At 40.2% G+C, this 72,089-nt stretch overlaps 3 protein-coding genes across 3 annotated transcripts; 1 reads left to right on the top strand and 2 right to left on the bottom strand.

The window, feature by feature from the left end:
- Positions 1–27,208: 27,208 nt before the first annotated feature.
- dhx38 (DEAH (Asp-Glu-Ala-His) box polypeptide 38) lies at positions 27,209–44,283 on the bottom strand. Its single transcript, XM_085354740.1, has 27 exons — positions 44,056–44,283; positions 42,936–43,264; positions 42,496–42,692; positions 42,080–42,241; positions 41,825–41,987; positions 41,361–41,482; positions 41,207–41,283; positions 40,969–41,124; positions 40,284–40,445; positions 40,057–40,164; positions 39,202–39,326; positions 38,961–39,098; positions 38,527–38,713; positions 37,983–38,168; positions 37,762–37,902; positions 37,463–37,573; positions 37,119–37,235; positions 36,923–37,030; positions 36,713–36,825; positions 34,819–35,027; positions 33,687–33,841; positions 32,930–33,085; positions 32,547–32,681; positions 32,029–32,154; positions 31,845–31,940; positions 30,158–30,279; positions 27,209–28,156 (listed from the first exon to the last, which is right to left on the bottom strand). The coding sequence occupies exons 2-27, from the start codon at positions 43,259–43,261 to the stop codon at positions 28,075–28,077; spliced, it is 3,780 nt and encodes a 1,259-aa protein (XP_085210866.1). The 5' UTR covers positions 43,262–43,264; positions 44,056–44,283; the 3' UTR covers positions 27,209–28,074.
- A 1,338-nt stretch (positions 44,284–45,621) lies between these two features.
- cyb5b (cytochrome b5 type B) lies at positions 45,622–49,353 on the top strand. The gene is made up of 5 exons (XM_085354750.1): positions 45,622–46,046; positions 47,027–47,155; positions 48,423–48,449; positions 48,551–48,582; positions 48,714–49,353. The coding sequence occupies exons 1-5, from the start codon at positions 45,849–45,851 to the stop codon at positions 48,805–48,807; spliced, it is 480 nt and encodes a 159-aa protein (XP_085210876.1). The 5' UTR covers positions 45,622–45,848; the 3' UTR covers positions 48,808–49,353.
- A 7,578-nt stretch (positions 49,354–56,931) lies between these two features.
- LOC146639714 (histamine H2 receptor) lies at positions 56,932–59,074 on the bottom strand. Its single transcript, XM_085354762.1, has 2 exons — positions 58,273–59,074; positions 56,932–57,227 (listed from the first exon to the last, which is right to left on the bottom strand). The coding sequence occupies exons 1-2, from the start codon at positions 59,072–59,074 to the stop codon at positions 56,932–56,934; spliced, it is 1,098 nt and encodes a 365-aa protein (XP_085210888.1).
- Between the last annotated feature and the right edge of the window lie 13,015 nt (positions 59,075–72,089).

The raw sequence follows: 72,089 nt of genomic DNA on the forward strand, positions 1-72,089 counted from the left end.
CCTCTCTCCTGGCTTGCTGCTCAGTTGGAATAAAGAGAGTAAATGAATCACTGAAGTGTTTCATGGATGTGGGTGTGTTTGTGGGCGCATTTTTTCTCGACCGTGTTACAAGTCTGTGTGATTTATTATTTTTACCCCGAGAGACATCTGTTACACCATTCCTTATTTTTGTAATGCATCATCAGCCAGAGGAAAAACAATATTATCCAGTCTGGGATATTGTACTCTGGAGTCTAATAATCTAATGTACACTAGAGCCGGTGTCATTAAAGTGGCAACGGAGCTGTAGGAAGATGGTAGGTACACATCTGTCTCTCTCTGAAACCCCACTGGTGCTTGCATTCTATCCCACCAGCTGCACCAGTGCAAAACACACACATACAGGAGTACGGCACACACTCACACATGCTGTCCCATAGGTTTTTCTGTTGGAGCTGTGATGATCCTACCAGCAGGAGGCAGAAAGGAGAAACACACAGTGAGCTACAAGCATCTTAGACACATTTCTGCAATAAGAAGCCCATGGTAGCACAGCTCTATTTATGTGTGGCAAGCACAGAGAAGCCCTTTTCCATGGTGTGTTCAAGGTGGGGCAGTTGCACCTACATCTGCTGGTCTGTGTGAAAGGTGAAGAGCTAGAATGGAGCAAAAATGTTGTTTCACTTTGATGCAAGCAGAGCCAACATAGAGATAGATGCTGTGTTACGTCTCGATTCTGGCATGTCAGCGCGCCACCTGAAAGCACACGCTGGAGTGACAATGTGAACAAGCAAAGTCGTCTTAATGGTGGGGTGCGTTATAGTAGCGATCTCTCTGAATGGGACTGCAAAGACTAACCGATAGCTAGGTGACCGTTACAGGCAGATAAACAGACTGCAAGCCTTAAAGTTTCTGTTCGGCACAGAGTAATATGTGGCCCTGACAAACCTAAGGATAGACTTGTCTTTTTTCAGCAGCCTGTAAGCCAGTTAAAGTTGACCTCTGTGCCCCTCTCTCTCTCAGATAGAAAAGCCATATGCGGGCTCTAGAGAAAGACATGAGACACGGATGCTAAACAGTTCCCCGGAGCTCCAAAAGCTCTACAAGTGCCAGTCTTGCATGTGTGAAAGTATCCTTTTGTTCTCAAGGACCCAGTGATACACCATAATACCCAGAGTGCATCTGCAATGTGCCTCCAGGTATGAGATTAGCTTGCCGCTTTCATAAATGGCACATTGAACAATAAAAATAAGGAGTTAAAAATACTACCATTCCCAGTAAGTTACCAGTTGAATTCCTGTCTAAAAACAAAAGGTGGAATTCCAGGTCTTAAAAATTAGTGTTTAGACGTGATCTGGTCATTTCATGAATGCTTGTAATTTTGATAAAAAGGTTACTGCTCATTAATTGGGCTGAAGGGAAGGAACGGTGTGTTTGTAAGCAACAGTATAATGAACAGAAGCTGTGTGTAAAGGCAGATGTTTGAGGTGGCATTTGGCACCTTTCTGGAGATGATGCAGTTAGTTCTGTAACCACCTGGACAATTAGAAAATATTTGTAATTAATTTTAAATCAAATAATCAAGATGTGATTGAAGTACAGACTTTCAGCTTTATTTCAAAGGATACAACAAAAGCAACAAAAGCATTGCATGAACATTTTGGGAATTACAGACATTTGTAAATGTATTAATCCATTTTCAGGAGCGCAAAAGTAATTGGACAAAAGAATATCAGTTTAATTAAAAGATTCTTTCTTGGATACAAATCATTTGAAGTCAGTGACTTCTCAAAGTCTGTAAGCCATGGACATCACCAAGTGTCCCTTAAAATCCCCTGCCACGCAGCCAACTTTGTTGCAGCCAACTTCAGTTGCTTCTCATTTTTGCAGGTCTGTAGCATACTGACTTCAGAATTCACTTGCTACTTGTTTCAGCACATACATCATCAATAAACTCCATTGACCCAATCATAAATGGCCATGACATGACCTCCAGCAGATTTGACAGGTGTGGTAAGCTTTGGATCAGGGGCAGTTTTTCCCCTCATCCATTCTTTTCATATTGATATGATATCATCACAAAATTTAACTTACAGTACAGTGTTATTGTAATTTTAAGCATTTAGTTATATGCTGAGTATTGCAATAACATATTGAGATATATTCTGATGTCATCAGCTGCAAAGCATATCCCCAAAGGTGAGTTTTGTCTGTCTGTTTTATCTGAAAGGATGAAGTTCTCGGTCAGTTCCTCTCACTTCAGTCATTTTTATTGCTGCTAAAGGTTGCTAAGCAGTCAGTCTGAACAAAGCTGTCATTAAAAGCTGTCATGTATGTTTGTTATGCGCTTGACAGACTGATCTGTTTATTTTACGAATGAGTCCATCCTAAATTAACACAAACATGTGGAACACTGTTATGGGTATTTTCGGCAACAGGCAGCAGTCACCAGTCCTCTGAGATAATGAGCTGTTTATAGTCATATGAATCCAAACAGTGTGATGTCCATGCTTTGTGTTACTTCCTTGGCTTAACTTTATGTTACTGTCTAACATTGGTGCACGAGATGGGTGTTCATCTTCGTAATATTCCTAGTTTTACTTTGGTACAACACTCATTGTAAATCCCATGTGTCATATCTGTCTCTGTTGTTCCTTTCTTGGTTAAAAATTCCAAACTAAGTCCATATGTTTGATTTAAACATGGACAGCTTTTTTTTTTTTCAAAATTTCTTTATCAAGTGCCTCTGTCTTGCATGAATTTTATTATTCTACTACTAAAAGATTGGGCGGCACGGTGGTTAGCACTGTTGCCGCACAGCAAGAAGGTCCTGAGTTCAATTCCGCCATCAGGTATTTGCATGTTCTCCCCATGTTTGCGTGGGTTCCCTCCGGGTACTCCAGCTTCCTCCCACAGTCCAAAGACATGCAGCTTGTGGGGATAGGTTAATTGATTAATCCAAATTGCCCATAGGTGTGAATGCGTGAGTGAATGTGAGTGAATGGTTGTCTGTCTCTGTGTGTTAGCCCTGCGACAGACTGGCGACCTGTCAAGGGTGTGCCCCGGCTCTCGCCCTATGACAGCTGGGATAGGCTCCAGCACCCCCTGCAACCCTGAAAAGGATAAGTGGATAGATGGATACTACTAAAAGATGTAATTTGCAATTTATGTAAGAAATTATTTATAATTAGTGTCCCTGTATTGATATAATATTGCCATGCAAAAAGATTGTGATACTACATTGTATCAGCTTTTCTTTCTTCCTCCTGCCTTCCATCCCTATTAGTCAGGTTCTTTTCGATGTTTTCATTGTATCTCTGTAGACCTTGACAATGTGATGCCTACCTCTGCTAGTGTTCTTGACTTGGTTGTGTTGTGACGTTTTCTTAACCATGGAAATAATTCTATGATCAGCCGCTTTAGTTGTCTTCTGTGGTCTTTCATATCTTCGTGTAACAGAGGGTATCTTCAGAGTATGGGAGATGCATGTATGGAGATGTATTACAGAAAGACTTTGAGCTACAAAAAGTTTAAAACAATGTTTTTATAAGTGACAACTTAAACTGCATGCGCTGAAAATATATGAGAGATGGAGACTGAACTGCAGGTTTTCTGTGCATACATTTGTATGCATCACTGGCTTTATCTACTGTAGGAGTATCTGCACATACACAAGCCTGTAGCGAGACAACGAGGAGGCATCATCTCAGCGCATGGATGGTCTAAAGTGGAACGTCATGCTGAGGGAGAAAGATGATGGTAGAGACCAGTAGGAGAGAAGGTCGAGGTGGCTATAGGTCTAATCTGGAGCTCACCTCCATCTGTGATTGAAGTGTGGAACTGCAGCTTCTCACATACTTACATTCACAGTCATTTTCTTCTAACCTACAAGCCTAATAAACAGACTCTTCTTGTAAGAAGAGTATCCGGATATCTCCGTCAAATGCAAGACCTTATTAAGAATACTGAAACATTGTTCCTTTGTTTTCATATGAATCCAACACAGTTAAACAGTTGTGATGATAACAAAATATAAAAGAAGATTTTTAACAAGGAGTGCTGGATATACCTAATGTACCTGTTTCAATTGCTTATTAACACACACTCATATGGCTGCAACTCTGTGCATTTAGGCATGTAGACATGGTCAACACTGAGCATCAGAATGGGAAAGAAAGATGATTTAAGTGATTTTAAACATTTGGTGTGGTTGTTGAAGCCAGACGGTCTGGGTATTACAGAAAGTACTCATCTGCTGGGATTTTCCCACACGACCATCTCTTGAGTTTAATGGTGTGAAAAGAGAAAATAGCGAGTGAGCAGCACTTCTCTGGGGGAAAATGCCTTGTTGATGTCAGAGATAGGAGGAGAATGGCCAGGCTGCTTCGAGCTGCTGTAGTAGTAACTCAAATAACCACTTGTCACAACTAAGGAATGCAGAAGAGCATCTATGAATGTCAAACCTTTAAATATTGTAGATGGGCTACAGCAGCGGAAGACCACACTGGGTGACACTCTTGTTAACTACAAACAAAGTGTGGCTACAATTTGAATGGGCTAACCAAAGTTGGGCAATAGAAGATTGGGTTGATAAGTTTCATTCTCTGCTGTGAGATTCAGGTGCTGGGTGAGACACCAGCATGGATCCATCCTGCCTTGTATCAACAGTTCAAGTTGTTTGTGGTCATGTAATGTTGTGGGAGATATTTGCTTGGCAAGACTTGAAGTCCTTAAGTACCAACTGAGTATAGTTCAAACCCCACAGCCTATCTGAGTATTGCTGCTCACCGTGTCTGTCCTTTTATTATCATCTATCCATCTTCTAATAGCTGCTTCCAGCAGGATAATGTGCCATGTCATAAACCTCAAATCATCTCAAACTGATTTCATAAATATAACAATGCGTTCACTGTGCTACATTGCCCTTCATAGTCATCAGATCTCAGTGCAATATACCACCTTCGGTGTCCAATAGGAAATTTGCATCATGGATTCACTAAAGTCTGAGCAATGTTTCCAGTACCTAGTTGAATCTGTGCCGTGAGGATTAGGGCATATCTGAAAGCAAAAGTGGGTCCAGCCTGCTACCAGCAAGGTGTAACTAATGAAGTGGCCAGTGACTGTGTTTACCAATCTGACAAAGTTTGTATTATTGCAGTTATTGTCACTGTACCTCCTTTAACATATCCTCTGTACCATAGATGTAATATCTATATTGTGTCTGGTTTCCTTTTGTAGTATCCATATATTCAGAGTTCCTTTTAACAGTCCAGTTCTTTGTTTCTACTGTAAAGCATTTGAATGACTGTATAATTATCAATTATCATTTTTATACCGTATTCCAACACTTCTATTTTATTAGTATTACAATAACAAGGACTTAATGCTCTTCCATGCCAAATAAGGGTGGTTTGTGCCCATCACTGGGAAAGGCCCTCAGCATTTTAAGACCATGCCCACAGCAGTGACTAATTGTTTGTTGTGTCAGTGCTCGTCGTGCCCGTTTGCCTTTAATGGAGTGTAGTGTGGTGATCCATCAGGCTGTCGAGCAAGCCCCGTGTCAGTTGAAGTGGCTGTGTGTCAGTGGGGCGAGCGTACCGTGCAGATGTGATTTACTGCCCTGCTTGTTGCGCCGCCTTGCACCTCTGCTCATAGCCATGCAGTGCAGCCCATTCCTCTCCTCTTCTTCCCTTTCCTCTCCTCTCACCTCAGATTGATTACCAGCGCAACTGCCTCATGACACTCGCCATCCTCTGGCAACCTTTTAGTGCCATTTTATAGATGGTTAGCACACCTCATTTGGCTATTTATACATCTGTAAGTGGCCATGAAATATAGATTTGTCTTGATGGGTGTCAACATCGGAGCTGTGGAAGCAGAGCTCGGTGACACCTCGTTATTTTAATGGTGTGAGATGAAGGGGCCACACGACAGGAGTAATTTTAATACACGGGCTAAATGATACTGTTTTTATTTTCATTTAATGTTTGCACTCATATTTTACTCTGAGCAAAAAGGCTCTTTTCTTGCAGTATTTAGTTGGTGCTAAGAGGCGTAACGATGATGAGGCTGGGAAGCAACCAAGGATGGAAAGGAGTATACACACACACACACACACACACACACGTAAAAAAAAATCTACATATATTCTATGTGAATCATGAGGTGGTTAACAGTAACATGATATGTGACCTGTCATACACACACACGCACACACGTATTTCAGCCCATTCACAGGCAAGGGTCTCATAGGTAATTAGGTGCTGGCACCCACTCAGTGTGATGTGATGGTTAATTGAATAGTTAACACATCAGAAGCAGGCCTGTGCAGATTGGAGGTGACACCTGTCAGAAAGCTGTTCTCTCCCTGCCCAGGACATTTCCTGCTCTGCCTGATACATATGTCATCTTTGTGGAAATACCAAATTAGGGGCAGGTAACTGAGTGAGTGCAGTTCAGCAGGTGTGGAGATAGCTTGGGGGTGGAAGAAGGAAGGCGCTCCTCTGCTCTGTCCTTCAAGAGAATTTGTAAAGCTCAGGGCACCTGTCCTCACTTCACCTCAGGCCATTTCCATGGTTATGTGACAGGAAAGTGACAGCTCCTTGTGTTTGTGTGTGTGTGTGTGTGTGTGTGTGTGTGTGTGCGTGCATGTGTACGCAGGCTCTCCCCCAGAGGTGTGCTCAAGGCATCCAGCAGTGGAGTACGCATCGTGCAAACGCAGGGCCACCTGAGTGGAAGTGTCCAGATTCAGGTAAAGACAGCTATCTGGCAGGTAGACTGACATTTGCCAAAAAAAGAAGAGCTTCTTATCGAACTACTTTCTATCCTCAAAAATTGTAAGAGGTTACATTTGCTCAGGCACCTTAAAGAGAAAAGGGGATCGGCTGCAGGCAGAGGTCCTGTTAAGGGGCAGTGCAGTCAAATGGAGGTAACAGTTCTAGATGAGAGGGTTAGCACAAGGAGCAATAGCCTAACCAGTGAGGCAGGTACCAACTGGGCACCTTACCTCCAAATGAATTGAGCAATTAACTCACACACATGCACTCTGACACACTATACTCATTATGTCCTCTCACTTCCTCCGCAGGAGTGCAGTGGATGGAATGAGGGAGCAGACTCATGGATCTGTTGAAGACAGTAGCGTTTCTATAGAAAAGAGCTGTGCATGCACAGTAGCAAAAGCAAAGAGGCCTGATTGGGAGTACTCCATTGATGCAACACACAGTGGCACAACATATTCTACTGTCAACCCACTGAGGTTTGCACAGAAGCTCAGACAAGACCCCTGCAAAGACCCAGGTCAGGAAAGGCAGTGCAGCTCATTTCTGTTTGAGAAAATGTTGTCATATAGTTCCCAGTAGTTTGTGTCAAATCTGCAGTGGTCCAAGGCAGTATGCTTATGTGTTTAGGTCAGTTGTGACACATCACATTTCATGTTGTTCTAGAATCTTCTGTAACTTATTTATATCAATAACTTACTATCCTGTCTTAGTGGAGAGGTTTTTCTTTAAAAGAAGCTATTAAACTCCCAAATAAAGTAATGACAAAGACATTGAAACAGAGAGGATGATTGATCATGTTAGAAGCTGGGGACTTGGGGATAAGGGAAGCGAATGACAGTGATAAGTTTTGTGTCCACTCAGCTTGTCTCCAACCCTGGTTTTAATATTTTGTGAGAAACATTCACCTGAGTGATGCCCCAGCTGATCACTGGCATGGAAATGTCCCATGAGTTTCAGTTGGGGCCTTTTTTAGGTAATGCATTCTTCGTATATACAAAATATGCCTATCCTCCCAATGCAATGGTGCACATGGAAAAAGAAATATATATGCAAATAAAGACACTGAAGCTGTGGTCAAACAGATACTGAATTATTTCAAAAGGTAAATGCACCAGGTTGGGGGTCTGTTTAAAACAGGTCAGTGAATTTTTTTGTAAAGACTTTGGAAACCACCTTTTTAAGTGTTATCCACGAAAAGGTTTCCAGCAATGACAAATGTTTATCTAGGATATGTGTTTGAGTGAAAGGTTCTATACATTAATTTTTGTATACATTTCTTTTGTAGATGTACATCTAAACAGGGATTTGCATGACAGGTGGGAGAGGTCTTTGTTGTCAGCATCAGCAGCCACAAGAGGAGCTGGCAGAAGTTATGACAACTGAGTAGCTCCAGGGCATTAACTGTGAAGCTGCAGGTATGCTGTATTTCATGCAGTATTATCTTGAGATTACATTTCATTTATATCTTATTTTATTCCTACTTAGTAAGAAAAACAGGAGGAAATGATCTTACTGTAAAGTACTTGAGGTTTCTGCTGTGGATCTCACGGATCTGTGGCAGACTGTTGTGCTACCACTGTGACTCCTAATATTCCCCATTCCCCCCACACCCACCACCACCACCATTCATCCCATTCCAAACCATCCATGTATGTGTGTGGGCCAGTCACTCAATAGGCGGATCATTTAGGGTCGGAACCCCCGTGTGAAATCAGATGTTTAACTGTCCAGCTGAAGCGGGACACGAGCATCTTAACCAGCACCTTGCCAAAGGTCTCGTGTTCAATCACCGACCGGGGCTGCTGTGAGTATGCTCGCCACCTGCCAATAGGCATTAAGAAGGATTTAGTAATTAAGTGATAGGCTGAGGACTAAATTGGGTGTTTGTGGGCTGGTGAGCCACCCCAAGGTCCCTGCAGCCATGCAGATAGGGGATTCTAATTGCCAGTAATATTGATCAGCTCGGCGAGGGGGGTGCACAGGGAATTCACTAGCCATCGATTAGCTGTTACTTCACCTCGCTTGTCAATGGAAGACAGGGAGGTGAGCATTGGAAAAGCTCCAGGCTTTTCCCAGAGTATCCTTCACCACCAGTAGCTCCTGACACTTGCGTACACGGTCAGTGACACAGCATATTGTGATAGAAGTGCTTTCTAAACTCCTCCATAGCTAAATGATAGGAAATCTAGAAGTAAAGCTGAAAACAGAAATGGGCTTTGCAGAAGGCTCACTAGCCTTTTTCCTCAAAATTAGTCTCTGTGGGTTTTTAAGGGCTCTAAATTGTCTCTGTGGTCCTCGTGTTGGAGGGAGAGAGGCCACTGAGTTTGCATACTCTCTTATATTTAATCCATTTCTTCACCTGGTGAAGAGATCCTGGTCAGAGCACTTGCACATACTTTTTTAATTCAGCCTCCGGTGACACATGATCATCAAAAAAATAGCACACATCTGGTACACAATATCATTATGGGCAGAGTTATTTAAAAAAGACTCAATAAATGTTAAAACATTGTCTGTTTCAGTCACACGCACACACACACACACACTGCGCTGTATTGATTTAGTTCCATGCACGACATACTTACAGCACTTAATTCCTGTGGTTGGGCTCAATAGAGAAGAAATCAATTAAGAGATGCGTGAACGAAGTTAATTTTAAGATCTTGATTTGTCAGTATTGAGTAAAGTTGGGCTTACTGTTAAAAAGAAATTATTGTCTTTAGGTTTTTTTTGTGTACATGGCTGTTGCCCTAACCCTAAGAGTTATGGTCACATTCCTGCTTAAAATGTTTTTGCTCCATCATATTAATTTCCAGTAAGGCTCACAGAACGTGCAGGTTCCAGCTTGCATTTCCAGTTCTGGTGAAATGATGTTTTATTTAATTCCCAGGGATCATTTGTACTTATCCAGTGAAAATATTGATCTCCTGTGTATAAAAATGGAGACGTCCTAATGTTTGTCTACCTTCCTTTTGGTATAACAAAATAAACTGTGCAGCTGCTTTCATATACTGTTTAGTGTTTACAGTCTGGGATCACTGCAATCAATGTTTATTAAGCTCACATTAGAAGCATCTTGTCGTATCCTTTTTAGGGACCAAGCACAAAGAAACTTCAGTGAAAGACAATATACCTAAGCAACTAGAACACACTCAAGTTTGTCTTCAGGCAGGGAAATAGCACATGTTTAATGTTAACCTTTCATCCATCGATTTTCTTAATTGGTGGAGCCTGTACCCACTGTCATAGGGCAACAGGTGGGGTACAGGCTGGACATGTTGCTAGTCTATCATGGAGAACCTTTGTCAGACACACTTTGAATGATTGAGCAAATAATCTCATCCTATGTGCATGACAGTTAAGGATCAATGTATCATCAGTTTGACAGAGAACCAATCACAGTTCAGTATGGCACTCATGGGAATCAAATCAACTTGCAGTGTGTTATGGGACAGTCTTTGACACTTCCACTCTGCCACTGGCATTTTTGTAATTTGAGTCAACAAACTTTTTTTTTTTTTTTGTAATTTGCTGTTTGACAATGTTTAGTATTTCAAAGCAATTTCAGGTAGTCTTTTATGTCTGTGCCGAAATCAAGTGCAGAAGCAGAAGCTGTGAGGTTTGCTGCCCAGCAGTCTTGAGCCTGAGTCATTTAGAGCCTATTACAAAGCATCAATATATTGATTGAAGCAAGTGTCTCAGTGTACTGCTCTGTAAACACACAGTTGGTTTGGCTGTGCATGTTTTATCTGCTTGAATCTTATCAGGATTTAAATCTTTTTCCTCTTCTGCTCCATTAATTGTGGCAATATTGGCTTTTGAACCGAGGATTTGAATCACTCCTCCTTTGCGGTGTTTAGCTTTGGGTTTCCTTTCAGTAATGTGTGCATTTTCCCCCCCCAGTTTTTTCCAGTTCCTTGTGATATTTCCACATACAGTACACAATTACTTTAAATCATTTTAATCCAAATGCTGTTTCTAAATTTAAAGGATGTACTTATGTACTGAAAACAAGCCAGGCAACAGGAATAATGGGTCAGAATAATCACTAAAATGGGACAGAGGGACAAATGAAGAAGACAGTGACTTTATGTGCTGTCTTACTGGAGTTATGAAGTTTTTGTTTGCTAAAGCTGCATCCAAACTGGAACCAAGTCACAACAACGAGGCGAGTAGCCACAGAAGAAAGTTAATGACATTGGTGACTTTACGTGGCTGCAGGCGAAATAACTGTTAGCAACATAAAGCGAGCAGGAACCGAAATAAACTTTTCTCAACTTCCAGGCAAAAAAACAATGACCGTGCAGGATACCATCGATTAACGTATGACCTGGTAATAACACGTTAACTAGGCATTTGGAGCCCCTCCAAAGTTATCCAGCCGTCAGCTTTGGTGTGACATGTGGGAAGCAAATCGCATCCAGTGAGCAGGGAGGCAGCATGGACACCCAAGTTTGTGATAACCTGAGAAGCAAGTCATCTAGGACAATAGGTCTATCTACTAAGTCTCAGAGGAGTGTGAATCTCAATGACCTCAACCTTAACATCATAGGTCAAGTTTTCTGAAAGTCTTATGAATGTAATGACTTCAGAATGAAGCGACACAGGATTTTAAAATTCCTGCCATTGGTACATCTACTAGGACTTAAGAGTACCGTAGTATTTTTAAATCAAACAACCAAGACATAATTGAAATGCAGACATTATTTAAAGGGGTTTGCCAGAAATATTTCATTAGCTGTTTAAGAGTTAAACATTTTTATTAAAAAAAAAAAACAAAACTTGACATCTAATTAAAAAGCAGGTTCATGGCCTGTTCTTTTATTTTAAGTTAAAAACTAAATGATTTGGAATTGAGCTGTTTGATTTGCATGTAGTGTCTGTTTACTGGAACAATATGAGGCTTCAATGGTACAGGATAAGCACTATATGGACAAAAGAACTGGATATACTTATTACACATAGAGGAGCTCCTCAGCCATGGAAAAGTCTGCCGTGAAGCTCCTGGCTTACAGTTTTTGCGCTGATGTTGATGGCAGAGAATGTTCCGAACTCAGAGCATTGTTGACTTTTACACACTATACGCCTCAGCGCTTGTCGGCCTGCTCTGTAACTTTATGTGGACTGCTACTTCACTTCCACTTTGCAGTAACATGACTTAGCTGATCTTGTTGCAGTATTGGCAGCAAATCGCAGCTTCAGACAACGTCCCAACTCCAACGCCATCTGTGAATCTAATTGCTTGCAAACATAAAGAGACAGTCCTGACAATTTACCACTTTTGTGACAAACAATGTTGTCTGTATTTATGTGTTTATCCATTGATGACGTTCACCATATGGCGAGCCATACGGTCGCATCCGAGTGTCTGCACTGTTTGATTTCCAAGGTCGTTTTGTGATCTCTGAAGGGGGATTGTTTCCCCATGCTCGTCTTCTGATTGAAGCCTAGCTAGAACCATTTATACACCACTCACAGTCACCCTCCAGCCATGCTCCCAAATTGAATTAGTTTCAGTCTGAATTTGTGTTTCAAAACTAGTAATTATTTTTTAACCCCAGAGGAAGCCAAGAGAAATAAGTCAGATTTTCTGAAGTCATGAAATTTGACGATATATGATTTAACACCAACCAAAGGGACACAAGCCTGAAGCACAGCAATTTACCAACCATTCATCTGTTAGCAAATTAAATCACACCACATTTGACATCTTTTGGAAAGTTGGATAAATCTGATGAAAAAGTTTTTCTCTCAATTACCATCAGAAATTAATCTCCTTAATCCCAATTTGATCTCTTTCATGCATATAAGGGGTATCTTTCATCTGCCCACCTATGCGCTTAAAATGTTCGCCACAGAGTTAAGATGGAACGTGACTGTAAAACTTAGTCCTTTGTGAAACTCCGGGATTCTGGCTCCATGAGATGAGAGAGCTGATTAGGGGAGATGAGGACAGAGGTGCGTAACTGACAGCCATCCATTATCTCTTTCTGTAGCTGGTAGAGGAATGTAAGAAGTCTCCGGGAGTGTGTCATAGAGCTGCAGAGTGCCATCCAGAGGTTGGTATGGTTCAGCTGCAAGCAAAGGTACAAAGCAGAGCCACAAAAATGTACCTCTGAAAATGTAAATCTTTCCTTTTGTTCCAGGTTTTTTTTTTTTTTTTTGTTTGTTTTTTTTCTTTTTTTAATCAAATGATCCAATTTAGGAAGAGACAAACCCAATTTTGAGTCTGTTTATCTTAGTCATTCTCTGCTTGGAGAATGGCTTTTATAATTTCAAGACAGGCTTAATTTTGAGAAATCTAGAACAACTTTTGGATACCCTGCCTTTCTCTAGTTTTGTATATATTCCTCTATTTCTATTTTTCCTGTTTGTTATCTATTCCTGCAGTTTTATTATTTATAATTTATTCCTGCACAGTTGGCATGGAGCACCCATATTTTTGTTGTACATGTGCAATGACAATATTCTATTCTATTCATACACTGGAGCTTAAAATGAATAAACCTTTCATGTGGTAACCATATTCACCTTGGCTTAGTAAAATTAATGCGGAAGCTGTTGTGTGATTGCATTGGAGTTTAAGATGTACCTTATAAATTGGCCTGTCTGAGTGAGAGGCAGAGAAGAATCGTGGGGTGTCGAGTCTTCCCCGTGTTACGTCTCATCTGCAGCAAAGGATTTTCCAGCTGAGAGCGAAGGCCAGCAGGAGAGGGCTAGCTTAAAACTAAAGAGGTGATCAAAATACAGACCACCAGCTGACTCTAACATGACGATTCAGAGCAATCGCACTCGCCCAGAACTGCTCTCAGCATCCAAGCAGCCAGGACCACAGCTGATACTGATCAGGTCTAGTTACACACCAGCTCTCCCTTCTTTAAGCAGCACCTTGAGCTGCCAGTGCCCTACGAGCCCCAAGCACAGCAATGATGTGAGTGCTTTATAATAGCAAAGAAAAGGAGTCTCGTCTCGTTTCTCTCAACAGCGGTATCTTTTTAAGATGGCCAGAGCTGATGGAGGGGCACGATGCCAGCCCCTTGCAGAGCATTTTGGTCATTAGCGCGGACCGCACAGCCTGTTTCAAGTAGGCCTCCACAGGTCACTCTGTTCACTAATTGTACACTGCAGGCAAGATCAGATTCTGTTGTCAAGAAAAGGGGAGAATCGTAGCTTTGCCCTTCTGTGTATTCCTAAAGCTGATAAGATAATGAGGTCTTTTTCTGGGCTCAAGGCGTAAATGAGCAGTAGTATTAAATGGTTTTTTTCCCCCCCCACATTAACAGCTGAAGAGCGCATGGTTTCAGTCCACCGGAGACCTCAGTGCTGCATTTGTATTTGTTTTGTTAGTTTTATATTTGTTTTGGTCTGGACTTTTTTTTGTTGTACACATTGTTACTTGCTCTTTGCTCTTCAGTGCCATTCTTTATATCCATGTTGGTGACTCCATGCATGATTTTAGACGCATGTATTTTATTTCCTCCACGTGTGTGTGTGTGTGTGTGTGTGTGTGTGCGCGCGCGCGCGCGTGTGTGTGTGTGTGTGTGTGCGCGTGTGCGCCGAGTCCTGAGCCAGGAGCACATCTCCGGCTTATCTGGAAGGCCTGGCGTCAGCTTCCTTAAGTGCTGTCAATGTCACATGGTAAAAGCAGCTCTGCAGCCTCTTAATTAGTTTAGCAAAAGCATCCTTGTCATTTTGCGGTCAGTAAACTCCGTTAGAGAAAATTAAGTCCAAGCTTCTGCCACCTCGTCAACCCCACACAGCCAGCCCAACAACAACAACAAAATAATGATTATGTGCTGTGTACATTTGTGTGTTAGCTGTTTTCACTTTTTGCTTTTAGAAATAATTGCTGTTGGTTGTGTGGCAGCATCAGAGGAAGGGGATTAATGATTCTCACTGGCCGTGAGGAAGCACTGTGCCGCAGAGGGCGGGAGAGAGAGCAACTCATTTTCTACAGTACAACTAAACGTGTGTGTGTGTGTGTGTGTGTGTGTGTGTGTGTGTGTGTGTGTGTGTTTGGGTAATATATTTTTAACAGCTTCCTTACTTTGTTTAGTGCATATTGTGTCAGACTGTAACAGTTACGTCAATGGTATGTGCATACATGTTGTGACTTTAATGTGTGTGCATGTGGCGTGTATGTGCACGGCTGTCCTTTTTCACGGATTAGCTGGTGAATGCTGCAAGAGGATGATCAGACTGGGAGCACACCAGGGTTGCTCTGCGATCACATAGGGATTACGGGGGATATAGAGCTGTAGTTGATTCCAGGCCCGCCTCCAGTTAGGCTCATCTCCGCCACACTCCCCTCACACATACCACTTTAATTGCCTTTGCTTCTTTCATTACTTTTATTGCCTTTCCTCTGCTTTGCGTGCTCCCTGGGCTTGTGGAAAGGTCATTGTGATGGCGCTGGTGTGCTCACAGCCACTGACTCTCTGAATAGCAGGAGATGATGATGCGGAGGCTGAAGCTCGGCAAATGAGTGACACATCAGGATGGCTACTGACAGGCTGTGGATAGATTTTTGCCTTAAAGTCTATTAAAGGCTATTATAACAAAAGAAGTCTTTAAAGGAAGTCAAAACTAGGATCATAGTTTAAAATGCCAACTAATGTGTGACATTCATTAATCAGATTCAATCAGAATACTCATTTAATCACAGAAGAAAGAAAATGTTTTCTTACAGATGCTTAAATAAAGAACTATTCAAACATTTCAAAGTCAAAACAGTGCTATGTTGAGTATCGACTAATACAAGTGAAAAGGAGGAGGACTTACAAAGTTCAATGGCCGCAGATAGGAGTGATTTCTCGTGGCGTTCTGTGATGCATTGTGGTTAAATGAGTTCTTTTGTTTAAGGTGCTGTGCAACATGAGAGAGATGGTGGAGAGGGATTGTCCAGTATTGACGGTAACTCGGACAGGATCCTTCTTTCTGAAACCTTGGAAAACTCAGTCGAGCTCCACGCCCTGGGTTTGCAGATTAAAAAAAAAAATAGCTGTGTATATATCAGTTTAAAATAATAAAGAAGTATTAACATTACTTTAAAAATGGTTATTATCCGTGTGCTAAAGGAGTCAGTGTGTTGGTGCAAAAGCATTAAAGAGTTGATGGCCCTTGAGACATGCTCGTGCTTCATTGTGTTCCCTGTGCACAACACCAAATTACTACTAATGTTAGTTTATTTTGTATACCAGCATTCTCTTGTTAATCCTGCTATAAAAACATGACACTTGCACTCAGTTAAAGTCTGTTGCTGTACTAGTTTTTTGTTGATAATTTTTATTCATTATTCTCTCGCATTGATTTGGGTCTTGCAGTTTTAAACATGCAGTGCAGCTACCAGGCCAGGTCTGGTTGCTGCACTGCTGGCAGTGTGGGAGTTGTGTGTCATTTTAATAAAGGTAATGATAGCATCTCCCAGACTCAGCTATGCCCTTAATGTCACTCTTATCACTGTAGGTCTTCTCAGTCCACATCATAACCAGTTTTTCTAAATGCTCCTTTGTGCCTCTTTGTGCCTTATTTATAAGACTTCACAGGCTTGAGTCTGGGGAAAAAAACCAAAAAAAAAACCCAAGGGTACTGCAGAGCAGCATCACTGCTATTCAAACAGCTCCTTGGGATTTTTATATTTTACTTGCCTCCTACTGCCTTTGTCCTTTACTCCCCATCTCTCGCTTCCTCTGTCTCAGTCCCAGTACAAGGTAGAGGTTTTGTGTTGCATTAGACTGTTCTCGTGTCCACAAGAAGCTTTCCACTGTCACCCAGTCAGTCCTGAAATTTAACCAAGTCTTCTTTATTAAACACTCCTACTCTTAAGATCTTTCTGAACTTTCGTAGTAATTGGTTTTTATCCCAACAATAGCTAATGCACATTTTATCGCATCCCAACGTTGCTGCAGGCAAACAAATGAAAAGCTGGCACTGAAACTAAAGGAGCAAAGAACTAGTCTACGCCAAGAGAGAGAAAGTAGAGATAGGAAAGTTATATTTATGTGGTTTATTCTCAGTTGAAACAGAAAATCAGTGCACCTTTTTCTTTGTGTTTACAGGTTCACCTGCAAGAGGGCGGGGAATCGGCAAATTGAGGTCAAAGCTACGCTCAATGAGAAGACAGCAGAGGAGAAGACCTAGGTACATCTATCCATCTGTTTCCTTCTGCTTATCAAATTCAGGGTCGCAGGAGGCTGGAGCTCATCCTAGTTGCCGCAAGGCAAGAGGTCGGCGACAACCTGAAGAGGTTTCCATTCTGTAGCAGGGCCAACAGATGACCATTCACACTCACACCTATGGCCAATTTAGAATCACCAATTAACCTAAGCTTCCTTTGAAATGTAGGAGAAAGCCTGGGTCCCTAGAGAGAATCCATGCAAACTTCACAGAAGAAAGGCCCCAGTTTGAAATCTCATTGGGTTTTTTTTTCTTTTTGTTCTTTTTTTTTTTAATTCCAATACTTCTGAATAATTGTACTTATTTTGTCTTGGAAACTTCTGACATTATATAAAATGTGAACTTTCTCTAGAAATGAAGGCCAGCTCCACTTTTCACTCCCTCCCCCATAAAGCATTAAACAGTTGGGTCAATATGGTATCTACATAACAGTCTATTCTTACTGGGTTTAAATTTGATATAGATGTAAAGAAAAAGAGGTGATTTTGATTTGGCTTAAGCTGTGAAGGATCGGTAACTACGAGCATATAAAGTAAACACTTAATCGAACTACCTTAAATAGCCTTTTTACGCCAGATATTGCAGCTTCAGTATGTGAAACAGAAATAAATCAGAAGAGGTCATACGGTGAGCCTGGTGTTGAGCTACACTTTAGCTGATACTCTATATAACAGGTATTGCAGTAAATAGAGTTCAGCAGCATGATATCAGCTGACACCTGATTTGCTTCACCGACAAACAAGACCTTTTAGTGTTTTCCATTAAAAACTTGAGCAAAAGTTGTTGGTATGGTTGTCCGAGCACCACCCCTGCCAGAATATCCCTCCGCAAGTTAGTGTGCTTCCTTTCCTCTACATCCTCTCTCTGAGCTGACAACCAAGACATTGCAAACTCAAATGTGAGACGGCCCACGACCGGCTGAAAATGATACTCCTTGCAAAGACCCCATTTCTCTTCAAAATGAGGGGCAGCAAATCTATACAAGCCCCTCTCTGCTTTTGCTCCGGTTGACTCCAGAGACGGTGTCAGTGACAAAGAAGCAAGCTTTCAGATGGAGCACGAGTGTTCCTGGAGTGGCTCATCTGAAACGTGGGTCAATAGAAACACTCACCAGCACATCACACGAACTGAAAAACAAAGATGCTGTATAACTCCCCAGATTTTATTGGCTGTCATGTTGATTTTTTCTTGTTCTGGGATTAGCATAGGCCTCAGTGTGTTGGTGTGACTAATGGTCTGTGTTTTTCCCGGCTGTGAAATCAGCAGCCCGAGAGCCCAGAACAGCCTGCACAACAGTGTTTGAAGTCTGCCTCCCCCATGGGTGGTGCCTTTGGGTCCTGCTGCTAATGCAGCCCCAGCATATTTCTGTCTCCGTCTCAGAGCGGGGGCTCTCCTTTACATACAGCCATGTTTAGCACTCCCCCCACTCCACTAATCTACCCCTCTACCCACTTTGTGTGCACCTCACTTGTGTGGCCCAGCCTTGACTGATGGCTAAAGCTTGTTAACACTGAAGACACATTTGTAGCTGGGAAATGTTAAGAGTGGCAAAGGGACAGGTGGTGATCAGAGGACATGGAAAGGCGGCGGAAGAGGTCTCACATTCCTGATGCAGTTTGAGCCTCCAGAGTTGGCAAACTTTTCCCCCACAACTAACCCAAGGACATTCTCTCCTCTTGCCAGACAGACAGATGAGTGTTGGTTGCTCTTAGTGTTCCCCAGGACCCCATAGGAGGCTTTAAGTAAACATGTCACTCAGCTATCACCATGGAAACTTGGGTTATTCCCTAAATATAATATGAATTTTATGTGTTGCTTGGGAAATAGTTATTTGGTGCTGGAATGGTATCTCCCAGATGAAGCCTCATTTCATTTTTCTCAACCAATATCACCTTGCTTCAAAGTAAGCCAGGTCTGTGTTGCCCGGTATTTGCCTGCAACACATTCTTATCTGACATCCTCTCAAATTGAAAGCAGGGAAATTGGGGCTGATTCAGGGGATACGTTTTTGGTGATGGAAGGACAGAGGGAGGGGAGAAAGATGTGAACCCAATCTGCTATGTGTTGACTGTACTGATTAGGGGCTTGTGCTAAGAAGAGCCTCTCTATCCCTTCATTCCTTGTGTTTACTTTGAACCCCACCGCCCTCCTCTACACGGGCATCACTGCAGAGTGCCCTCTCTATCCATCTCTTCTCCACTCCTCCATATCAAATGTATCACATGAGCCACAAGCACTACTTTGAATGCCATCTAGTACAATTAAAAAGATGACAGCTTAACTAGGGCTAGAAGGGGGTTTTTGCCAATCCATTAGGGAAGGTAGAGTAAATAGAGTGATTAGTAATGTGAGGAGATGTATGACACATCAGAACCTTGACTGAGTTTAGGTTGGACAGCTGTGCATTTGTGCGTATTTGTGGAGAGCAGGAGAGTACAAATGCAAAACTGAGCCCATTAGGGGCTGCGGGGTTACTGGAGCAACGTCCAGCTAATGTTTCGGGCCATTCAGAATGCCTGCGGGGAGCCGGGATTACAGAGCTGGTCTTAAAAGCGAAGCAGAAATACAGGGAATAATAATACATAGATAAATAAGGGATGGAATGGCATGGGAGAAGCTGGGAAAATAGCACATCTATTCTCACGCAGCATGTTTGTTTATTTATGGCGTCTGAAGGCCTGGTCTGGATGCAGGGTGGGGGGCTGGTGAAAGGCTTTCCCTCTCATACTCCAGCTCCCTAGCTTTCATTAAGTGTCATTACCAGTACTTTCAGAAAGCTGGCCAGGCTGAGACCTAACATCCCCTCTACAGATAGTTTGCCATGCATATGGATGCATTTCTGATCCCTCTTATCCACCACTGAGGAGGGGGAATTAGGCCAGCGAGGAGGAGAGGAGGGGGGGGGGGGTAAAGGGTGCATCCATATCTGACTTTAATGGCAGAGACGGAGCTATTACTTCAATTGAGGGACAGTATCCACGCTTGGCTTGTTTTTTGTATATGGTTATCAACACTGCAAGAATTTCACTTAAGATTTTCTGTTTTTATGACCAGAAAGGTCACGTACCCCCCATTTCTGTACAATCAAATGTGTTTTACACTCTTTAGAAGAGTTGCATTTTCATTTCAGCACAGTACAATGTACTCGCAGTGCTATTTTAAAATGTGCATTTCTAGCAGCGCGGTATTCATTAACAATTTGCTATTCCAGTTCACTTACTTTGAGAGCGTCCCCTGATTGATGGGGGGCTTGTTCTGTTTATTTGTATATCAGGGAATGAAAAATTCATATTGTGCGCTTTTCGAGCAGAAGTTATCTAGATTCAGTGTAAATGGTACTTGGGATTAGATTTTCACAGCAGATTGCTGTTATTAAGGAGAAAAATCCAGCTCCTTTGAGCAGTCATCTTCCTGGGAGGCAATCTATTTCTCTTTCACGCAGCCCGAGTGCTGGACCAGGCTCTTAATGCACTGAAGCAAAAGTGCTTCGGTCCGCAACCTTTCACGCCTTCAGCTCTCCTTTATGTGATTGAATAGTTAATAACTATGAGTCGCCTTTGAAAGGCGCGCCGTGGTCCTTCTGAGGCACTTCTCTTCTTTTTGTCTGTTTGGCTGCTGTACCTGCCCATTGCTCTGTCTACCTGCACATCTACTTTGCCCAGATGCCAAGTCAACTTTGTCTTTCCCCTGACTTGCCGCTTGTGTCTGGCTGTCTTGGTGTGCACATCAGAATTTTGAGCGCTGTGCATCAACATTTTTATTTATTTATTTTTAGTATTTCATCTCCTGCTTCTTCTTTCTCTTCACATTCACACAAACAGACAGACACACACTCCCTCACACAGCTCATTAGCCCATCCCACGCTCACAGCTCTAGCAGAATGTGACCCTGCCTAATTGTGTACCATGCTCATTTGTTCTCCCTGCGTGATGTGACGATTGCTTATTTATTCTCCTCAGGGCTCCCATCTCACATTAAAATGATTGACTCATTTCATTCACTGCACATTTTCAAGCTTTATTTGATAAGCTCATTTCCCTTGGCATTCAAATTCCTCCTTTTCCCATGCTTAAAAGTTATGTTACCGAGGCACGTTATTATTCATAGTCGGGATTGTTTCTTCAGCTAATTATCTGTGTTGGAAAATAATTTTGCACGTGCGATTCTGTTTATTCTGGTGGAATTGAGCAGTACAAAAGGGCAGACATTAACAATGCAGTTGGGATAGCTGAGGAGCCAATTGTGTACACAAAGTTGGCAGACGCGGTCAACAAGAAGCTTAAGAGGGATTGGGACGCTGTCGAAACTTGGCCAGAATAAGCAGAGCAAATTTGCATTTGGTTAGAATTTCCATCTGGTTAGAGACCTGTTTTACAAATGAGAAAGCCATCAACCTTTTTGTCCAGTCGTGTAATGAGGGAGTGTTTTGACACAAAAAGAACCATAACAAGTGATTGCTGATTGGGGATTTGGACAGCATTGTTACAGACGGATGTTAGCTCTTGTAATTTAGTCAGCTGACAGTCGATGTTTTCTCCCTTCAGCTACTGTATATCGACCAGGCCTCGGTGACACAGCACCTGCTGGAGGCTTACGTGCTGTGCTGCTGGGTCACTTGAGAATAAGATTTGTGCAAGTGACAGGCTTAAAAAGACGTGACTGGCAGAGCTTAGTAATGCATATGAAGTATCATTTGGCGTGAAACAAACAGAAGGGTTGATTCTGTTCATCTAGATGTAGCGTTTTCAGAAAACGCTACGTCTGGATGAACAACTCTTTGGATTTCCTTGCCTGGATGGTTGAGCATGAATCAACACAAAGAGAAGGGTACACAGATTGTTTGCGTATCTACTACAGGATGATTCATTGTCATGTAATAATAATTTAAAAAATAACGCCCTTGTTATGTTCCTGAGTAACTCTCCACAGAGTAGTGGTTCACACATTCAAAAGATCTCTGGTTTGAGACCCGAAGGAGACAAAAATCCATGGAAGAGCTGTGTCAGGGAGGTTACCTGGCACAAACATCTGTATAAAATCAAACATGTGAGTTACTGTGACAAGGAAGTAGCTGAAAGAAGTTTTATGTAGCTGAGCATTTAACACTTGAGAATTTTTGCCTCTTTTAATGATGAGGTACTCTCACAGTTGGGTCATTTATTTTGGTAAGACTAAAAAAAAAAGTGAAGCAGCAGAAGCCAGGACTCCGTATTTTTGAGGGAGAAATACAGTTCAGGCTCTGAAAACACTGGATCCTTAATGAGAAGTCTGATTGTATATGTATGTCTCTTTCTTGTGCTTTTGCAGTTTTCGGTTAGCAGAGCAGAGAGCCGAGGGAGGAGGAGCATCACTGCGAAAACCTTTGCCAGCATTTGTCCATCCAGCAGCCAGCAGTCATGGCAGCTGGATGGAGGTTCAGCTGAAGAGCTTGTCCTTGAAGTTACTTCACCCTTAAGAAGGCAATTCTTGAAATGGACAGACTGCATCACTCCAATGTGAGGGGCCTTTAACATCTTAATGATTTTTTTTTTCAATCGTATACACTACCTATTTAAAGTAAATAGTTCAACAATTCTGTAATACCAGACTATAAAGGTGGAATATAAATGTTTATAATGTTTGATGTGTTTCTTTCCTTTCCTAGTCAGAATGTCCTGAATGACATTTTTCGTGTTGTTAAGTTGAACAAATTATTGGCTTAAAGTAATAATAATCTATATTTCATGGTTAAGTTTCTTTACACTGTTTTCTATAAAAGTGTAGCACTTTTGTTTGGAGTCACAAAAAGCATCTTCTCCTAGAGCAATAGACCCACAAGCCAAACTCCAAAATCTTAATGAGTGTACCCAGATAGACAAGAAATTGCATCCAAATAAAAGAATAATAAAGGCATCTAAACCGTAACAAGTCTGCCTTTGTTCTTCCACTCCACCCACCACAAGCAGGCATTGTTGCAGCTTTGAGGGCAGCTCTGAGAGTTCCATGCCCATCGGCCTTCAATCACATGGGATGTCTGAGTTTGACAGTATAAAGTCTTTCTTCTAGAATAAAATATAACCCCTAAGCAATAGTGGATGAGCTGTTAGTAGCCATGCAGTCCACAGGGATCTAGACCAAGCATGGTAGTACAGTATACACAAAGTGCTGGTTAGGGATAAGACAATGGACCAGTAAAAACATCACTCGATGCCGCAACACTTAAATTTCTCACCATTTGCTTCTGTTAGCAAATATTTTTGTTTCAATGGTAATATTTAAGTTGGCTTCACCAAAATTAAAAAATAAATAACGCTCTTTAAAAAAGTTAGTCTGTTTAAAGGTAATTTCATTACTATAAAAGTATTAAAACACCCTCTTTAAAAACAAAAAACAAAAAACCTTCACCCACCGAAACTGAATCTTCTACCGTAGTCCTGCACCGCTCAGTCATTCCAAACCGATTGTGTCCATCTTTCCTTTGATTTGTCAGAGAGCATCATTGAGGATGCAGCGTGAGCTCGAATAGATTTTCCTTGGTAAGATTTTCACTCACTGGCAATATGGAAGGTTTCACTCCTGCTTTACACCAAGCGGACATCATCAGTTCTTGTCTTGGTCAAATCAATGGACAACATTCTTTCCAGCATAGCGGTCAATATGCAACGCTTAAGGTGTCTGAGGAAACTAAAGAAGACCAATAATTGTTATTAATAACATGGATCTCCCAAAGGATTGTATTTACAGGCTTTCAAATGTAACTATAACATGCACATAACCTACAAAGGTCCTGTCGCCCTGTCTGTGAATATCTGTGTGCAGGAATGTCAACACCGCAAATGGACCAATTATATAGTAATTGTGTTTTTACACAAAGAGGAACTCAAACATCTAGCCAGTGCATTCATGGCCACTTGAAGATGGTCACATGTATGAGTTCATTTGTCCATTGATTTGGTTCGAGAGGACCTTTTGTGCTTTTGATTCATTTTTCAAATACGTGCTGTTGTATCTCTCTCCTGACTGTCTTCATGGGCTGACAGTGATCTGAACCAAAAATTTCAAATTTTGATTCAAAATTGGCACCGATTTTCATCATGTGTTTAGTTACTACTAATATCAAAGTGCCTGAACATGCTATTTAAAATTGTTTTTTGTGTGTGCACAGTTTCACGTAATGACAACACTGGTTCATCCCTCGAGTTGGATCCCTTTTTATGCTTGAATGATTCACAGGTCCGTGTTAAGTGGCTTAAAAAGGTCTAAAATGGTCAGGTACAAGAGTGGTCTGAAAATGAATAAACAAGCATCCAATGTTCAAAGAAAAACTTTGGACCCTTTGGAGCAAAATATAAAGAAATGAAGGTGACTCGAGAGTTTTGCACAGTTCTGCCTGTATAACTATTACATTGGAGGTGCTCATATTGAACATAGTGTTTCAAATAGTGAGGGAGATCAGTCTTGGCCCCCCATTGTTTTTAGGATCTCTATGATGAACTCTAACTGGGAGCAAAGAAGCCCCACCTACTTGGCTGGCTGAAAGCGAGGTGGAAACGAGCTAAAAGACAAAGGATAAAGTGAAGGGTTCCATCCATCCTCTTCCACTTATCCAACTGGGGGTCATGGGGGGACTGGAGACGATCCAAGCTGCCTTTGAGCGACTATAAATAATATATAATAACAATATATAGTTAAAGTATGAAATTATTTTTGAATTGTCCAACATAAACTAATCTACTCACGTTATCATTAGGAGAGTCAAAACCCAAACATAACATGGTGAACTTGGTAAACATCCTCCCAGCATCACGCTGGCACTTAGCATTTAGCACCATTGCACTAGGGCTGAGTTCAGCCATTACTGAGCTTGTTTACCATTTTCATGTTGTAAATGACACCTGTTATTTTGGAGCAGGCCATGTCACGTATGACATTCTTGACATTAAACATCATTTAAACTGAATTTTATAGCAAAAGTAAGTATTTTTGCTATAATCATAGCAATTAGTGGAAAAAAATGATTTGCAACTGATTAAAAACCCTTTTTTTGTGCTGAAAAACCCCCCCAATTACAACTAATTTGGCATGATCTTTGGCGCTAACGTGAATAGCTGTAAAAATAAACGAATAAAAATCACAGCAAATCGATGGTTGCGTAGTTTAAAGACACCACAGGTCATTTATTTTAAATCTCTTCTCTCTTTTTTTTTCCAGTTTCTTACAGGGACACTAGACACAAACAGGCTTTTGTGCATCAATTGCCGCTGCCCATTTGCATTGCATACAAAGGCACTCTGCGAAAGCCATTTTAAAGTGAAGGACGGTTAACAACAAGCATACATTGCCTCCTGTTTCCATCACAAACCACATGTGGGTTCAGAGCTGTTGAAGGTAAGGGACTACAGAAAATGGGGGTGAGGTGTGGGGTGCGTAACATTCAAAATTCAATCAAGTGAAGGCCATCTCCAGCAGGGTAACAGTGTGTGGAGGCAGGGTGGGGGGAGGGAAAACTCAGCTGAAGTTTCCACTGGGCCTGCTGTGTTCCTAATGCAGCCTTGGATGTAATTGGGTCCCAGAAGGCTGTTCATTATTGTGGGTGAGCGAGGCAACAAAACAGAAAGAGGTAGAAGGAGAAAGAAAATGTCTCATTCTTTGCTCAGTGTCTTTGTCCTGGTACCATTATGGGACAAGAGAGCAGTTGATGCCTCTGTTTTTCTCATCAATCTCACTTCTGCTCTTATTAAGTTTGTAATGACAGCGGAGCTTGTCCCTGTCAGCCACCAGACGCTCGACTGAGGGGAAGGCGAGGGCGGGGCAGTTAATGTGAGAGACAGCTCATCTCAACAAATCTCACAGTGGTCAACAGCTAACATAATCCCTCCATCACATCTCGGGGTGACGATGTACAGTCCGTGGAGGATGAGCTACTTCCATGAAAAGGCGTCTGCTTTATTCGGGGTGTGGCAGGAGAGCCTGTTTAAGAGGCGTGGCTTTACGCCCTAATCCTGTGGCTCCTACATGCAGCGCCTTGGAGGCCATTTTAATTCCTCCATCATTACAGGCACCGTCCCTGGAAAGCTTTAGTAAAGGTGACTGCTGACACTGTCATTCACAAGGACAATTTCAAAATGTCAGCCCATAGCTGAGATTTGTCTCATTAAAGTTGGTGGAGTCCATTATATCCATCCCCTCCTCCACCTGCCACACTCAATCAAGATGACTTGGAGAAATGAGGGGATTGAGGGGACTCATAATATTGCTTATTTGCATTAGAGTTACAGTGAGACAGACGATCACTGACCAACAAGAAAGGCCTGTGGAAAAGGAAGTCAGCTGAGAGGGAAAACACTGCTGGCATTTGTAGAATTCACAAGCAGACAGAGCTTCGTTTCGTCTTTCCTTGCACATTGATGCCAGCTGGCAGGAAAGGTTTCCTCTAAGAAACATGAAAAAACAAGGGAAAAAAAAAATCTAAGTGTGACTGTGATAAAGACGCTGGCTCTCCATCCAAGGCGTTGTTCAACAGTCTTGTAACCTGAAGATTTACATACAGCTTTAATTGCCCAGCTCTTCATCCAAAACATATCAGCACACATGTAGATGTGAGGCTTTCACTTTGTTTCCCTTTGATCAGTTTCACTCACCTCAGTTCTTAAATGTGAAGCTGACGGGGGAAATTTCGCATCATCAGCAATGTGGCTGCGTTTGGGTAGTTGGACAACGTGCAGACAAACCTCTGAGCCTCCAGTTTGTTTTAATCAGCTGTTACCTAAGCTTTTTTGGATGCTTCCTTATTAACACTTGGCAAACTTTTCCAGTCGTGGTCGTCTCCTCCCGGTCATCTTCTTCTCAAACTTCTTCTTTGTGACTTTTGGAGTATTTTTTGATCAAATATGATGAAAAATATTAATAAAGACTCAACTGGTTGGTTAACAGAGAACATTGTTACCTTTTCAGTGCCCAACCTCTGGGTGTTGAACCTGATTTAACGGCGGACATGCTTTATGATCATAGTTAATGACTTCTAAATTAATTGTTTGCCACTTAGTTTTAATAGATACATAAGCAAAAACTGAGTTGCATCATTTTCACTTATCAAATCATTATTCACAGCACTGCAAAACCAACCAATGTTTTGCATGAATGTGCAGAAAATGCATCAGAACTACACTGGATTTAAAAAAAAAATTAAAATTGCTAATGTTTATTTTCATTTGTAAAATATGTAGAAAGAAAAAGAAACATAAGCTGAGTTTCATGTAAAAGGACGAAAAACCGACACACCAGTCTATGTGAAGCTGCATGGCATTCTGGTCAGCTGAGGGTAAAGAGGAAGGTGCACACCAACAAAGGCATATGAGCATTTCTGAACATCTGTTTCAAGGAAAACCAAAAAGGTAATGTTTGCCATAACAGTGACACCGTTTATATATTTAATCCAGCGTGGTGAAATAATGAAGCGATGATCAGCCACAGTACGTTGTTGGAACAAGGTCAACAGGAGTTAAAAAAGGTCAATTGCCTAAGCCTGCATGTGAGTATTAGGGCGTAAGACAATACGACTGTAGAGTCAGTAGACACTCGTGCCACAAGTACATTTTCAATAGTGCTTCTGTCTGTAGAGGAGCACTTCAAGGTGGCACGTGTCGTTCAAGTCACAACACTGCAAGAACTAGTAAATACAAGGACATGAAGACACGTAACACTTACATCAGCTTACCATTTATCAGCTGCACTCTGACAATACCGTCAGGAATATAGAAAATTACGTTTGAGTTTTTAGTGGAGGTACAATTATTGTCAACACCTCTCTAAAAGCCTTTCAATAATAAGCACATATAAATACTGTTTATGGGGGAACAGAAAGAAAGAAAACAGCACAGTCCTTTTTCCTTAAAATGCATCATGGAAACAGCTAGTGAAGGTGATGGAGGTGGAGGGAGGCTTTCTGATCAACCCAGCTAGTCTCCGAGTCTTGTGCCTTATACAAGTTCTCACTCTAGTGGTCTGAACATGAACTGCAGCTGACGGCCACACTGGGAGGAAGAAATGGTTGAAAGCTGCTCTGTTTTTGCTTTTGCTGGTGTGGTCCGAGCCTCGATGACAGTGACTGCTTAGAAGCGGAAATGGATCGGGAGCTTCTTACTTCCAGAAGCCGTTTTACAGTCCGAAGCGGGCGGGGGTGTGTCTGGGTGTCATGGGGACCTCTTCTTTCCTTCCTGGCGTGCAGATTTTCACCGCCCTGAATCAGGAGAGAGAAGCAGGTGCAGACAAGTTACTTCCTGTGGCAACATACACAACAGGAGCTTTATTCCTTATTGCGGTGTTTGGTCAACACTGAATGTTTCCTACTCTGGGTTAAAAGAGCTGGGTTTTTTTAAAGCTGCGTGAAGAGGAGAATGAATGAAAAGACAGAGCGGTGTGTCTCTGTGAAGAGTGTTGGGACGTAGAGCCTGACGCCTCTGACAGTGCAATCTATCATCTTTAATTACAGCAGTGTGACACTGACACTTCTCTCGTGCCTTCCTCCTGCTAACACACACACACCTGCAGCAATTACAACAATCAGGCCATAACCTCCTTCTGTCAATCTGTCCCTGCTCTCTGGCTTACCGGTCACTTTGGGAGAAAATGTTGTGCTTCCCTTAACACAAACGCTTCCAGTAGCTCCATTAAGCTCAATGAACATGAATGTCTGACTGGTGGTGCATGTTTTATAACAGTGATATGCTTTTTTTTAGTGTAGTGTCAGCTGGCCCACTGACCATTCCTAAAGGACTAAATATATCTGAATACTTGATCTAACATGTTCCAGCTAATTTTTAATGTTATGTAAAGTTTTAAAATGTAATCACTGCTGACTGGTGTGCAACTGCACTATATGACAGATAACTACATCTATTAGTGCACTCAATTAGATTTTTACCGCATGTTCAGTTTGTCTGATAAATATTGTTTGTTTATTAAATGCTCCCCGCTCTCAAACAGCAGAAGTGGTAACTCGAACCTGCTGGAAAGTGCAATTTACACTTTACTATTACTAAATGCTTTTCAACCTAATGTGTCAACAGGAAGCTGAGACTTTTCTTTTGAAATGTATTTAATATTTAGGATTTTTAGGGGGGGGGGAGTAGAATTCATAAGAAGACCAAGCACATTACAGAATAAAACTGTCAAAATCTCTATTTCTGAAAACAAGACCATCCAACCACTTTCTTCTTCTGTCTTAGTGTGAGGTGCAGGATACACCCTGCAGAGGTTGCCAGTCTGTTGCAGTCACACTCCATTCACACCTCAAGTTAATTGAGAATCGCTGATTCACCTGACTCGTGTATACTGTGGGAGGAAGCCACACAAGGAGAACATGCAAACTCCACACAGAGAGATGGTGCTAACCATTGGAGTTAAAACTTGTTGCGTTGTCTCTTAAGCATTTCATATAGAACAAACACACAGGCTCCAAAAACACTCAATGCTCCCCATTTATACACAACACAAGCAACAGGGCTGTTTACTAATTCACAGCAGTGATCTGCGCTGCTGAGCAGGGAGACGGGTGATAAGCAGCTGCCACTCGAAAGCACGCCCGACAACATATTTCATCCCAGTCACACTGAACTCAGAGAGGAGACGCTCGTGAGGCCCGCCAGAGGACAAAGACAGCCACGAGCCCAGGAGAGCCTTCAACTTCATTATCACACGCCCAGCTTCCTCTTCTTAAATCTGATTCTTAATCCTATACCTCGAGTGTGATTATTTTCAACATATCTGTCACAGATGTGGCCACACTAAGCTCGAGACAGAAAAACCAGCTGATTAATTAACAATAAAGGGACTTTTTTAAATTTGTCTTTATAACCCTATTTCTCTATGTAAAGCTCGGAGATGGGTGTGAAATTAATTTTTTTGGTCTAATTTGAAAATGAACATTCCCCTCCTTTCTCTGTTCTGCTATGGCACAATTTAAATTGCTGCAGTAATGGGGGTCAGCCAGGAGTCAATATTATTTCTTTTTGTCTCGTCTGGAGGGACCAGAGGTGAGAAAAGCTCATCATGAAGAGTGAGAAAGGTGGAGTAGAGGGAGGGAGGGAGGGAGGGGTGGAGATAGGGGATTGGCAGCAGGGTAGGTAAATTAAACGTTTCTAATCTTGACTGTGTATGGAAAATGAGGGCCACAGGGAACTATTGTTGGACGAGGCCCGTGTAGAGAACCAAAAGGAGGGGAGATTTGTTGCCGCCTTACCTCACGCTGCCGACGTTGTTCTTCTTCTCCTGCTCTTCTCGACGAGCTCGCAGCTGCTCCTCGGCCATGGCCATCTCCTCCTCCATGTTGGTGATCTCCTCCTTGGCCCTGCGACGGTTCTCCTACAAGTCGAACACGGACAAATGGTTTAAAAAGAAGAATACAGAAATGTTTACATGCACAAGTCAATGTTAACATGTTATTCTAAAATCAGTGCTATTAACAGTCTCCGCTCTTCTGAGAAGAGAATTTTATGGTGCAGGTAAGTCTAGTTCGTTTCACTTATAGATCTGTCTTTCTGCCTGAGGATATTTCCAGGTTGGAACAAGTGACTCCACCTGTCTACCACTGCCGCTTATCCAGAGGGAGGTGCTGGACCTCATTCTCCCAGGCCAACTTCTCCAGCTCATCCGGAGGCACTCCAAGGCGTTCCGAAACCAGCTGAGGGGTTAACTTTTCCAGCATATGCTGCTCTGCCCCGGGGGCCTTCTTCCACTACGGCCAGAAACACCTCACCTGGAAGGCGTCCAGAAGGCAGCCTCGTCAAATGCCCAACACACCTCAACTGGCTGGTTTCGATGTTGAGATGTAGCAACTCTGAGTCCCTCACCCCCTCTCTATTCCCCAGCCACCTTCAGAGGAAGCTCATTTTTGCCAATTGTATCCATAATCTAATTTTTTTTGAGCTTGTGTTCATAAGGTGTCAATCTCACGCCTCCCTATCCCCTCACTTGTGAGGCCTGCCACAGAAACTCCTCCATTTGGGGCAACAGCTCATCCCCTAATCAGAGTGAGCAATCTACCCGAGGAACATGGACTCAGACTTGTAGGTGCTGGATGCTGATTTAGCTCACTGGTTGAGCAGGTGCCCGAATGCCCTACAGCTGAAATGCAGTGGGCCTGGATTCCAGTCTGACCTGCAGCCCTTGGCTGCATGTCTTCCCCTGCTTTCTCTGCCCATCTTTCTCTTCTCCTCTTTGCTGCTAAAAATATAAAATAAAGGTAAACCCTAAAAATAAATCTTTGGAGGTGCCAATTCTTATCCCAGCCACTTTACACTGTAGTGGAAGCTGATTAGACCAAGACAACCACATCATCTGCGAAGAGCAGAGACCTGATCCTAAGTCTGTCAAAGTTGACACCACTTGGCTGCGACTAGGATTTCTATCCATAAAAGTTATGAACGAGGGCAGGCCTGATGGGAAAGGATCCGATTTACTGCTGGCGACGCAAACCAAGCTCTCACTACGACTGAACAGGGAATAAATGGTTCATAGCAACGGGGCAGTCAGCCTGTACTCACAGGATGCTCACAGGGACACGGTCCACAAAACACATGTAGACTGGTTGGGCAAACTCCCACGCTCTCTCACGCAACTTTGAGGTGAATAAAGAGCCAGTCCAGTGCTCCACAACTAGGATGGAAACTACGTTACTCCTGAGTCTAAAAAAATCTTTTTTTTAAGAAAAGTTGCCACCACACCGAAAAGCTGATAAGGACCACAGCTACGGGTTACAAAGTAAATCTGAGGGGTCAAAACAAAAACAACACAAAAATGTATATTTTATATTTACACAAAATTTCCCACCTCTCCTTCTGACCTTCCTGTCAGAGCCGCCTGCTCTTTCACCCCTTCCACAACCCCAGCATCCACCTGCATGCTGCTCCACCCATTTCTTGACTTACCTGTCTGCTTTTTCCAGCATGTTTGATGCTATAAAACATGGGTCCCAGTTCTGCTAGCCACTCTCCATCCACTGCAGTCACACACTGCATGTACTCCTGCAACACAAAGCACAAGTTAACATCAGCAACATTAAAAACCATCAACTGTTTTTTGCCAAAAATATGCAGCAGTCAGTCTTCTTACCTTTGTGGTCATTACGAGCTCGTGGTAGATGATGTAGTCGGGAGTGTAGCCCATACCAAACAGGGAGCTGGTAGGATGGAGGTGACATGGCATACCTGTCCTCACATTCACATATTCCCCAATGCCCTGGGAGCAAACACATGCATAAATAAATTAAATGTTCAGGATCCTGGTTCCTGCAGTGTGCCTCTGTCTATGTTTGCACTATAAGGTCAGAGCAAAGCAGGTCATCTGGGCTAATTTGCTTCTCCACCTGGGTTGGACAGCAGGAAAATAAATTTAAAGTATATCCAGCATTACTATGATTGCTTGGGTTAGCTGCCTACACATAAGTCAAACTGAGAACCTTGATTATATAGTCATGATTTTAAATTTCCTTTCAGATTTTACCGCTGTATTAATGGGAGGCCAGGGGGGATATTTCACCACTCTGTAATTATGCTGCTATACATCTGCCACAACCAGTCGCCACCAGGTGTAACATATTAACTGAAGGAAACCGTAAGTGAAGAAAGTACCTTGAGCTTGGCAGCCTGGTGGAAGTAAGCAGCACAGATGCATTTTCTGATGATGTCCCAGTCTGAACCACAGGAAACCAGGTTCATCCTCTGCTGCACCATGATGTCCTTCAACTGGGAGCGTACCTCACGCACCTGCACAAACACCGGATTTATTGGAGGTAGACCCCAACAGACAAAACAAGTCCAACCTGGCTGCTTACGATTGTTTTAAAAATACATATCATTGCAATAATGTAACACCCTGAAAATCTCACAGGATTTAAACTTTGCCCAAACAGCAAACTTGACACTATTAACCATTAAAACTGCACAATATTCATATAGCAGAGTTTACAAGTGCAAAGTGAACGAGAGAATAGGTGAAGCAGTGCAAGTCTGACCTTGCGCATGGCCTTGGTGTGGATGAAGTGCTCGTTGCACCAGATGCTAGAGTAATTGTTGTTCTTCCACTGCATGTACACATTAAGGTAGGTGAGGTGGTCACTCTCGGGGACTGAGAACTTCTCCCTCACCTGGTCACTCTCCTCCTCACGACCCTGTAAAAAACGCACAGACAGAGTTTAATATTTAAAAGTGTTTATTAGTGTTTAAAAATGTAACAGCTAACCAGCGTGTAGCAGAAACGTAATATTATACGTCAAATTTGTTAGGATGGAGTTATGTTCCCCACCACGTAGCACAGTCCAACATTCATTTTCTTCACTTTCTCCTTTACTTTTGTTTTTTTTTTTTTTTTAAGTCTCCACTAATTTCTGAGGGAATTATCAGACTTTTAAGCTGCTAGTCACCAACTGTGTCTGTCTTCTGTCTGGTACAGTGAATTAGCTTTTCCACTGAAAAGGCAACAACTAAAAATAATGCCATGAGGGTGCTAAGAGTGAGCCAGAACAGTGCACGATACGAAAGGGGAAAAAAAAGGAAAGCTTTTAAACTCCGAAGAGCTCCCTGGGCTTTACATGGACCAAAATATACTAAAACAGTGCAGATGTCAGGCTTTTGATGCGATTCTCATGTCATCATTTGCTTCTTAGAGCAAACCTTTTCACATTCAAGAAGTCATGTGACGGGAGCTCATATTTATTTTCGAGAAAAAACAACAAATCACATTCTTAAAAATTAAAAAAAAAGGAGTTGTACCTTAGGTCTGTAAAAGATGGCTGGCACAGACAACATGGAGACGATGATGAGAATGTCAGCACTGCAGCCCATGTCACAGGACACTATCAGCATCTTAGAGAGGGCGGGGTCAAGCGGAAACTCCACCATCAGACGTCCCGTTGGTGTCAAAGCTCCTGAAAGGACGACAGAGGACACCGTGACAAACTCAGCGTGTGTGCAATATAAACGTACATGACATGTAAAGAATGTAGGAGGGACAAGTATTAAGATGAGTGGATAAGCTGCTTTTCCATCAAAAGCCTGCTGGCGTAAGGGAGAAGGCAGCATTGTGTGACACTTATTTATCTTTCACTGTGAGAGAGTAGAATGAACTGCTGACAGCTGAGAATACTTGTAGGGGAAAAAATAGAGTGTGAGATCAAAAAACTTTGCAGTTTCTGATTTAAATGATTAGACGAAAGAGTCTAAGAAGCTTACGAGGAGGAAAAGCAGAGTAGCAGAGAAGCCAGTTTGGGGCAGGTAAGCCTTAATCAGAGATAATCTGCTGTTAACACACCATACAGGGAATCATCAAAAGTCCCCCTTATCCCCAAATCCCTAAATCCCCTGGAATCTGGCTAAGGATGAGACCAAAATGAGACCCGACCAGTCAAATCAAACACAGGATCAGTTACTAGGCAATTACTCCACTGGCTAAACCTCACAACTGTCTCCTCCAGGCCTGTTTGCAGCGTCTGCACTATCAATGCAGCATCCTTTACAGAAGCCGGTCTCGTGCCTGTTTGGGGTGTCACAATCACTATGTATCAGCTCAAAGCAGCGCTCAGAGGGGAAATGCAATTCCTAAATACCCAATATCCTCTATCATCACGTCAGGAAAATGATTTATATTGTTTGGCCCTACTGGAAAAAACGACTGACCTGGGCTAAGTCCAGCCTGCTACAACAAATTTGGTATATAATTTTACATGTCCATTTAACACAGATGGAGGATATAGAAATACATTTAGACTTAGTTTTATTTTATGTCATCACTAATCGGAAAATATAATACTTGTAATATAATAATTGTACGCTTTTTTTAAAAGTCGACGTACTAGAAATCAATTTAAATGGGGGGAGGATTTCCGGTTGGACACTAGACACAAACCTGTGTTGTCCAAAGCTCCCAAGATCCAGAGCTGGTACATGGAGTTGAGCATGTTATCCTCAGGTGGTGGATCCATGAAGTGGAAAAGGAGCAAATCCTGAACACCCAGAGACTTTAACAGCAGGACTACGTTGGCCAAGTTGGTTCTCTGGATCTCTGGTATGGTGGTGGTCAGCATCTCGTTCTTAAAGGCGCTCTGAGTGTACAGCCTGTTCGGGCGGAGGAGACACAGAGTAACGGTCAAACTGGTTTGCTTGTTTTTGAAGCAAACTGAGAGCTTGAACGGAGAAGATGAAATATGCTCATCTTATTATGTGGACACGCGTCATTAGGAAAGTACCGAGCATACAGTCAGGTCCGTAAGCTTTTGGACTGTAAAACAAGCCACTGCGTGCCATTTTTAAATCACACAGTCAAATAACTGAAATGCAGACTTCCAGCTTTAATTTGGAAGATTTTCATTATTTATTTTTTTACATGAACTGCAATTACAATTCAGTCATTTTCACACAGTTTGAAGATGTTTCCTTTTCCCTTCTCTTCCCATGATTTGTGAACAAGTTAATTTTGCTTTTATCTGTTACATTTTTTTCCTAGAGCTGTGCGGGCTCTTTTAAATGTTTTATGGCAAACTCTAATCTGGATTTCCCATTCTTGACTTTAAACAGTGGTCTGCACCTCATCAAGGAAACTCCTGATACCCCCACCTACTTGATGGTGTTTTTGACTTTGTTAGATGTTGTGAAGCTGCTGACCTGGTCAGTATAATCATTATTTTTAAGAACATAGCAAATTGTTGATTTGACCCCTCCTAAAGTTTCTGCTGTCTCTTAAAGGTTTATTTAGTTTTTTGTTTTCAGCCTAACATCCTTCAGTCGTTAAACCACGAGGGAACAGGCCTCAACCGGTCATGATACTCCTTTCAGTGAACTTATTCTCTAACTTGGTCTCGAATTCCTAAACAGTTATTGCAATAATTTTTTATCAAACCCTTTGAATGAAAGCAAAAGTCTACATTTTATCTTATTGAAAGTCCACTGTGGTGATGTACAGAGGCAAAGAAAGTGTCACTATCCAAATATTTATGGACCCGACTGTAGAACGACTGCAAAGGGAAACTCCATAAGTTAGAATTCAGGGAAACTTCCTGAGCATGGGTTAAAGTATCTCTTTCAGCAATTACAGCAGTCTGGTGTAGGTGCTTATAATTACAGGATGATTTGAACATTGAGGGATTTGAGCGTGTGTGGGTGCCTACTGCAGGCACCCACACACGCTCAAAGGATCTTTGAACAGGGAATTCTCCACACGAGCTGAGTAAATCACCGTGAATCTCTCTGTGCGCTCTCACATCCGCAGCTGCTCAAACGCCTCGACTGCGCCGTGTAAAGCTGTTCCAAAACCGATTCTTTGTATATTTTTGTGAGCTTGTGTGTTAAGAGCAGGTGGGTAGGATTTATCTCAGCATACGTGGGCCTCACAGCTCATTTCAAATACAAAATGCTTCACTATGTGTAGGCACGTCAGCAAGTCTCTATAATATGTTATAATAATTTATAATATATCCAAAGAGCGAGAGGTCAAGTAAAACCTCTAAAAGGATCTCCTTTCCTGCCGTACAAACAGTCAAACTGCATGAAATCCTCCAGAGATTAGGCTTCTGGCACTCTCCCTCCTTTGCTGCCTCTGTCTGTCTTGAAGGCATGGCCACAACACACATGAACACAATTTGTGAACACATTAACAGTTCAACCAGAATGATGGTTAAAAAAACAAAACTGCTAAAACTGTAAACTATGCACTAATTCCAGCTCAGAAATTCTGTAATGTGCCATGTGAATGTGTCTGCACAAATACCGAGTGTGCATAAAGCAGACAAGGGCCTGAATATTACCTGTAACATTGCCCTGGTCCTGTACGTCCTGCTCGACCAGCACGCTGGTTGGCATTAGCTTGGCTAATAGGATAAACCTGGAGCGCGTCCATTCCAATGCGAGGATTAAAAACCTTTTGAATAGGGAAAAAAAGGGAAGTAAATATCAATGGTGTCACTTTCCTTAAATACTGTACAGTAATAAAAATATCTTCAGTGGGATTGAGCTACCTTAAGTTTGCAATAGCCTGAATCCACAACAAACATGATGCCATCCACAGTGAGGGACGTCTCTGCGATGTTTGTAGCGACTATGCATTTTCTCACACCATCTGGAGCCTAGCAAGCGACGAAAGAAAATTAATCAGCTGAAGGTTATTAGTTTGCGTAAAATGTTTATTTAAATTAATTCACAAGTGATAAAAACCTTCTGGAAGATCTTGGCCTGGAGGTCAGATGGAAGCTGAGAGTAAATGGGAAGCACAGCTAGAGCAGGAGCATTTTCCAAGTCTTCCAAACGCTCCACAATCTGATCCGATGTCACCTGCAATAACAAGGAAATACTGAAAACTTTACCAGACTCTAAAACTAAGATATTTCCTCTATGTTTTTATTTTATTTTAGTTAGTTTAGTTTTCCAAGTTCACAAAATTGATTCAGTTAGTTTTCTCAAAAATTCTGCTTTTCTCTTTTTTTACTAAAACTAGAATAAGTTTGGTGAGAGCACACAAACCAAACAAGAAATATATATATCACGGTCATGTTGCTTACTTCAATGTCCTCTTGCCCAGGCATAAAAATGAGGATGTCTCCCAACAGCCCACTGAGGTGAATCTGCAATGCTTGCTTCACAGCTGCCTCCACGTAGTCCTCCTGAGGTGTCTACAAAGCACCACACACAACAAATCATCCAGACTTTGCATAATATATAAACTAGTTGTATTTCATAAACTGACAGCTTCATGTTGAGGTAAAAATATGGCAACCTAATTTACATTTATTACCCGTATGATACAAGGTTCACAGAAAGGCTCTTATACCCGAAATAAGGAATAAAATCATAAACATACCTTGCTAAACAAAATGTCAACTGGAAATGTTCTCCCTGGAATATGGAATATAGGTACGTTGCCAAAAAATGATGCAAACTTGTCAGAATCCATGGTTGCAGACGTAACTATGAGTTTCAAATCGGTGCGCCGAGATACAACCTGATAGGAAAAGCAAACAGAAGTGAAGAGCTTGCTTGACATCATCGAGTATTCTTCTCATAAAAGTATGTTGTACCGACCTCACGCAGCAGACCGAACAGCACGTCAGTATTCAGTGAGCGCTCGTGAGCTTCGTCCATTATAACAGCACTGTAGTGGTCCAGGTCCGACTCCCTCAGTGACTCCCTGAGCAGGATTCCATCTGTCATGTACTTTATCAGAGTTTTCTCAGATGTACAGTCCTCAAATCGGATTGCGTAACCAACCTAGAGGAAACATTGTCAAAATAATCAAGTGAAACTGAAAAAAAAAAAAATGTGAGAGAATGACCACTAACCCAATACTCCTGTGTGACATGCACAGATATTCATTTTAATAAAAATGAAAGGGGGGAAGCAATTAAAGCAAAGATAGTACCTACTGACAGAAGTAAAACAGAATTATTTTAAACCCTCTAAAAACATAGGTTCTCCCTTTACCTACTACTATTTTTCAGCACTTGAAGTTGATTATTTCATTCACTACCACATTCCAGGTCGCTAACAAACCTGATATTTTCCTCCTGCCCACTAGATGGCAGTGTTACACAGAATATGCAAGATGGCTCCAGTGTGTTAGCTTTACCTCCTCTCCGAGGTTGGTGCCGATCTCCTCGCTGACTCTCTTGGCCACGCTCATGGCAGCCACTCTTCTGGGCTGAGTGCAACCCACCATGCCGTATCTGGTGTAGCCATCCTCGTGCAGGTACTGGGTCAGCTGGGTGGTCTTCCCACTGCCGGTTTCCCCAACAACAATCACTATGCTGTTGTCCCTGCAGTTTGCAGTAAACACAATTAAAAATTGAAGGTTATATTCAAAGAACTCATCTCAGTTTTAATGCGGGTTTCTTGTAACTAATTCCACCATCCATTAAATAGTAAGAAAATCAAATAAACTGCTTAGTTGATGAGTATAAACAAATATTTGTCCAAACAGCCAATCACCCACATCCCTCTGTCTTTTAATGTCAAACACATTTTAAAGGTGGAAAACAACCAACATAGTCTTGGTATCAATACCTTATGATATTAAGAAGCTGCTGTCTGACTGCAAAGATAGGCAGGTACTGTCTCTGCTCCAGAATGCTCTTCTTCTTAGCAAATTCACTGCTGGCCTCGCTCTTCTCTTTCATGTGGTCTGCAAATTTTTGCTCTGCTCTGTAAAGCAAACAACAAAAAAATGAATACAGTAGATCAGACAAACACTAGACTTCAATGCTACAAGCCAGATTATTAATAGAGAAAATGTCTGTCAGCTCACCTGTAATCTACTTTGCCGTCCTCTCCTACAGCTTTGCCCCCTGGCATGTCTTCATCCTCCGTCTTCTTAATACCCATGATATCCCCCAACTTGGTGCCTGCCAATTCCCAGTGTTTGTGCTGTGCCTGAAAACATAATTAAGGGCAGGTACACATATTCAGATCAGAAAAAGAGTGAATACAGCATCTGGTGTCAGAGTCATCCAATAGTTTTGCCTCATTAATGATTTATTCCTCACACCGACACGAATTAAAATATTGTGATTATTCATTTAATGAAGGAATGTTGGACAACAGTAGCATAAGACATGCGTTCGTAAGCCTATCACAATTCATTTACATATTAATTTCATTTGTTAGAGATTTGGATCGTATGTGGCTTCCTACACAACTGTGCAATACCAAACTACACAATGTATATGACAGCTTGCACAATAGGGCATTTAACAGATTACATTATTACAATCAGGAATCTGTAATATGATCATAGATCTGTTATTATCATATTATTATTATATAATATATCTACTGTGCAACACTTTCAGGCATTTTAGATGTCTAGAGTCTTTATTTTGTAATTCCATGAGGCAGGTGTCCCATCAGTCCCACGTTCATTCTGCAGCATGACACAACAATCCCAAAACCAAAGCCAGTTATAAAGAAATGTCTTCAGTGTTCAAAAGGGCAAGGAATCCTGCAGCAGCTTTACATACTTTTGCACACTAAGTTATATTGTGCATTGCACTAAATGCCATTACCATTCTCAGACTGAACTAGCCTCAGTATGAAGTCTGAGGCAGGGTCACTAAATCCTTTTCTGTGAACCTGTCTGAGTGGAATTGCATGCCCAGCATACCTTCTTTCGCTCTTTCTGCTCACGATGTTTACGGACCAGCTGGCTGCCCTTTCTAGAGATGATGGCCATATCAGAAGTAGGATCTTTCACAGGGATGACAGGTTCTGGCTGCGGGAGGACAAACACGCACATATTGACACTAAAATTGATAAGAAATTCCTCAAGCGTAATCATGAGACAAATATAACATCTCAGAGATTGGAAATGTTAATGATGAGAGGCTTTACCTGTTTAGTGAAGACTATTCTTCCATCCAGGAAGGGAGGGACCAGGTTATGAACCAGCAGGTGAACCTTGGCGGCATTGTCCTCCTCAAAATCTTCATCCACTTCCAACCTTTGCACCACACCACTGGTCAGCATTCGATTGGTCTCCCACCGTTCGTTATCCTTTAACAAGAATCACAGCCTCTTACAAAGGTATGCCCACACAAGATCACCGCCCCATCTCGGTGTCTTAGACCTTCTTCTTCCCTTTCTCGCTCTGTCCCTTCCCCCCCGTCTTGCCACCATGGGGAGCAGGGCTTTCAGCTGCTCTGCTCCTCAACTCTGGAAATATCTCTTCCATCTCTCTCTTTAAGACCCAACTCAAAACTCATTTGTTCAAAATAGCTTATTCCACATAACCTCTCCACTCTGCTATTTGAAATTTGTTTTATCGCTTATTCTTTTATGATTGTGTAAACTGCTTGCTTTTATGTTGCTTTTATTATTCTGCGTCCTTGAGTGTTCTGAAAGGCGCTTTTAAATAAAATGTATTATTATTATTATTACTATTATTAAAAGACATGCACACACACAAAGGTCACCTGCATGCAGTGGCAAGTCATGTATGCAGATACACAGAAGATTTGCCACTGCATGCAGGTGTACAGTTCTGATTTTGGTAAATATTGAAGCAGAATGGTTGTACCTCATTGATCTGTCGTTTCTGGGCAGATATTCTTTTTTGAGTCTGCTTCTGAAGTATCTGCTCTCTCTTCTTTATGTAGTCGTCAGAGGTGGAAGTGAAAGGGTTGTGGAACTCATCATAGCCTTCATCCATCATGTACCAGTCTCTGTCAGCTTGCTGTAATTTCAGTTAAATAATCAGATAACAGAAAAAAAATGCTTATGTATGAGGCATGAAGGAGTGATAATTTAGTACTCACCTTCTGGTCTTCCTCCCACTGTTCTTTCTCGTTCTCATTATCAAACATAATTCCTGCACCACCTTCTTCTTTCCTCCCTGAAGAAAAGACAAAGAAATTAAATTTCTCCGGCATACTATAAATGTTGAATGAAGGTTCAATTTTTTAACAGTACCTTTTCCTTGTGATAAACGAGGTGTGGACCCCAAATGCTTTCGGTCATTGGCCCATTCATTATACTTATAGGATGGGGTAGGCAGGGGCGTGTCGTCAGGATAACGACCTGATCTAACTGATCTAAAAGCAAATAAATGATGTTAGCATCGAGTGGCAGTTAAGCATTTCACACAAAGTGCAATCATATTTACAAAAGCCTCTAAGAAACTGATGATAACAGTATGATCATAACACTTGGTGATACGCAGCAAAGAGCTGCGAATTATATTTTTTATAAAATACAAATAGCCATGCTGCCAGATAACATTTAGAGCTGAAGATAATTCTAAATGCAATTCAATATATTGTATTCTGTGTGGGGTCACATATATAATATCAGTTTTGATCAGTACAAAGAAAGAAATAAAAATTACAGGTCCTGAGTCACAAAAATGTAAGCTACAATACACGACAGTTGCTCACCTGTCCCTTCTCTCACTTTCTCGGCCAGAGCGTTGGCTTCTTTCCGAGCGGTCGGACTCTCTGTGAGACGGGGCAGGGGAAGGAGATTCCCACTGGGAATGCCTTGAGCTGCCAAAACCACTGTCATCCTCATCCCAGTTGGAGCGGGAGGGAGTGAAAGAATCTATGTAAAAACAAAAGAAGGTAAGTGATCAAGTTGAATACACAACATTTTGTACATGGCAATAAAACAAATTCAAATAAAAGCAAAACAACCTCTGGGACGACTCTGTGGAGTTTGGGGTTCATCTCTCTTACTGCCCCGGCTGATGCGATCGGACCACCCATCCCTCTGTGAGCGTTCACTCCTCTCACTGCGCTCCCAACGCTCCGACCGACTGCTGCTGCTGCCACGGCTATAGCCGCTCTCGCGGTCATCTAACAGACAAAAGCAAAGGAATCTCAGCATCCTCAACTGATCTAATATTTGCTTTCATTATCACCTGATCTACAACGTTGAAACAAAAAAACAAACCAAAAAAAACAATGGAATATCCAGAGTTTTGAGTGGTTCTTTCTTACAAATACTAAAAAAAGGAAAAAAAAATATCACACTAAAATCATGATGGATGGACTAAAACCAAAAGTCAATTTTAATGACTATTAGAAAACCAAATGATTTATGGAGTCACCTCTTTCACTGCGTCGGTCTCTGCCCTTATCTCTACTCCTTTCTCGGTCTCTCTCTCTGTTTCTGTCCTCTTTAGAAGAGGCATAGACTCCATGCTCGCGCCTCTCCTTCTCCCTCTGCTGGTGTCTGCGTCTGAACTCTTCGCTGACACCTCCAGGGTTTGAGGGCGTCTCTGAACCAGTCACACGATACTTCCTGCTAGCGAGACAAAAATAAAAGATTCTCAATTACATTATAGCATTTCTGATGAGAATTCCTCAGTCAAGTACACCGTGACTTTTTGCTCTCTGCAACATTTCCAAGTCACGATCCCATATACGAATAAACTATAAAACAGCACATTGTAAAAACTTTTTCCACAAGCCACAATGAAAGCTTTTTAAGCTCATAAAATGAATGGAATACCTTTCTATCTATTCTTTGTAGAGTGCTCACACTTACCTCTCTTTTTTAGCAGTGCTATTGTCATCACTGTCTTCTTCATCAGATCCAGAGTCACTTTTACCTTCCTCCCAGTCTTTGTAGGAGGAAACCTTTGACTTCTTGCTACTCCTGTCATCACTGCTAGAATCTGCTTGTTCCTTAGTCTCACGCTCCTTCCTTTTCTGTGCTGCCAGAAGATCCAAGCCCAGTAAAGATGTGCGTGGAGTGGGTGCCCGAAATACATGGGGCTCTGCAGCAGCGCTCTTCTTCTTTACAATCAGACCTCCAACTTGAACGGTCGGATCGGATCCTTCCAGCCTATGCATTGACACGTCATCATCCATTATCTGTGAAGAAGTTATGATATGAGGAGTGCTAGTAATCTTCGCTGGTGATATCACCATTGATAACATAATTACATTCTATCTCAGGTTTTTTTTTTTTTTGCATATTTATTACACTTTTATGTTGCAGATCATCAAACTAAATTTTAAATGATGATTTTACTTATTAAGGAAAAAAGTTAACCTGGTCCTGTGTAAAAAAGTAATTGCCTCAAGTGCTTGTGATAACTACTAATGAGTCTTTCACATCATCCCAGAAGAATCACCGTGCACACACTTCTGTCCAGAACTGTTTTAATTCAGCCACCTGGCAAAGCATCTCGATTGGATTCAACTCCAATCGTGTGTATTTACTCGGGTTATATTTACCAGGAAGGAGACAAATACTTTTTCACAGCACTGTATCGATAGGCCGTCATTTCACAGTCATACTCAGAGTCCAAGCTAGGCTCCAATCAATAATCCAAACCACAGAGTAATAACATTTAAATTATTTACTTATTGACCAACTACTGATGTTTGGGGAAAAAAAAACCTCCAGGATATGAAGTAGCAATAATAACTTTTTACCCCGATCCAAAATGAAATAAATAAATCTTTGGTGGGAAATAAGTCACATATGTATTAGTACCTATCACATTAATAGTATCAAAATCTAACTTGAGGCTCTATACGCTTCCGCTGTAGTTGGTAACATGCTTACGTGAGCTCTACGCATTATATTTACGCAGCTAACATTGCTCCATAAAAGAGCTCGTGGGTAAGAGTTTCATTTAAAAAAAACTATCACATACCTCAGACTGAGCGGCTAGCCTCGGCTAGCCTTCGAGCTGCTAGTGTCCAGACGAGAAGGCGCAAAAATGCCGCGTGTTTCTGTCAGCGTAAAATACAAACACTCTCACATGAACGTAAACATCTGGGGCCAACTTATGGACCACAAAATGAATCACAAAACCACCACTAATGGCGTCAGAGAAAACGATTAACGATCGGTTTTCGTAAACTCAACGCGTATGTTTACAGATGAGGGAGCAGCCATTGCAATCCCACAATCCTTCTTCTTCTTCTTTTTCTTCTTTGTACGGCGATACCAAACCGTACATATGAAAAAGCGCCGCTTCTGGTTTGAAGTGATTACTACATCTCTTATATTTTTTTCTATATTTTATGTTCAGAATCAGAAAAGGGTTTATTGCCAGATGTTGAGCAGATTTACAACGTTAGGAAATTGCTGCGGTACTCAATGCGAAACATACTATAAGACAAACACTTAAATAAAAAACAAAAAAGAAATAAAAATAAGAAAAGTGCTAAGCCCCCATTAAGTAAAGGTTACATAACATCCCTTTAGCTTCTTTGGCCTGCATTTGTTTTCTTTTTCTCTTTCTAACCCCCTTTTAAGCTTGTATCCGTATTAATCTAGAAGTTCCTTTTCATTTATTTTCTACATGAGCTGTATCTAAACATATCATCCCACAGTTCTAAAATGTAATTGCGAAAAAATATTTATTTACTTTTATTTACTTTACCCATATTTATATATTTATTATAATAATAATAAGAGTTACAGGCGAGGAAAGAGTGTAAATGTCAAGAAAAATGGAGTAGAAAAATAACTTTGGAAACGAAAATAGAAAAGAGTACCTTGATACAATAAAATAAACAGCAGAGTTTTGGTAAAAGCACAAAAAATTCCCAAAAAGTAAACTATGGTGTTGACGAGCATTGTCCAATGACTATACAAATGATTATGATAAAGTTTGAACCTACAACAAACGTGTTTTTGATGCAAAGGCATAAGTGGAAATACTGAAACTTTGGGGTTAGTTTGGCTAAAGATTTTCTTCAGCTTAGTAAAAACCCATGTCTAAGATTTGACCTAAGACAAGTGTCCCAAAAAAGGGTTAACAAGCACACTGTGGGTGATCTATCAGTATGTGCTTCACAGGGTTTATCAACAGGCAGATAACATAGTGTCGCTGTGGGTTGTATCCGGGTTTTTAAAAAAACAGAAAAGAATTAGGAAAAATACCAAATATAAAAATTCCTATTCAGAGAGTACCAAGGAGTATAAACCTGCCAAGGAACTTTGGAAATGAAATAAAATCTTTTTGAAAAAAAAATGTCTGCAGTATTTACCGGGACAAAGAAAGTGTTATCTAAGCGCAGATAAAATGGGTAAAACACATGTTATGTCACCGGAGTCCCTTACATGCACAATGACAGCGCACACTTGACAACCTTGGCTTGCGCCATGGTCTCGTGATCATCAGTTGGGCGACCTGATTGGTCACTGCTGAGAAAGTGACAGTTTCTTTGGTTACTGCCCCGACGGTCAAACAACACACGGTGGCATTGGTTCGTTTCACATGTCTGCTGATACCGGTTTAGGGTATCTAATGCTTTCGTAACATATAATTGCTCAGCACTGAAATTGTGTTTCTTTTAACTTTTTTTTCCTGCGGTGTTATCAGGGGCTTTTCGAGCCTAATCAAACAGCACACATAGCTATAGCCATCTTTACGTCCATAGCTAAGGTTTAAGAGAAGCTAAGGTTAGCTAGTCGCTCAGTCGCACTGACGTTACAATGGGAGAGGAAAATGAAGAAAATCTCACTAACGCGAATAGTGAAGCTGGTAACTCCAGTGTTGAGCAAAATTGCGAAACAGTAGACGATGGCGTAAAATGTTACACGTTAGAAGACGTAAGAGTACATAATATGAGCAACGACACATGGCTTATCATCCACGATAAAGTATATGACATTTCAAGTTTCCTTGAAGAGGTAAGAAAGACTTTCTGTTGACTAGTAGCTCATGCTTTGTCATTAAAGTAGTCGTTATTAATTCTTCTTCGTGAACCCCTTGGTTTTGCCATTTGTCTGGGCTTCCTGGAAGTGCAGGATGAGCGTGATCCTTATCGTTACGTGTTGACGTGTAAGCTTTGCAAATTGTCTTCGGCTAATTTGCTGCTAACGACCCAATCCTAAACTCAAAACCGCCAGTATAAATAATCTACAATTACGACTGGCCTACTTTAAAGAACCTTCTTATTGTTTTATCATTTCTTCTGCAAGGGTGTCCAAATGTTGTAGGATAGATTAGCTAAGTTTGGTTAACAAGTAGTAGCTAGCCCTGTCCGATGATAGTTCTTCAGACGATTTGGGCTGAATGTTTATAGCTTTATAAACACAGCTGATAAAAATGTGATTTATAAATCAGTGGGCTGGTTGTGATAAAATCCTTTATCTGGCTAAAATGTGTAAAAACTCAAGTTAAAAGTTGCATGTTGTGTAAAAAACAAACAAACAAACAAAAAAAAAACCTTTTTGCTTAAGTAACAAAATTAGCTCCTAGAGTGGTACGTCTTTGAACAGTACTGTGCAAACGTCTATAGCCACCCCTCAATCTTTGTATTTTGATAGTAAAATGGGGAGTAGGTGCAGGTTTGTAAATTACGGAAAATAGAGTTTAAATAGTTGTATCAATCTTGAAAACTCACTCTAATATGTTCTTGTAATTTCTGTAAGTAATGTTGAGTTGAGGTCTGGGAATGCCAGCTAATGGCTGAGAATGTCCCGGGGTGCGTCTTTTCCAACCATGTATGCATTCCAACACTGGAAGACTATAATATTAGTGCATTTCACTGTTTTGTCTGTGATTTCAGCTGTAATACTGTCATTATTCATAACTTAAACAAGTATACTAAAACAGTTGTGCATGTCAGGTGCTTCAGAGTAACCAGGTCAACCACTTTTGATTTTAGCATCCAGGAGGTGAGGAGGTTTTACTGGAGCAGGCGGGTGCAGATGCCACAGAGAGCTTCGAGGATGTGGGTCACTCCTCGGATGCCAGGGAGATGCTCCAGCAGTATTACATTGGGGAGCTTCACGAGGTAAGGAGGAAAGACTGCCTGTCTGCCTGTAGTGTTTCTTTCACACGTCTAAACCAATCTTTCAATTACTGAAGTTAAATGTCTTTATTATTATGTCTTTGTTATTATTGTTGCCTAAACCCTTCCAAATCAAACAGAGTAACTAAATAATGTCACAAGATTGAGTCATTTGCACCTAAGTTGTTTGGAGTCACCTCCAGATGGTGTCGTGTATAAGATGACGTAAAAGTGGGTGGAAACTGATTTGTTACCAAGTCTATCACATGAGCAGTAGCTCTCTATTTAAGTTCCTATATCACATTCAGTCTAATGTTCACATTTTCTGTTTCCTGTGAGGCAGTAATTTGGTTTTGAGCAATTCGAGCATAAAGAAATACTGAAACTAGAGAGATCACAGCATAAATATAAAAAGCATCAGAAAAATACAATAAAAATATTATCCAATTAAACATGAGTAACAATATTTTATGTTATGCTTGTTGGAAATTTAGTGTAGCTTATCAGCCACTCTATTATACACCCAACAGTTTCACAATATTTATAATATACTTTAAAACATGGTTAAATTTACTAATTTACCATAATTATACCATTAGATGATAGATTTTCTGTTCATACTGTTGTTTATCCATTGTGCTTCCACTGAGTGCTAATGAATCTCCAGCAGTTTCAGTTAGACAAATCCAGTGCTTTCACATATAAAGTCTCTTTAGACTTCAAATGTGAAAGCTATTTGTAAAATCAATCTTTATGGGTCTTTTACAAAACAGTTTGTGTGAGCTGCTCATTTTAACGCCACAAGAAAATGGCTGTAGAAAAAAAAAGACTGGTCTGCCTTGCAAAAATAAAAATAGGAAGATGTCCAGTTCATGTGATTAATTGTTTAATTTGGACTGCTGCAAATTAATCCAGCTTATCTCCAGATGAACATTCCAGTGCAACAGGAAGTTGCAGAGTTTGAAGAAAGTTTCCTGCTGTCTTCCTGTTCAGATGACTTTTGCTTAGGTTCCCACATAATTAAAATCGCTGAGCTGGTTTCTTTGTCTTTTAATAGAAACTGGCAGCACACCACACAAACCGTATTCAAATTATCACTTTTAATTGGTGGATTCCACTTGCAACAAATCAATGAATGTTTGAGGGATAATTAGCCTTCTGGTTCTTTCACCAGTCCCACTTGATGGTTACATAAATTTCAGTATTTATTTATTTAATTCTACTCAGCATCACAAAACGATCATATGATTTCTTTTGTTTTCCTTCATAGGATGACAGAAAAAAGGACACTGCAAAGGTAAATTGGCTGTTCCATGCACCATGAAACGATACTGTATTTGGACTTTTCCACATTGTTCCACAACTTGTGTTTCTCCTTTTTTCAATTTTGTGCTGTAGAAAGCAGAAGTCGCAAAGTCTGAGGGGAGCAGGTTAGTCATTCTGATGAATGTGTCTCAGGCTCTCTTTGTACTGTTTCAGAGGGGCGAGTGCAATGACACCTTATATCTGTATAAATGAAAATGTTTTCAAATTAACGTTTGTGTAATTTTTTTTTTTTCAGCAGCTCCTGGGCCATTTGGTTGTTACCTGCTGTTGCTGTTGTTGTTATTGGTATCGTGTATCGCTACTTCATTTTTGAGCAGAGGTCCTCTTGAGTGGCGACGTCATGTTTTCATCCCTGTCTTTTCATCTCGGAGGCCTTGAAATGTTTGACCAAAACCTCCTCACCCTGGACACGCGCGGTAGTGTCAACGTCCTCAGCAGCAAGAAGAGTGGAGAGAGTAGTTTGATTAAGTGTTTTTGTCCTTGTCCGTCTACTTGGTGCACCAAATAGATAGTTGGGCAGAGACTTTATGAAATTGTCAGCCTTTGCTTTCTTCACTGTGCCAGTTGTCATAAATGTCACGTGTTGTCTTTACCCTAAACTTTCATATGCATGTTCTGCAGTTTGAATCTTCATCACGCCAGCTATAGGTAGGCTGAAGGAGAGGTTATGCAGGGCGATGATGAAGCGAGCCTCCAGCCTGTTTCTTTTTTCTTCTTCTTTTTTTATTGGATAATAACTTGCATAACCTCCAGTGCATTTTCTTGGGTTTAATAAAGTCAGAATAGCCAGTTAGCTCTCAATAAAAGGGTTTATTTTATTCACTCCTTTATGCACAGTTCAGCTGTTAGGCAATGCTTGATTGCTTTTATCACTCGGTTGCAAACTCATAATCTTTCCACTTTTATGAATGCATTTTCAAGTCTGTGTTGGATCCTTTTTGAAAATCGCAGTTAATTATATTGCATCATTGATTTGTTTTTGGAGTTGTCCCTTTCTGCCAATGTTCTCTTTTCAGGAATTTATACACGTTCAAATGACCTAATCATTTAAATGTAGAGAGAAATACAATGCAACTTATTACCCAGGTATAATAGATGACAGGGAATGACAGAATACCCTTGAAAGAAAGTTCATTTCTATTTCAAGTTGTTAATGTTCCCTCTGCTATGCCGTTTGTTATTTAACCAGTGCTTTTTCACAGCTTTTGTTCATTGTAACGCATCTGAACTTTAAGTTTTGGGTGAATGGCACAAGCAGCTGATTCAGCAGAGTTTAAAATCTGGTCTGTGTTTCTTGTGTAGCAGCTTTGGCTATAATCAGTGGGTTTGGCATTTGACCTATAGATGGGTATCTTTCAGTCTACATTTAGTTGTCTTTCCCTGTTTAATGATTATTTGTGGCCTATATTTGTTATTGATTTGATTTATTAAACCTTTGTCTAGGTTGCTAATTTGGTCTTGTTAAATATGTTTTGGTATTTATTTAAATTTATTTCATGGTAATTAAAAAGTTTTTTCCAAATAGAGACAAATTGATGTCAGCTGTCATTTCAAAGGTTCTGAATGAACTTGCTGCTATTTTTACATGCGAGTACAAAACTGCAGATGTCAAAAATAAGTTTGTTGATTATAAAAGATAAGATGAATACATATCATTGTTATACATTTTACCTGCCATTTCCTTTCTTTGAAACTATCAATAAAATGGGCCTTGACGTGCAATTCGCCAGTCACTACTTCCTGAAAATAATTAAATGTAAATCAGGGTTTATGTATATAGGTTTTCTGTTTCCTTTTTTTTTTTTTCTTTTAATTTGTGTGATTTGTGACTTTCCCTCCTGCCTGCCGTCTCTATATTCAACATCCTTTGTCCAGTGTATCCACCCGCTCTTCTTTGCACGTGCCCAAACCATCTCGACTATAACTGTCTCCCTACCACTCTGATGTACTCATCTTGTCCATCCTGGTCACTCCCAGTGAACATCTTGACATCTTCAGCTCAGCCTCCTGTCATTTTGTCAGTGCCACCATCTCCAAACTATGCATCGTAGCAGGTCACGCCTCTTTAGGTAGTCAAACTCGTCGACCTTCACTACCACTACTTCTTGCTTCACTGCATGTATTCTGTCTCGTTTCAACCGTCTTTCATTCCTCATCTCTCGAGTGCACACTGCCACCTTTCCAGGCTCTCTTCCACCTGCTCCCTACTCTTTGTAAAGATTAGTGTTGTTTATGAACATCAAAGGCCACAGAGACTCCTGCCTGACCTCAACTGTCAGTCTGCAAACAAGAAGGGGCTGAGAACAGATCCCTGATGCACTCACACTCTCATCTTACTCCTACTGCAAAAATCACCATGGTTAAAGCACATATATATATAGAACTGACTTAACTAAATCTAAAATAAAAACTAAAACTAGTTGGGAAATAACATTTAAACTATATATATACATGCACACACACACATCCTTAGTTTTAGTTTTTGCTACTTTGGTAAATAAGAAATTTTATTTAACTGCCCTTATGTAACCTTGGATGTCTACAAGACGTAGTCAATTGCTTTCAAAAAGTTCTGTTTTTATTGTAGTACTTGCACTGATTTTCCTAAATTCTGCTAGAAAAATTTTCCCTCCATATAATATTTATTAATGAAGACTGAAATGAAGAATGAAACAAAACAAAAACGAAACATTTTCAAAAACTAGAGCAAACACACTCTGGAAAGTGGTTGAAACTAAGCTGAATTAAAAGCAAAAAGTCTAAACGAAATTTTAAAAAAGGCCAAATAGAGAAAAATGAAAGAAAGAACCCCAAAACAAGCTAAAACATGTTATCATCACAGTAAAGGCTCTAAAACGTCACAACTTTTAGGTTCTGATTTAATATACAAAATACTAGAAAATTAATTCCTTTGCTGATTGCTATTTCCTCGACATATGTTTCAGTGTCACATTAGGGCCACTGGTAAATCCTGCTCGATAATAAATTAGCTTTTGCTCTTGATACATTGGAGTGTGGTGAAAGAAAAGCCATTTCAGTCAATGGGCACTGTGTGGATGAGGCATGCTTTCTGATGAAGGGTTTGAAGCAATTTGATTCTTGGAAAGTTCCACTCTTCACATGGCCAAATGGGTTCTTTCAAGCCAAAAGCTGGACCTCAGTTATTGTTGAGTGCTAGGAGGATGCTCGGAACATGGAAACAGCCCAAAAACAAGAAGTCAGGCAACATGCAGTACAGACACATACTTCTGTTTCAACTGGCACCTTAAATGGTAGCCTCTGAAAAGGCCTTATCATTAAATAAGGCAGCTTTACTGAATGCAGCTTTGTATGCTATGTGTTTACCACAGTTATATTAGCAAATCGTTCCTCATACCTCCGACTAGTGCTGTTTAAATAAATCAAATCAAATCACTTTTTATTGTCACATCACATGTGCAGGCACACTGGCACAGCACATGCGAGTGAAATTCTTGTGTGCGAGCCCCACAAGCAACAGAGATGTGCAAACACAACAACACAAACGAGCAAAATACAAGAATGGCCAACCTGAAACTAATAAATATATGTACAATATATAATAGTGTATGCATTTCTGGATGTGTATACTAAATATTTTCCTACGTGTGTGTGTGTGTGTGTGTGTGTGTGTGTGTGTGTGTGTGTATACACATTTTTACAAATTAAATAGTAAAAAAATAAAATAAAATAATAATAATGATAATTGGTAAACATTTACAATTATAACTGCTATTAAACAACAGCAGCAGCTCTTTCATAGGTTCAAATTAAGACCAAACATCACAACTACCTTGGAAAGATGCCATTAAAACCCTTATAATCTAACACTGTAGCCCAGTGTGATAAGCAACAGATTTATAACATGAAGTCATTTAATTTTTTTATATAGAGGTGAGAGAAAATGTTATAGTATCTCTTAGAAATGTAATCATGGCCCCATTGTGATTTAATTTAAAATTCCAGGCGGGTACTTTTATTTGATTTTCTCATAGGCAGTTTATAGTGTAACTACTTTTTGCCGGAAGCGTGAAAGGTGGAAAAGAGCAGGAAGGGTGATTGAAATGAAAGATGTTTTTTCTCTGTCTACAATCTCCACAAGAGCCATCACAGTTTAGAGTACACGCCACATGAAGCATAAATCCGTGCTTGTTGATTTATCCTTTTAAATCAGGTTTTCATTAAAGAATCACATTCCTTAAGTAAATAAATGTATGGCTTGTTTCAAGAAACCAAAATGCTGTTGTAGTTTATTTAAAAAGGACTCCAATGCTACGTGAATAGTGCATGTAACACTGGTATTGGGCTTCATGAAACTTAAAATTAGTAGGACAGAAACGTTAAATCCTGAAACAGAAAAGAAATCCAACGGTATAAAATTATACCAATTGCTTTTGTGCAACATTATAGACATATTGATCCCTCTCTATATAAATATAGATACATTTTTTTGCCATGTTATACTTAGTAGAAACACAAGATGGCAGTACCATGTCAAGATGATAATATGCCAAGTCTTGGATTAAGCATTTGCCAGAAACAGTGAAACTATACACCATTCAGCTCCAACTTTACAACCAGTTACATTAAAAATGAAGACCAGCGATTATTCTGTGCCTGTGAAATGTTCTGCCAGGAAATATGTGGACATTTCTTTGACATGTATCACACACCTAAAAATGATGTGTGTGGTACTGGTCCAGACCAGCAAACCCATCATGCCAACCATACTCTCTTACAGCAGCAGCCTCCATCCAGATGTGGTGCCCATTGCACCTGTCCCAAGGGGGATCCAAGGTGTTAACCTAGCTTCTAAACCTCACCATCTTCCATTTGAGCATACATGGGATGCAGTGGAGCAAACCCAGTCCATGTCGGCATCCTCCAGCAACTTATAATACCCGATAGATCAGCTGTCAATGTCTCAATACCAGATGAGGGTATCCCCAGAGGTCACAAGTCTATTTCTCCGCTACTCAGAGCCATTTTGACAGCACACTAGAGACCTACATAATATTAAACATGCAGTTTAATATTGTGGGTACAGCATTACAAAGTATATATTAAAATCATTAATCTCTCTAGTTCTCTCATTTTCATAAACACAGTTCTGTAGCATACATCTCCAAATGTTTATGGGCAAAGAAACACAATAACAGGGTGTGATAGAGGGTGTTTGAACATGTAATACCCTTAAAGCCTTTAAAATGTTAATAGTTTAAAGTAAAATGTAAAAATATTCTGCTTACAAAACTGCAGTGAGGCTAATACAGATGAACAACAGATTAAAATATTTTTATAATAGGGAGCTTTTGACAGTATTGTCTCAAGCACTGTACTTCCAAAGCCATAGAAGCAATGCATTGGACTTTATTGGGATCCGTGTTCTGTCTAGCTAGATATTAGATATTTTATCACCTTTTCAGCAAAGACCAGTGAAGCCACTTCTTGTTGTGGCAGGAATTATGACCAGAGAGAATGATAAGCTCTTATAAGATGACATATGGTGTCTGTATGAATATACTGCGTGTGAATCCCTAAGACAATCACCATTCCCCAAACCAAATCACCTGTCATTTCTGGCAGCAGTAAGGCTTAAGAAGAACTGAGGCTTCTAATGCACAACACTTCTGTGTCTTAAGAGACCAGCTTGGCAAACACCTCAGATGCTACGAAAATCACTTCTGGGTAATGCGGGAATACACCTGATCTCTGACAGGGTTTGCGTTAGCTGAAAGGGTCACATATTCATAGAAAACGTTTTTAGTGTGACTTAACAAAGAAGGACATTAAAATCCTGTTCTTGTGCACAGAGAGATGAGTGACAAAAACATGCAGAGAACCAATGTCAGAAAGAATTTAAAAATTTTAAAACTTGTCTAGGTTCATCAAAAACATTCAACTCTAGCTGAAGAAGAACTTCATTCTTTTGTAAAGGACACCTGCTGATGAAATCACTAAATTCACCCAGGCCTGAGTTTATGTATTATGCAGCAATATGAGATGGTAGTGAGACTCCATCATGTATGTTTTAGATTTAGTGGTGCTGTAAAAAAAGACACCGAGCAGGATTCGGTGAAGTTGAAGACGTTAAGATCTTCCTTAGGAGAGACCAAAATCGACAACATTAAAAATGTGTATATCAGAAGGACAGCTCAGGTGGAGCCGTATGGACACAAAGTCTTAGATGCTGAGATGGTTTCACATGACATGAGATTCATCAGGTCATGTTGGGGTTTTTTCTAACATCATTCTTTGCAAAACTACTTATGGGACCACTTGCAGCTGCCTCACAGTTTGCTCCCTTCATTATGCATGTATCGAGCTGTTGTTTCATTTTTGTGCCCTTTGTCATGAGCAATACTGGGCATAATATCAGTCGAACTTGTATCCATCTATTATGCATAAGCCAAAGGATCATTTTCTGCTTATTTTATTTTATTTTATTTTTTTAAAAGCTCCAGATCTACAGCTCAACCTGTTATCTAACATGACACTGGTAGGTAGCAATTAACATAATCCATCTCATATTATTCAAAAATTTGCCCAGAAGTATAAAACAGTGAAAATATTACCAAAATAGAATGGCGTATCATTTTTTTGTGCATAGACTAACTTGCCGAGTTCTTCTCTGGGTGAAAAGAACGTTTATCTAATGACCACAAACAAGAATTTTCATTTTGAGCTTGTTAATCATCCAGGTTTGCCATACTGCTTCAATATTACCACTTCAAACAAAGAATTCCCACTGAAATAATAGACTAGGCTATACTTAATCATCATTAATTTGTTTTAACCCTCCAAAATAAATTTTTTAAAAAATGCATAATTTATATCAAACAAACCAAACTTGTATCTTCATTAGTTAGTCCTCTTACTGAGGAAAGCTAGGTATCCATGCATCCATCCTCTTCCACTGATCCTTTTTGGGGGGGGGGGGGGGGGGGGGGGGGCTGGAGCCTATCCCGGCTGTCACAGGGCAGAGAGAGTGAGACAGCTAGCGAGTGCAAAATGCTACTCTACTTCAATGAGTTGAAACAAAAACATTAACAGGTAAAACATTGACAGCATATAGTACAGTTTAGCATTTATTATATACCACAGCATAGAGAAGCAGAGAGATGTTAACTGGAAGCTAACAATGCTGATGTAGAGCATCAGACCACGCATAGCTAGAAAAAAAATATATGCTAAAGGATCAGCAAACATTTTTCACTATAACTTTATTTCAGTTCTGCAATGATACATCTGTAAATATCAAACTCAAACTGAAGACTTGAAAAGAAACAACTCACAGGCATCATGCTTTATTTCATAAATTATCCATATATCAATACATAAATTCTTTTATAATCAGGAATTTTTCAATCACAAACAATATACATACAAAAGGTTAATATTACGTTATTCAGATTTTCTTTTCTTTTTTAACTTCAATTTTGTGACACTTTTGATCCTCCATTTGCCCTTGCACAAACTTCAATGATGTAACTCAAGCAGAAAACCTAAAGGCTAAAATTAACTGCATAAAACGTTACGGAATTTCTGAATTCTAATCTCGATTCATTGTAAATGTACATAAACCGATAACATGACAAAAACTTTAGTGCAGATAGTGTGAGGAAGATCTTAGACTTAATATCTCAAAGTAAACAACCATAGCCTCAGATCTTATCCAAGTTATCTCTTCCCAGCACAAATGTGGTGACCTTTCTACAGTATAGATGCTTAATTACTTTCCTCCTTGCGCCCACTGAAAAGCTGTGACTTAAAGGTTAGCTTCTCCAAGCTGTTATATGCCAAGGTATTTGATGCACAGTTTAAATTGAAGAAGAGGTAGATGGTTTCAGTCCTTCAGTGTGCTTATTATCAGATACTGATGTTCAGAAATGTTTCATATAGAGAGAATTTAAAACGAACTAATTCGCTAATCGTGACCTGTGCAACAGGTTTAAACAGGCTGACACTGAAAGACTGATTATATCACTGTATGTAATGTCAATTTTTGGGAGCACAGAGAACTTTGTTGGTTGGTTATAAAACAAATAAAAGGTGGTTTTAAAGACACTGTCTCTAATTGTAAATTAAATCTCTGCAGCAGTGTGAATAAGTAAAAGAAAAAATCCAAAGCCGTTCTAAATTCATGCTCCAGTCAACTGAACACTGATTCTGAAGTTTGATAAAAAATAAAAAATATATTACAATCAAGATATCGCAAATTTGGATTTAATCTGCAGAGAGGAAATTTTAAATGTTTGCTATCATAACCAAATCATTCGTACTGCGACCCTTTTAAAGCTTAGTTCGCACCCTCATTACCTTGTATGGAACTATGTCAGAACATGGCTTCAGTTGTCTAGCTCAGTCAGACAATGCAACACAGTACAGAGGTTGCTGGCCATGTTTGTGTCCATGCCGGTGGTGCTCTTTAGGTCTTAAGCCACAGACAGCAAGGTGCAGGTAGATGACACACTGGAGGAACGCCCATGGACACTGTTGTTGTTATCCAGAATTCCTGATGCAAACTGCATCTTTGATGTGGTGCAACACCCAAAAGTTCTGGCCAATTCAGGGCAGAGGGCCAGAGCTAGTTTCTGAAGGACTAGACAGAATTTCTTGCGAAAGTTTCGGTTTATCCAGAAATAGAAGATGCAGTTGAGGAAACCATTGGAAGTTGGTAGCCAGACCACTACAAACTCAATCCACTCTGGTATACTGCTACCTGTGACTGCTGTAAGGCAGAAAACAATGAGTGTTAAGGCAAGTATCAACAAAGTGAAAACAACGTACCTAGCAAAAGACAGCGGCTACTTTGACCTGCTCCCTTTTTACAGAGCAAGTAGCTCTGTATGTTTTCTTTGTCTAATTTTCACACCAGAGGCCCTTCATGGGGTGACACAAATTCCTAAAAGTGTTAGTATAATTAGTGTTAGTATAACTGCAAAAGGAACCTCCTGAGACGGAGCTGGGGATATTTCACTTGGCATTATGAGAGAAACTAAAAAAAGTCTGCTTTGGAGGTGCTTGCCTTACCCCTGAAAGCAATGATATAACCCATCAAACTAACATTTGTAGTCTTGACCTGAAAATACAAAATTCACTGATCAGGTGGAAACTGCAGTGAAACCAGCATTTAGACAGCAGCACACTTTAAAGATTAAGCTAAACCGTCGGCTTCGTTTCACAGGATATTCATCCAATATCAGATCATTTACAGCACTCTGTGGAAAAGGTCTTCACTACTAAAAATATTCAGCTGTGACTTTTCAGTTGTGACTACTCCAAGACAGCACATGGCTGGGGTAAATGAGAAAAGTCAAAAAAGGTCTGAGTCATATAACTGGCCCCAAATCAGCTTTTTATTTACAATAATAATAATAACAAAAATATTTTTTTAAAGGGAAATGGACCTATCAATAGCCATCTAATACAATTTTTAATAAACACATTCAAATACTTACTTTTGAATTCTCTTACGGCCTTTGAAACCACAAATAAGAAATACACCAAGACAAACAAGTACATGTGAAGTTTACCTCTTCCAGTTAAGCTTATATAATCAAAAACTATCTAAACCTAAAAAAGCAAAGCTTGCTACAAAATAAGCCAGTTATATGAGTAGTTCTCAGATATTTTGTCCCAGTAAATGCCACAATTATAGACATAAACCGACTATATTACATGGGATATATTCATATATGAAATGAGGATGGTAGAAGAAAATCATCCACCATCCTCACACACTCACTTTACGTATCTAGTGAGGTTTTGCTTACCATTGTAGATCATTGCTGCCATGCAGGGAGTCCAGCAGATGTAGTAGGCTCCCATCACAGGCACAAGCACTCTGGAAGGCACATTGAGCCTACTGCGCCGCGCGCTGTCATATTTGCGCAGTTTTAACCTCTGTCTCTTGGCTGCACACCAGACTTTTAGGTTTGCAAATGTCATGATGATGGAGCAAGGGAAAAATATTACACATGTCAAGCTTAGGGAGTATCCAATATTTGTAGAGTAAGATGGGTTGCAGACCAGTGATGCGGTGGAAAAATGAACTTGGATGATGCCATCTGGTAATGATATCGGCGAGAGTAAAATGGGAGGAAAGCACCAGGCGAAGGCGATCAGAAACAGCGTCCTTTTCCTTGTCAGCAGAGATGAGTACTGAAGCGGGTAAAACACCGCAATGTACCTCTCCAGGCTTATCATGGCCAGTGTGTACATGCAGGTGGAGTAGACGGTGGCATTGCAAAAGGCCACAAGGTGACAAAAACCATCTGGACCTTCAGTGTAATCCTTTAGCAGACTCACCCAAAGGTTCAAGGGCATGACCAGCAGTCCGAACGCAGAGTCTGCTGCAGTGAGCGAGAGGAGAAAGTACCGAGAGTTTCTCGACCAGCCGGACACTGAGGAAGTAATAGCCAGGAGAACTGCAATGTTTCCCAACGTGACCACGACGCCCAAAACGATTATTATGCTTATTTTGACGGAGCGGTGGGAGAGCTCCTGCTGTCTCTGAGAGTCAAACTCTGACATGTTGAAGTCGTCCGAAGTCGAGAGGTTAAGGGCTGTATACATTGTTCTACACGGTGATACAAGTGGAAACAAATCATAAGTAAACCACAGACACACAAAAGAAAAGAAAGAAAGTTGACGAAATTTTCTAAAGAAATCAAAAATATGAGCAAAATATGTGGCCGTTCGCTGCTAGGCTAACACTACAATCAGCAGCACACCTGAGGCAATTAGCGCTGGGTGGTAAATGCATTTACTGCAGCCATGCTTCAGCTCAGAAGCAGGCTAATCACGGTTAACTTTTCAGTATTTTATGAACTAAGTGGATGTTTTTATTATTATTATCATCTAATTTTTTATATTAATCATGGGTGGTTTAGCTGAAATGATTGTTTCTTCAACATGATCAGGTATTGCCCACATCATTGCTATACCCTGTAACTTAAAGGGATCTAAAAATGGAATTCTTACTAGTGTTAGTATAAATCTAAATATTCAGGACCATAAAGGGAAAGATTCCTTTATCAGCCCAAAACCATCTAACCTTTCCATTTCTATTATATTCTATTTTAGTGAGCTAATTTTCCTAACATCTATTAATATGTGTGCGCATATTGAGTGTTATGTGCAGAGATATTTCTCCTACACATTAGGGCAAACTACCAGGAAACCACTTAGCACAGCAGGTCAAAAAACATATTTCCTGTTCTATGTCCTAATCCTCTAATCTAATCTAATCTAATCTAATCTAATCTAATATAATATAATATAATATAAAGCAACTATTGTCCTGAATTGGCACTATATGTGAATCAAACTGAAAAGACCTGAATTAACATGACAGCAACACTGTACTACAAAATAGCCTGTAAAACAGGTATGCATGTTTCCACCACCATTACTATTTAAATTGTCCCCATTTGTTGTACACTAAGGTGGAAGAAAGTAAAAATATCACTTCTGACTCTATTCACAGCCTATTCCGTCAACTTGTTCCTTCTAGCTTCCAGGCCAGCCCATCTTGACAGGTTTCATCACCTGAAATAACAATGAGTCAGACAACAAGTCATCACTACCAGAAAGGTCCCACAGAAGACATATACACTGTCAGCCTGACGTCTCGCTACCAATCATGGTCCAATTTCCACCATCACACACCATTAGTGTCAACCTTTCCTTCACCTCCTTTTCAAGCTCAAATCTGTGCCATCGTCTCTTCTTCAAATAAATAAATAAATAGACATACAGCAACTACATGACACAAGGGTAAGAAGAGGGCTGGAAAGTGTCACCGACCTTTCCCACTTAGGTAACCAGGAAACCATCTGTTTCAGCAACATTCTTCTGTGTGACTCTCTGCTATGTGAAACTGCAGTGGAACTAAGATGCGATATTTGTAATGTAGACTTCTAAAAATACACTACACAATGAATTTTCTTACACTGGCTTCACAGTCATCAATCCTCTTCCTCTCCTAAGAATCCATTACATGTTATTAATTTTGAAGAGAAGCTGCTGCACATGGGATAAATCTGTTCTGCAAAAGCTACACAGCACATCTACAAGACGAACTGCCTGTGACACACTTTTTCCCCTACAGATCCTCCACAGTAGAAGTGACAGCTATATTTGATATATGTATTTCTCATTGTCCTAATGAGAATATTTCTCTCTATTTAGTGCAAAGCCTGGAGGAGATGGACTGAAGGTCTGTGGTTAATATTCTACCTCCTTTTCCCTCCTTCATATTCATTGCACCCTCGACTGCATGCTTTCTTACCTGATGCTTTCTTATTTTCAAAGGATGTAGAATTCCAATATCAATGGGTGCAAGCTCTCAGATCTTTAAAAAGAGCATTGTCACTTTATACAGGTGTTCTGTTATGGGTAAAAGTCTATCCATCCATTCATTCTCTTCTGCTGCAGCACAGTGGCACTGTGGTTAGCGCTGTTGTCTAATAGCAAAAGGTCATGCGGTTGACTCCACCATCCACCTGGGCCTTGGTGTGTGGAGTTTGCATGTTCTCCCCATGTTTCCCTGGACTCTCTCTCCAGGTACTCCAGCTGCCTTCAACAGTCCAAAGAGATGCATTTAGTTTGATTAGGTTAACTGGTGATTCTAAATTGATGTGAACGTGACTGTAGTCTGTCTCTCTGTATTAACATTTTATGTCAGTGGAATCAAAAGAATATAATATTCAGAATAAAGTACAACAAAAAAGCAACATTGCTTTAAAGTGGCATTTGATGTAGATAAAAAAATAAAGCTTAATCATTTATTTGTTAATTTTAGTACAATACGAATTGTTAGCGATGAAGCATCTATTTACAAAGCAGAAACTGCAGCTGGTTTCCACCAGCTGCAGTTTCCAGCAATGCGAATTGGTATCATTTGCATGCGTGCATGTTATTCTGTCTGCCTGGAAACATGATAGCTTTTGAATGAATTCTAGAAAAAGTTGGGTCATGTTAACAATTCATTAAAATTTGACTTACATCCACTGAGGTGTTTAAGGTCAACTAGGAGTGTGGTGTGGATTGTCAACATAAATATTGTAAACATCATGCCATATTTGACCTCTGACCTCTCCTTCAAGGGCAATAGATTGATCTGAAGGTCAAAGTGATAATAATGCTATAGCCGTTTAAAAATATGTTTCTTACTGCTAACATTTGTACTGACAGTATATAGACATATGGGGATTCTAAACATCATGTTCCTTTGGACCTCCGACTGCTTCTTCAAAGGAAACTAAGGTCAAACTTTCATAAATTATCTTTTATCTTTAAAATTAAAATTCTACTGCCTTTGTTTCTATTGGCAACATTTACCAAATGATACTCTTGTATGGGGATTCTAAATATCACATTTTAGGCCATATCCAAATGTTATGTCACATTTGAAGTCTGATCTCATTTTTACATTTCACATCTGTCTTTCTTTCAAGCTGACCCCAAAATATATCATATCTTTAAAAATGTGTTGTCAAGAGGACGAGGATGAGCTGCCTAGTTAGTTAGAAATATGCTGCATTATATAATAAACTTAAGTTATTCATGTCCACTCATTTACAAATCAATACCTAATATCCATTACCAACTCCTACATGCAAAAGTCTGCACTTTGTACTTGTTTTTACCGCACTGCAAACCTCTTAAAGTACATTTAAAAAGAACAAAGAAAATAAAATGATATATACAAAACACAGTATTATTCCCTTAAAAATAAATACTGCAAAGAGAGTGAGCTACCTTGAGGTAGGTTTGGGCTCTCAGAGTACTTCTTGTTAATGCATGTAGTAATATGGGCCCTTGAAATGTTCAGCAGTCAAGAGGTAGTGCAAAGTAGCCTATAATAGATTTACTTGAGTGAATTCAGTACAGTACTCAATTAAATGCACTTTATTTATTTACCACGTCTGCAAATATCAGATCCATATATTTATCACATGAAATCTTTCGCTGAGCTAGAAGTAAAATATTCAGTGCACATTTCTGAGAAAAGACAGAAATGCACATATCCTCACAGTTCATTCATAAATCTATCTGTGTCTTTTGAGCATCTCTGCGTGGCTCAAATCCTAAAGTGTTTCCATGTGACAGAGAGGGAGGGTTTGTGTGCGTGTTTCGATGTCAAGTCTACATGTGTGGGCGTGCACACGCAAGCACTTCTTGCCCAAAGCTGTATCTGTAAATGTAGTTGATCTCAGGCGAACATGAGTGAGATACAGAGAGGATGAGTTTCTACATGTGTAGTCCGCCCACTCCTGTGAGTGGGCGGACTCCTCCATTGGCCACCTACTGTACAGTACTTCCTGATGTAGGGGAAAGTAGCCATTGATTTCATCTGTCTGTGCATGTGTGCGTATGTGTGTATGAGAGAGAGAGGGTGTTTGTGTGGGCTGCAAAGCTATCTAATTCTACCAGCAAGGATGATGTTTAGGGGAGATAGTATAGCACGAGGTTTGATGAGCGATTGTGTGAAAACTTCATGTCTGTCTTGACCGTGTCTAACTGATAACAAGGTTTCGCCAGCACTGACACAACCAACCTGGCAGGTTGGACGTTATTAAAGCGGTGTCAGACATACAGTATATTCTTGTTGGACCTACACATCAATGTATTCCCCCTTTAGACTCAAATAAGAAGGACAGTGCAGAGAAAGAAGTGCAAAAACCAAATCGAAAGAGAAAAAGTGCAGATGAATCATACTGCAAATTGAATACAAATATCATTGAAATAGCATTTATACAGCTCTGCTTGTTCATAATATTCCCATTCATGAACAAAATGCTTTAATATAACAAGTGATTTAAACACTATGAAATGAGGACCGTATTTATGAGGTTTCCTTTGTGTTTCATGGGCACTGAAAAACACATTGGAGAGAGTCTATTAATAAAGTCTGACTTATTAGTACAAATATAATGATTTGAGAAACATCTTTTATTGTGCATGAAGTGAAAGACAGAAATCGGGTGCTATAGATTCCTAAAGAAATAATAAAAATAAACAAAAACCCAAAACAATCCATCCAATTTAAGCAGCACATTTTGACCCGGTTACACAATGTTTGTATGTCACAGTGCCTCTGCTTCACATGTACAAAAATACCTACAGCGAGGCTAGAATTTCAGCCTCGCATAAGAGCCTTTCTCCTCCCATTTAAAAAGCCTGAGTATTGAATATCATTGAAGCTCTTTTTGCTTTCAGTTGTTTTCCCAGAATCAGAGCTGAATTCAACTATGTTGCATTTGTAGCCAGTCTTACACAACAGGGGTCTCATTCTCTTTTTGAAAAAGGTCTTTTAGACATTGAAAAAAAAAAGAATATCTAAGAGGGTATATTATGCTTTGGTGTTGACCTTTAATTTCACCAGTGGTTGCAACTTACATAGAACCACACAAGCAGAAAACTACACAGTCCCTTGGTAGCCTTGCTGATTTTCTGTAAGGGAGCTTTATTTTGAATCCAGCTGCTTTCCACTGACCTGACCAGATTCTAAGGTATTAAAGGCTGCTTTCGTTATATACAGCAGCCTTTTAGGAATCATACATCATATTGTAACCATACTGAAGTCTCTATTTACTATTAAGTTCTGTATAGAATGATAAGTTAGCTTCAGAACTGGGTAGGAACAACAGATTAAATAATATTGAGCTATTTACATTTTTACATTTTTTTCAGTCATAGAGAAATCTTTGGTAAAAAGATCAAAGCGAAACAATGGAAATCAAATAAATATTTTAACCTTTGAATCATATTTATCGTGGAGCAAAATGTGAACCTTTCTCTGTAGCTTATCTGGGCTGCCATTTCCATTCCTTGGGTCAAAGATAAGGCACCAAATTAGATATTAGTGTTGAATAAATACTGACATTTAGGCAGTCATCCGTGGAATCACAGTATATGAAGCAAAAACTGAGTTTGTACAATTCTAATGAATTTGAAAGTCACGATTTGTTTACTTTTCAACATAGCCTGAACTTCCCTAGGCAAGCTTTCTTGCAATATCTGTAAGTATACTTCATTAATAGATTTCCAGGTTTCATGAAGGACATTCAAAGCTTTTCTCTAGATGTTGGCTTTTGCATTTGTTGTCTTTTGTTCTGTTCTCTATAAAGATGATCCCACACTGCTTCAGTAATGTTGAGGTCTGGGCTCTGGTGACGGCCAGTCCATGACTGATAGTGTGGCACTGTGTGTTTTTCTATCCAGGTATGCTTTTTCTGCATTGACAGTGTGTTTGGGATCATTGTCATGCTGAAAAATGAATCCGTTTGCGATCAGTTGGGTTGGAGATCTGCATTGTGGATCAAAATCTTATGCTTCACTGAGCCTCCACAAAGTTTTACAGATTACTGTAGATACTCCACATTATACTTCTTTCCTGACCCCGTCCTTACATACAGATGATGATTTGAACCAAAAATTTCAAATTTGGATCAATTTGGATTAACCTGTTGCCACTGATTTTCAACACAGGTCTTGTGTAATTTAGCATACCACACCCCTTTCTCCCATTTCCCTTCTTTAAAAAGGTTTCTTGACAGCCACTCTTCCTCTGAGCCATTTCTGATGAGGCGTCAATGTCGTTTGATTGTTAGAGTCTTAAGCTTTCAGTACAAAGGGCCTTGTGGCATTTGTTGTGATTTGGTGCTATATAAATAAATTACATTAATTAATTAATTAATTAATTAATTAATTAATTGGGCAGCACGGTGGCACGGTGGTTAGCACTGTTGCCGCACAGCAAGAAGGTCCTGAGTTCAATTCCAACATCAGGCCGGGGTCTTTCTGTGTGGAGTTTGCATGTTCTCCCCGTGTCTGCGTGGGTTCCCTCCGGGTACTCCGGCTTCCTCCCACCGTCCAAAGACATGCAGCTTGTGGGGATAGGTTAATTGGATAACCCAAATTGTCACTAGGTGTGAATGTGCAAATGAATGTGAGTGCGAATGGTTGTTTGTCCCTGTGTGTTGGCCTTGCGACAGACTGGCGACCTGTCCAGGGTGTACCCCGCCTCTCGCCCTATGACAGCTGGGATAGGCTCCAGCGCCCCCCGCGACCCTGAAAAGGATAAGCGGAAGTGAATGGATGGATGGATGGATATTAATTAATTAAAATTGAGCAGTAAATTGATTAACACCATCCCGGGATATGCGCCAATAGCATGCCACTTTGTTGGTGCAAAAATATTATTTTATGCCTATGAAACTGTGATACCTTTGACATTTTTAGTAGATTCAACTAAATAAACACTTAAAAACAGTGCTAAAAGATACAGTTTAAAATTGGGATTTATATGTTATATGTAGACAGAATACTGGTTCATCCCATGATTTAGGTGCCTTTTTTATGGAGTGATTCATACATCAGTGTTAGGTGGCTTAACATAGAAACACATTTCTCTTAAAATGGTCAGGCATGAGAACTGGAGTGAAAATGAGTGAAAAAGCAGCCAATTTCCAAAGGGAAACTTTTAAATTCTCCAGAAATGGAAAACTATTCCTCGGGACTATTTTAAAAATAACAAATTAGCCTTTTTGGAAGCAAAATATTTAAAAAAAAAAAAAAAAGAGGTTTGGCTCAAGACTTTTGCACAGTATAATGTTATGTTTTTTACTCCACAGTTTTTGTGAAATCTGCCAGTGAACGGTATTGCTTGGAAACTGAAATTAAAACATTTATGTGCTCAATTCCAAGAATATCATAAATTGAAATAATTGATGTCTTTGTGTTAGATGAGGTCACCTGTGCTCGCTCTAAAGCTTAGTTCATTCTACTCCAGACTAAGTTCTGACAGAATTACAGCTATATAACTGCAGTAACTACCCTTGTGTGGTTGAGTAATTGTGAAAGCTGAAAGAGCTGTAGCAAGTAAGGTCTCAGAATTATTGTGCTTTCATCTTTACAGCACATCCTTGGCCACAAAGGCTCTAAACCATCATAAGATTATTCACAATGGCAAAGCTTGGCAGGATGACAAAATTATTTGTAAGGCCAATAAGCCAATCAAATGGAGTGTGTGCCAGTCTCGTTAAAAGTATACAAATGGGAAAATCCAGGATAAACTATTAATCTTTTATTGCTTTTATATTCCCAATATTTGTTGCTCTAGACATCAGCGGGCCTCCGGTATTTTATCCAGATGTGGCCGAGTGATCAGGCAGATAAGAGAGATGCAAGTGCAACAATTAAAAAACTAAGGCATCCCCCAAACAGTAAATAATATAAGACCTGAACATTATTTACATGTTGTGTGAAAAGTCCACAATTCAGGTCACATGTTTTGGTTAAAACTGGCCACTTTTGACAGCACTGGCCAGTTTTAATCAAAGTCTCCTTGGCTTGTGTGTCTGCAAGCATAGCTGACTTTCTCTTATCAGTTGGTTCCTGTTGATTGTGCAGAGAAATGTTTATTATGTGACGTCATCCATTTGTGCGTCAAACCTTTGATGCTGAGTAACATGGGTTGAATAACAATGAGCCAACTGGGGGAAAATGTGCCTGAAAATCCCGGCAATTACAGTTATGGCAGCATTTTTCTCCTCCTCCTGCAGTTGTACTTACCTCAGAAAATGCAGCTTATTAGCAGCCAGATATGCCGACATTCAGCATTCATAACACAAGTGGTTTTTAAAAAAAGGTCTCTGGGCATCCGGCATCCAGCGCCAAACACTCTTCATTTTAAAATGCTGGTTTTTGATGAAGTTACTTATGAATTCAGGTCTTTGGAAAAACAAAATAGTAGAGCAGATACTGATGTACGGTGGAGTTTTGTATGGCTCACGTCACATTCAAGGTCAGTGGTTTTGATTTATTATAAAGAATGCCAGCAAAACACAAAATAGTACATGGATAAATTAAAGAAAAGCAACTTCGGCTGAAGGAATAATTGGGGGGGGGGGGGGGGGGGGGGGGAGAGAAAAAGAGGAAGATTGGCTCTTTGAGAATGCATTTTGGCTGAGAATTGCTTCGAGCTGGATCCGAAATTGGAGGCCTATTTGTTATTTTGTATAATTTTGGTTACATATCGAAGCATTTTTACAAATTAAAACCTCAACCTCATGGTGCTGCTAGTGAAAAAAATTGGGGTAGATTGTGTCCTTAGGATATATCTTACAAGGTTTCTATCCAGAAGAGCCTTTTCAATCAAAGTGGTGCTGGTGGATCCTTCAGCTGCTTGGCACTGCCATTTCTGGAGTGATGCAGGAGGATTGGCTACACTGACAGTGTAATACATTTAGTAGACCATATAATCCAATTATAGCCAGTCCATTACTACAATTAATGTAATAAAATCAACACTGTAAGTATAATGAGAAAAGCTCATTATGTATTTTTATGTATACAGATACAGCATGCTTATAAGTGCATATACTAATTATTATACTAATACTAGTCATGTTTTTGGCATTGTTGGCCCTGCCATTATGCAGAAAGCAGACCCTCACACATAGAGCTGCAGACACAGAATCATCATATAGCTTATATTTATCTTGTATTTTGAACCATATAAAGAGACCAGGGCTGAATATGAAGCTGGCAGAGTTGAAGATGGTCAGATCAGATTAGAAATGAATATATCAGAGACACAGCTCAGGCTCAGCAGTTTGGAGACAGTTAGACATGTGCAGAGGAGGGGTAGTGGATATATTGGAAAAAGTATGCTGAATATGAAGCTGCCTGCCAGAAGGAAAAGTGGAAAATCTCAAATAAGATTAATGGATTTAGTGAAAGAGGACCTGCAGAGGGCTGGTGTGATGAAGGAGGATCAGGTGATGGGGTAAGATGGAGGCAGATGATCCACTGTGGCGAACCCTAAAGGAGGCAGCTGGAAGAAAAAGAAAACAGAATTATTGTACAGACTGTAATTTGTAGACTGACTTCTATCAAGCTTAACAAGAGGTTAGGCAACATCAGTTGATAGGTGCCACAGATGAAATCTTATTGAGGAAAACAAGGATGCATTTAAAAGCCTATGAATGAGCAGAACAATGCTCATCTGCCACAATCGTCTTCAGCACAAGACAGCCACCGTCGGGCTCACATGCACAAATGTTTTTGCTTTATTATTATGATCTGTTGTCAAGACTAACAAATGGTGCCGTCTGACAATGCAGCTTTATTGAATAAAAAATAAGATCTTAAAAAAAAGTTGTAATTGAGACAACAGGCAGCTCATTGGCTCATCATAACAGCCAATTTTTGCACATTGAAAATCTTCAATGATCTGTTGTTTAGCTCTTTAACCGGCCGTTTTACATGTGACAACTATCATTGTTGAATAATGGAGCACTGGACTTGGAGAGCTTACATCTCTCCCCATGCTTGCTTCCCTCCCCCTCAGTCTACATTCCCTCCTGTTCTGGATTCACTGCTGTTTATCTAAGTAGAGGCAGTTACTTTCCATAGAATCCCCCAGGATTTCATCCTCATATGAAGCTTGTTTACCATTCACATATTGGTGCCCTGTGCTCTCGGTTTCTCTCTCGGTGTAACTAAATGGAAGAACAGGAAAAGATGGGTATCTATTATCCAAACATCACAAACACAGCATATTTTATAGCTGAAAACAGAATAAAATGAACACTAGAACAGCACAAATTGTGCACTACAGCTTGCTGGTGTGAAACTACAATCTACCTTGTTGCTTGATAAATGACATTCGATTTCATTTATTCATTTCTTTTACTGCCATGCTTCCGTTCTCTACTGTTTTTTTCAGAACCGCTATATTACCACTATCTTTGACTGTCAGGCTGCATAAAAACCACAGGTACAAGGACTCTGTGCCTTACCTTATGAGACGGTGAATCACAGACCACATTTGAGCACATAGGTAAGCCCATAGGTAACACAAGGATTTCTGTGTACACTGATGTTCTTAATTCATAGGAATTAAGAATACTTTCAGTCGCTCCCTTATTCAAAATGTGGTCACCACAGCAGGTAGTGCTGCATGTTTGATTTGGCACATTGTTATGCCTTCCCTGATACAACCTCCTCCCAGGATTGATCGCTTGTTAGGCAAATGCGTAAATCATTCAGTGACTCTTATTTTCGTGGAGAAATTATCGACATTCTCTACATCCTTGTCTATATCTTTCTCTATTTACATTTTGTAAAATTTTGTGTTCCTGTTAAACCATTTATAATTTTATTGAGTATATTTCAGATTTGATTTTATTTGTACTTCCTATATTTGTTTATTTTTCCTGCCTGTCCTGTTCCAATAAGCTGACAAATGGCATAAATGGCGTGACATAAAAACCTACAGGCTTAAGAACCTGCAGGCTTAAGAATAGCTTGTTAACAGCAGAAATGACTTAAACTGGTTAAAACTTAAATCACAATTTAAAAGAATTTTTCAGATTTCCGTGAAAAATAATGAATAATGGCAGTGACCAAGTGTTTCTGAGGAAGACGAAAATATAGTAGAATTAATGATCAGATCAGGATTTAGTTCAGGCAGTGCTCCATTACTGGAGCATCGTGTAAAATAATAAAAGTTTCACAGTATTATTCAGCCCTCAAGCTTTGGAAACTAATTTGCCTAATCAGATGGTAAGCTGCATGACTTTTTTGGGGTGTATAAAATTTACAAAGGAATTTAAAAGAGCACTTTTATTTGATTTCTGGCAAAATTTTGACTCAAATCTTTAAAGATTTGATGATTTTGGCTTACACTGACTGTTAATTACACAAGTTATGTAAGTAAAGACTTTTAACTTGAATGTTTTATTTGTAAAGATCAGATGTGTTATTCAAGTCTTCCCTTGGGGTTTTTTTTTTTTTTTGGTTTTTGAGCAGTATAATATGAGTTGAGTTGGCTGGGTCTCCCTGTGCTTGTGTTCTCTCTGGGTTCTCCAAGACACGGGGAAGACAGGGTTGAAGCTGTATTTTATGGCAGTACAATAAATGACAATAAATCTTAGCAAAGGTGTTAATTGTCAGTCTAGAATTTTAGTTCTGGTTGGTCCTTGTTACCTCTAATATACATGAATTTATTAAATTCATCTGAATAAAATTTTGGGATCTGATAAATGAGTAGCAGTGTCACAATGTAACCATGTGGACAGTTAAGCAGAACAGTTAACAAAAATCAAGCTCTTTATAAAAGCTGATTTCTACGTTTAAACAACAAATGATCCAAAAAGGGTAATATTCATAAACTATTGGGACAAATAAAGAAGAAAACACAGAGAAACAAAGTAAGAACCATAAACAGTACAACACAACAAGTAAAGACAGGACCTTATGTATATATTAAGGGCTGATTAAGGACTGGACACAGGAGGGAACTGAAAAACAGAGGCACGCAATCACCTACAGGTAAGATATGTCTGTGAAGGTTCTCAGTCATTCAGGTCATCGTAGTCAAAGGAGCTTGCAAAGAAAAGCGTCTGGACTTCTTTAAGTTACTTGAAGAAGTTTCACCTCTAGGTTTTTCTCCCACTAGGTTTATATCTGGGACTCTCCACCATTTGACCTTAGAACTGAAGAAGCTTCTCGGATGAGAGGTGAAACGTCTTCAAGTAACTTAAAGAAGTCCAGACGCTTTTCTTTGCAAGCTCCTTTCACCTACAGGTAAAAACAACAAGGGTAGTGGGGAATGGCAGACAGGAAGCAAAACTATTACATGACATCACAGGAACACTAACCTTCAAACTAAAAGACTAAGGAGCCAAAAGGAGATGAACAGCATGAGTCTTAACACTTAATAAGAGAACAGAGAGAAGCCAAGACACAAACAAGCCCAAGGGAAACACAACAGAAACACTAGTTACTGCTACTAATGATAAAAAACAAAACAAAAAATAAGAGAAAACATAACATAATTATGCATACATAAATGCTAAAGGATCAGAAATTTGACTTTATCAAAAGATATAAAGTGATGTATGAAATAAAACTTTAAAAAATCTAGACCAAATTTGATGTGATTTTATGATTTTGGAAAATTTTACTATTTATAATTACGGCTTACAATCAGTCATGTCTTGGTCAGCTTACTAAGTCACTAAATCTAATTAAAAATAATAAAATAAAATAAAATGATTGAAAAGCTAAACAAAAAACAATCTAAAATGGACTGGTGCTTATAGCGCCTTTCTACTTGTTTGAGCACTCAAAGTGCTCACAAATGTCTTATATGGGCTGATATTCTAACAATGACTCCATCTATGAATCATTAACATGGCAGCAGTGGTGCTGATAAATATGGATGTTTGCAGCATCACTTCTGTCAAGTGGAGGCTTCAATATGGACATGCTGGCACAGAGAGAGAAATGTGTTTCTGACTGCTGCATCCCCATGTGTCACAGACTTGACAACTCTCTTTCATTCCCTCCATTTACTGTCATTTCCACTCACCCAGCACCTGTGATTTATCATAGCAGTAGCAGGAAAAATGAATATGAGATTAAACGAATAAATCTGCTGGTTTACCTTGCTGATTAGATTGAAAGGGAACTTAAGCTAGCGAGCAAAGTATAGCGGAGCTGGGTAATAAAGTGAAGGAGACAAGGCCTCTTATTTCTTAGACCACTGGACTAAACAACAGATAATGTAAGT

This window comes from Diplotaxodon limnothrissa, linkage group LG1 (assembly GCF_057381915.1).
Source record: "Diplotaxodon limnothrissa isolate DT_005_m linkage group LG1, D_limnothrissa_male_GT1.1, whole genome shotgun sequence".
Classification (NCBI taxonomy): domain Eukaryota; kingdom Metazoa; phylum Chordata; class Actinopteri; order Cichliformes; family Cichlidae; genus Diplotaxodon; species Diplotaxodon limnothrissa.

Bases quoted from the DNA above. Each gene is read 5' to 3' on its own strand.
- dhx38 (XM_085354740.1), bottom strand. From the start codon at position 43,261: ATGGATGATGACGTGTCAATGCATAGGCTGGAAGGATCCGATCCGACC. The intron at 41,284-41,360 runs GTACTGTTAAAA...TCTTTTCTTCAG, and splicing joins TCGTTTATCACAAGGAAAAG to GGAGGAAAGAAGAAGGTGGT. The intron at 32,155-32,546 runs GTACTTTCTTCA...GTTTGCTCCCAG, and splicing joins ACCAGGCTGCCAAGCTCAAG to GGCATTGGGGAATATGTGAA.
- cyb5b (XM_085354750.1), top strand. From the start codon at position 45,849: ATGGGAGAGGAAAATGAAGAAAATCTCACTAACGCGAATAGTGAAGCT. The intron at 47,156-48,422 runs GTAAGGAGGAAA...TTTCCTTCATAG, and splicing joins ACATTGGGGAGCTTCACGAG to GATGACAGAAAAAAGGACAC. The intron at 48,583-48,713 runs GTTAGTCATTCT...TTTTTTTTTCAG, and splicing joins GCAAAGTCTGAGGGGAGCAG to CAGCTCCTGGGCCATTTGGT.
- LOC146639714 (XM_085354762.1), bottom strand. From the start codon at position 59,074: ATGTATACAGCCCTTAACCTCTCGACTTCGGACGACTTCAACATGTCA. The intron at 57,228-58,272 runs GTAAGCAAAACC...TCTGCCTTACAG, and splicing joins GGCAGCAATGATCTACAATG to CAGTCACAGGTAGCAGTATA.